This window comes from Panulirus ornatus, chromosome 4 (assembly GCF_036320965.1).
Source record: "Panulirus ornatus isolate Po-2019 chromosome 4, ASM3632096v1, whole genome shotgun sequence".
Taxonomy (NCBI): domain Eukaryota; kingdom Metazoa; phylum Arthropoda; class Malacostraca; order Decapoda; family Palinuridae; genus Panulirus; species Panulirus ornatus.
The window spans coordinates 11,722,382-11,794,470 of NC_092227.1; positions in this window are offsets into that span (position 1 = coordinate 11,722,382).

The following is a 72,089-nucleotide window of genomic DNA, read 5'->3' on the forward strand; positions in this document are numbered from 1 at the left end:
GAACATTATCTCGGAAAGCGAAAATGGGTATGTTTGAGGGAATAGTGGTTCCAACAATGTTGTATGGTTGCGAGGCGTGGGCTATGGATAGAGTTGTGCGCAGGAGGATGGATGTGCTGGAAATGAGATGTTTGAGGACAATGTGTGGTGTGAGGTGGTTTGATCGAGTAAGTAACGTAAGGGTAAGAGAGATGTGTGGAAATAAAAAGAGCGTGGTTGAGAGAGCAGAAGAGGGTGTTTTGAAATGGTTTGGGCACATGGAGAGAATGAGTGAGGAGAGATTGACCAAGAGGATATATGTGTCGGAGGTGGAGGGAACGAGGAGAAGAGGGAGACCAAATTGGAGGTGGAAAGATGGAGTGAAAAAGATTTTGTGTGATCGGGGCCTGAACATGCAGGAGGGTGAAAGGAGGGCAAGGAATAGAGTGAATTGGAGTCATGTGGTATACAGGGGTTGACGTGCTGTCAGTGGATTGAATCAAGGCATGTGAAGCGTCTGGGGTAAACCATGGAAAGCTGTGTAGGTATGTATATTTGCGTGTGTGGACGTGTGTATGTACATGTGTATGGGGGGGGGGGGGTTGGGCCATTTCTTTCGTCTGTTTCCTTGCGCTACCTCGCAAACGCGGGAGACAGCGACAAAGTATAAAAAAAAAAAAAAAAAAAATATATATATATATATATATATATATTGGAAAGGATGACAATTTTGCGCGTGATCAAGATATTTCTATATATTTCCTATATTCCTAGATATCTCATTTTCCCCGTGGACTCATAGGAATATATATATATATATATATATATATATATATATATATATATATATATATATATATATATATATATATATATATATTAACTGAGGCTCTTATCTACCATAACAATCTACGAACCCAATATTTTCTGCTTACTTCTGAGAAGTTGATATTCAAATCGCTGAATTTCATTCACAGATCCACATATTTCTCCAGGTCCCTAATGGCAATTCAAGCCACTTTTTTACGCCATATGTGAAACGCGCAAGTACACAAATTGGACCCATCCACATGTTGCTGTGGAAAGATCATGAAACACTCCCGGGCAACTGGTGATGACTGTACTGTGGTCTTAGGCAATCTACTCATACACTAAATAACTTTATTACAAACTACGTTCTTACCTATCATTACCAAAAACTGTTTTGGGCAGAGTTTTCTCGTCGGGTTCTCACATTTTTTTTCGATATATATATATATATATATATATATATATATATATATATATATATATTTTTTTTTTTTTTTTTTTTTTTCATACGATTCGCCATTTCCCGCGTTTGCGAGGTAGCGTTAAGAACAGAGGACAGGGCCTTAGAGGGAAAATCCTCACCTGGCCCCCTTCTCTGTTCCTTCTTTTGGAAAATTAAAAAAAAAAAAACGAGAGGGGAGGATTTCCAGCCACCCGCTCCCTCCCCTTTTAGTCGCCTTCTACGACACGCAGGGAATACATGGGAAGTATTCTTTCTCCCCTATCCCCAGGGATAATATATATATATATATATATATATATATATATATATATATATATATATATATATTGGAAAGGATCACAATTATCCGCGTGATCAAGATATTCCTATGAGTCCGTGTTTCATTTTCCCCGTGGAGGGGAGGGAGCGGGGGGCTGGAAATCCTCCCCTCTCGTTTTTTTTTTTTTTTTGATTTTCCAAAAGAAGGAACAGAGAATTGGGCCAGGTGAGGGTAGTCCCTCAAAGGCCCAGTCCTCTGTTCTTAACGCTACCTCGCTAATGCGGAAAATGGCGAATAGTTTGAAAAAAAAAAAAAAAAAAAAAAAAAAAAAAAAAAAAAAAATATATATATATATATATATATATATATATATACACACACACACACACACACACACACACACGACTGCTTTTTCCCACGTTAGCGAGGATGCACCAGGAGCATATAAAGAAAGGCCGCATTTGATCACATCCATTCTATACCTATCTTGAGCAATGCAAAGAAACCATAGCGCCCCCTATCCAAAACCAGGACCCATAGACCTTTACATGGTTTCGCCCGACTGTATCACATGTCCAGGTTGTTCGTTGACATCTCGTTCTCATCCCTCCCAATCCTCTATATCCCGTGCACGCCTTTCACCCTCCTGCATGTTCAGGCCCCGATCACTCAAAAGCTTTTTCACTCCATCCTTCTATCTTCAATTTGGTCTCCCCGTTCTCCTTGCCCCCTCCATTTCATACACATATGTCCAAGCCCTTTCAGCACACCCTCTTCACCTGTTTCAAACACACTCATAATTACCACACCTCTCTATTACACTTTACTTACTCTACCAAACCTCTTCCCACCACACATTGTCCTCAAATATATAATTTCCAGCACATCCACCCTCCCATTTACATTCTCATCGACAGCCGTGCCTTGCATCAATACTAAATTGTTGGGATACTGGGACTGCTATATCATCAAACATCCCGACTTTCGCCCTCCTAGATAACGACCTCTCTTTCCACACATTTTTCAGTGCCTCCACAATCCTCGTCCCTCACCCACCCTATGACCTACTCCCAGTGTTCCCATTTGCTGCCTTATCCACACTCAGATATCTATAACACTTCACTTCCTCCAAATTTTCTCCATTCTAACCGACATACCAACTATCCTGTCCAGCTGAACCTCATAATCTTGTTTTTATTCTCATTTACTCTCAACTTTCTCCTTTCACATCCTTCCAAACTCAGTCATCAACTTTTGCAGTTTCTCACTCGAATCTACTATTAGTGCTGCATCGTCAGCAAACAGCAGATGACTCACTTACCATGCCCCCCTCATCCCCTACAGACTGCATACTTGCCCCTCTCTCCACGAATCTCGCATTTACCTCCTTCACCACCCGCGTCACTTGGAACTACTCACTCCACTCTTTTCTTACCCGTACAAATGCCTTACATTCTTAAAAACTTCTCACTGCTTCTAGCAGCTTACCCCCCCATCACCATATGCTCTTAAGATTTTCCACAAGGGATCTTTATCAACGCTATCATATGCCTTCTCCAGATCCATACATGCCACAAACAAATCCTTCTGTTTCTCTAAGTGTTTCTCACATACATTCTCGAGATCAAACACCTGATCCACAGATCCTCTACCACTTCTGAAACCACATTGTTGCACCCAGATATGCCACTACGAAGTGTCAAACGCTTTCGTATAATACATTGTGGCATACGAAAGAGATTGACACTTCGTATTTTCTGTTGTTGTGGAACAGGGTCCACCCTCGGCTGGTTCTCAGCTCGCGGCTTCCGCAAAGTTTGTACATCGAGTATATCAAATAACTTACTCCGATGGTATATCTACAATCAATATTTGTACAGGCCGGAGAAGGAGTCATACACTCGTGGGTTCCCATCTCATAAACTTTCTCTGCCATCATATATATATATATATATATATATATATATATATATATATATATATATGATGTGATTATTACACGAAAGTGCAGTTGGGAACTTATCGTGTTTCATTTTCCCCGCAGACTCATAGGAATATATATATATATATATATATATATATATATATATATATATATATATATATATATATATATATATATATAGTGGTTCCAACAATGCTGTATGGTTGCGAGGCGTGGGCTATGGATAGAGTTGTGCGCAGGAGGATGGATGTGCTGGAAATGAGATGTTTGAGGACAATGTGTGGTGTGAGGTGGTTTGATCGAGTAAGTAACGTAAGGGTAAGAGAGATGTGTGGAAATAAAAAGAGCGTGGTTGAGAGAGCAGAAGAGGGTGTTTTGAAATGGTTTGGGCACATGGAGAGAATGAGTGAGGAAAGATTGACCAAGAGGATATATGTGTCGGAGGTGGAGGGAACGAGGAGAAGAGGGAGACCAAATTGGAGGTGGAAAGATGGAGTGAAAAAGATTTTGTGTGATCGGGGCCTGAACATGCAGGAGGGTGAAAGGAGGGCAAGGAATAGAGTGAATTGGAGCGATGTGGTATACAGGGGTTGACGTGCTGTCAGTGGATTGAATCAAGGCATGTGAAGCGTCTGGGGTAAACCATGGAAAGCTGTGTAGGTATGTATATTTGCGTGTGTGGACGTGTGTATGTACATGTGTATGGGGGGGGGGGGTTGGGCCATTTCTTTCGTCTGTTTCCTTGCGCTACCTCGCAAACGCGGGAGACAGCGACAAAGTATAAAAAAAAAAAAAAAAATATATATATATATATATATATATATATATATATATATATATATATATATATATATATATATATAATGTCAGCATTCACAATATCATCATTTACTTTATTCAGTTCATTCACTACTGTGAAACTGGAAAAGAACCTCTTCCCATCCCTTCCAGTAGATTTCTAGCCCAGCTTCTTGCTATGTCCTCTGGTCGCTATGGCACACTGCATCCCACACACAACGAACTGTTCTCTGTCGACATCATCGCACCGGTCAAGTAACTTGAAGTTGTTGAATCACCCGTCACTCTTCTCTCTTCCATGATGTGCCTTTGTGTTCTTATGGGATAATGACTGTTGCTGTACGTAGACTTCAGGCATGAGGATACAGTGAAAACGAGTGGCTGTGACAACTGCAGCCTTCTGAGGTCTACAGGCGATCAGTGAAACATATATTTGACGACTGTCATACAAAACCGCAAACTCACTACACCAAGCTGGTTGTACACCAGACTACCTCGGTGGGGCAACTGAAGGGACACTGGATATCACATCTCATGACCAATGGTATTAGCTGAAGCCTCATGATTCAACCCTTTAACCCTACAGACCCATCAAGGCACTTAAGAACTTCCTTTTTGAGACCGACTGACTGTCACTGTTGAACATAATAGACTTCTTAGGTACCTCCTGAGGCTTTATGTGGATTAGCGTATCTTACCTCAAGCCTTGACGTGGGAGCGTCAGGCCATGATCATCCTGGCACGTAGAGCTCCCTCCCTGCACAACACGATTGCTATGGCTGTATAAAAAAAGAATAAAAACAACATACGCCGTCTGGCTGGGTTCCTCAGTTCACTGGATATTCTTGACCTCTCGAAACTAGCCAACAATGTGGTAATATGTAAACAAAACTTGGCTTCAGGTTTAAAAAGAAAACAGAAAAAAAGAGAGAAAAAGAATCGGAGGAATTAACGTAACAGAATGAGAGGCATGGCTCAGGAATTCTTAAATTACAAAGGGATCCTTTGAAAGTTCTGCTTTGAGAGAGAACTCCCGTTTTCTCTAAGTTCTCGAGACGTTTGATTAACATTTACGAAGATGTGCGTCGAATGCTCACATCTGGGCAGAGGAGATATGGGCAGATGGGGATATATCCAGTTTCTGGCAGTTACATACGACAAAGATAAGGCCATGTCGAACAACAGTAGAGCCATAACGTAACACGGATCAATAAGGCAACATGCACACGTATCACTACTTGTGCACCTACTCACAACAGTCTGGGAATCACACTTTGACTTGTAAATGAAAAAACTGTCATACTAAAGGTGGCGATGATACCCAGTATATGTAGTATGGTTTCCTCTTTTATGGATATTCAGTTAAATTTTGCCGTCTTCATCCAAATCCATTTGAGCATGCATTAGTTACTGATCATTCGGGAATAACAGCAAGGAAGCTCTGTCCCAAACCCTATGAAAATGGACTGGAATGTTCGAGAGAGAGAGAGAGAGAGAGAGAGAGAGAGAGAGAGAGAGAGAGAGAGAGAGAGAGAGAGAGAGAGAGAGAGAGAGAGAATATCGAAACCAAAACATTTGGATATTTTCGTGATTTTTGACCTGTGAAGGGAGACATGTAATCACTGAGTGATAAAAACCTTAACAGCACTTAGGGAAATGATGGTAGCGTGCAAATGATACTGGTTATCTAGGCTGGTGATAGACTTTGAAAAAAGAAAAAAAAAAATGATCGTTTGACCTTCGACCCAATGAGAACCTTTCATTGATCTAAATGAAATAAAGAAATAAAAAGAAAAGACTCTTGTATGCATTGAGCTTAAATACGTGCCTAAAAAGGTTGAAGTTAGTCGGCCTTAAAATGAAGGGATGACTGTGTTGTTGACTGTTGGAAGGAAAATGGAAATAGAGACACGAAACAGCAAGTATAGTGTTTCCCTGGCAACAGAGGGGAAACACAAGAAGATGAGAACACAAAAGAGTCAGGTAATGTCATGAGGTTATCTCTTATCATTTCTATGATAAAAAAGATTCCAGCTTCATCCAAAGACATACGTATATATATATATCTTTTTTCTTTCATACTATTCGCCATTTTCCGCATTAGCGAGGTAGCGTTAAGAACAGAGGACTGGGCCTTTGAGGGAATATCCTCACCTGGCCCCCTTCTCTGTTCCCTCTTTTGGAAAATTGAAAAAAAATGAGAGGGGAGGATTTCCAGCCCCCCGCTCCTTCCCCTTTTAGTCGCCTTCTACGACACGCAGGGAATACGTGGGAAGTATTCTTTTTCCCCTGGGGATAGGGGAGAAAGAATACTTCCTACGTATTCCCTGCGTGTCGTAGGAGGCGACTAAAAGGGGAGGGAGCGGGGGGCTGGAAATCCTCCCCTCTCGTTTTTAATTTTCCAAAAGGATGAACAGAGAAGGGGGCCTCGTGAGGATTTCCCTCAAAGGCTCAGTCCTCTGTTCTTAACGCTACCTAGCCAACGCGGGAGATGGTGAATAGTATTATATATATATATATATATATATATATATATATATATATATATATATATATATATATATATATATATCGTTCATACTATTCGCCATTTCCCGCCTTCTCTGTTCCTTTCTTTGGGGAAAGAAAAAAAAAAAAGGGGAAGATTTCCAGTCCCTCGCTCTCTTCCCTTTTAGTCGCCTTCTACGACACGCAGGGAATACGTGGGAAGTATTCTTTCTCCCCTATCCCCAGGGATAATATATATATATATATATATATATATATATATATATATATATATATATATATATATATATATATATATACATACATACATACATATATATATATATATATATATATATATATATATATATATATATATATATATATATATATATATATATGGAGTGAATATTTTGAAGGTTTGTTGAATGTGTTTGATGATAGAGTGGCAGATATTGGGTGTTTTGGTCGAGGTGGTGTGCAAAGTGAGAGGGGTTAAAAGGGGGAATGATTTGGGGAAAAAGAGAAAGGTAGTAAAGGCTTTGCGAAGATGAAAGCCGGGAAGGCAGCAGGTTTGGAAAAAAATAATTTCAGTGGGGAATTTTATAAAAAAAAAAGGGGTGACTGTATTGTTTTACTGGTTGGGGAAGGTTTTTTTTAAAAGTTTATTAAAGACTCATGGTGAGGTTTCCCGGGGGATTTTCCGGGGAAAGCGTGCCCTAGTCCCCTTGTACAAAGGCAAAGGGGGGTAAGGGGTGAGGCCCAAATTACAGAGGGGGAAAATTTGTTAGTATTCCCGGGGAAAAAAATATGGGGGGGATTTGATTTAGGGGGGTGAAGGGGATGTTTCAGAGCATCAGGGTTGGGGGAAGGGGCAGGGGTGGGTTTTAAAAAGTGGTTTTAAGGGTTGGGGGATCAGGTGTTTGGGTTTGAAGAAAGTATGTAGAAATACTTAAAAAAAGCAAAAGGATTTGTATGTACATTTTTGGATCTGGAGAAGGCATATTAAAAAGATTGAAAAAGGGGATGCTCGTGGAAGGTAAAAAGAATTATGGTGTGGGGGCCCAATTTTTTAGAAGCAAATAAATTTTTATCGAGGGGTAAGGGATGTGTACGTGTTTGGGAAAGAGGAAAGGATTTTGGGTTTTCAGTGAAATTTTGGGTTTTTGGGGAGGGGGGGGGGGGTGATGGTCTAAAAAGGTTGTTTAATTTTTTTTAAGGATGGGGGTTGTTAGGGAGGTGGGAAAGCAAGAGTTTTTTTTAAAAAAGGGGCAAGTAAAAAAAGTCTGTTGTGGATGAGAGAGCTTGGGAAATGATCAGTTTTTGTTGCTGATGAACAGCCCTGGTGGCTGATTCAGGTGAAAAACCTGCAGAAGCTGGTGATTTGGGGTTTTGGAAAAGGGTGGAAAAAAGGAAATTTAAAGAGTAAAGTGAATAAGACCCAAGGGTTTTAGTAGGCACAGTGGGGTTTTGAGGGTAAAGGGTCAATTGGGAGGTGATTTAAAATGGAAAAAAAACTGGGGGAAAGGGTAAAGTTTTTTAAAGATATCTGGGATTTGGATCGGGCAGGGGAAAAGGAACCATGGAAGCGAAGGGGATCATAGGGGGGGGGGGGGCGAAAATTTCCGGGGGGCCTTTGAAAATGTGGGGAAAGTCGAAAACCCATTTTCTGGGAAAGAAAAAAATGGGTATTTTTGAAGGAATAGGGGGGTTTCCAACAATGTTTATGGTTCCGGGGGGCGTGGGCTAGGAAAAGAGTTGTGCGCAGGAGGTTTGGAGGGTGCTGGAAATGAGATGTTTGAGGACTTTTTTGTGGTTGGGGTTTGGTTTGATCGAGTAAAAACTTTAAGGGTAAGAGAAAAGTTGGGGAAAAATAAAAAAGAGCGTGGTTGAGAGAGCAGAAGAGGGGTTTTAAAATTTTTTTTGGGGAAACATGGAGAGAATGAGGGAGGAAAGATTGCCCAAAGGGGAAATAATGTGTCCGAGGGGGGAGGGAATAAAGGGGGAAGTGGGAGCCCAAAATTTTTGGAGGTGGAAAGGGGGAATTTGAAAAAAAAATTTTGTTTTGTTTGGGGGCCCAAAAACCCTGCAGGGGGGTTTAAAGGGGGCAAGGAATAAGTGAATTACTGTGGTTCCCCCGGGGTTGAGGGTGCTTTTAAGGGGTTTTAATAAAGGGAAATGTAAAGCGCGGGGAAAACCCAAAGGAAAGCTGTGTAGGTATGAAATTTTTCGTGTGTGGACGTATGTTTTGTACATGTTTTATGGGGGGGGGGGTTTGGGCCCATTTTTTCGTTTTCCTTGGCTAAACCTCCAAACGCGGGAAACACGCCAAAGAAAAAAAAAAAAAAAAAAAAAAAAAAAAAAAAAATTTTATATATATATATATAATAATAATAAAATTATATATAAATAATATATAAAATATAAATATCTTCCATGACGAAACACAGACCGTCAGATCATTTTCATATCAAAGTTGGGTGAAAATTCGCCCTGCCTTTACACATGTTCGGAACGATTTTCTTGTCATTAGCTTCTTAACCCGTTTGGGTCCCTCCGACACAAGTCGATAAGAAAGCGGGCATAAACACAGGGTTACATAAGACCGTCTTGTGAACAAAGCATGAGAAATTCGCTTCTTTTATTAAATTTATTTTATTTCTTTTCTTTTTCCTTATTAAAGGGGGCCAACAAATTTTAAAAAAAAAAATTATTATTATAATTATTTTTATTTTTAATTATTATTATTCATTATCACTTTTAAATCATTTTCTTTGTCTGAAATTATTATGTTTAAACAAATTTTTTTCCTGGGCCCAAAATGGGGAAAAAAAAACGAAAAACCTCAAAATCACAAACCTACCAAACTCAACCCCAGCCCCTCGGGGAAAGGGTTTCCAAACACGACCCTACTTGCTACTATGAAGTGAGCGTTTCGCCTTCCCATTCCACATACCAAGTCTATTCACTGCCATTTACAATGGCGATGAAACAGGCAGACACTGCGCCCCTCGCATCACCGATATACTTAACTCATGAAACAGGGCCCTTTCCCGAAATTATGAAGGCCCTTTCCTTTAGTTCTCATTTTCCTGCACAGATTTTTATTCGCGGGGCGAGTAAGCGCTACGCTTCCCTTTCATATGAACTCGCGTCAATGATTTTCCCAATTACAAAAATTGTTGGCCCAATCTTCATCCCCACGGTACGGGGCGTCTAGGGCCCCCCCTTCGGCCAAAAGTTTATTTTATCCAAAGTTTTTTTAAAAAAATCCACGTCTTTCTAGTGGGTTCCTTCACATCTCAAAGTCCTCAATTCTTACTGAAAAGGAGGCACGGACGGGTTCGAAACCATCATCAAACATCTGAAATGTTACGCTGGCAGTACCAATACGAAAAAAGGGGGAAAAATGATTTTCGGGAAAAAGCCCCCCTCGTCTGTTTTTACTTTAGTAATCCTTTTTGCAAAAGGGGAAACGCACATCCTGAAGAAAAAAGGGGACCCCTTCATGCTAGTGCTGGCAGTGACTGCTTCAACCCAACGCTCAACACTAAGCACAACAACAGAAAACGAGATCATTCCCTCACATCCATGCTTTCATGAAGACCGTCGCAGCTTGTGTGTGACAGCTGAGGCTCCCCAGTGTGGTGGTGTGGTGGTGTTCATCACCTTCTCGTCGCTCGCAGGAGAGGATAACACGATGCTGGGGCCCTTTATTATCATTACTCATTAAAAAGGGATACCTTTTTAAATGCTAGGACAAAGCTCATTCACGCCTGTTCCAGCTCTACAAGTTACACTGAGGTATTCACTCAGTCATATCAACAATGAGGAGGAATGGTTATACCCTGGTAAGTCATAGGGTGTTCATCAACCCACTCTGAATCTGGAACTTGAAACACTACTGAAGTTCATATAATGTAGCAAGTCTGGCCTATATCTCAAACCGTAACGGAGAGGTGTTATTGGCACCGTCAATCAGTACGCAGGGATGACCACAAGAAAATGCGATGCTAAACACTGTCATAAAAATGATCACTCCAAGATCTTGAAAATCCGTTTTTCTATACCCTCGCTATTATGCCACGCAACGTCATTGAATCGTCTTAATTGCTAACACTAAAATTTTAATTTGTACACGGGCAATTTTAAAACCCCAACCTACTTTAAACCCAAATCATTATGAAAGAACTGACAATCAGAAAACAAAAGGTTGTTCAAGACACATCCAGCACCCGGGTCAACCCCCGCACGTGACCCCCCAATCATTCCTTTTTACAATGGTTACTCCCAAAAAAGCGGACAGGGGTTGGTCTGTAAAGATTGGTGTTGGACGGCGGACTCAAGTGGATGCTGGAATTTAAAAAATTTTTGTTAAGTACTGGCCCAATGGGGGGATTGTCTCCACAAAACATGTGGGGCCCAATGTATAGAAAAATTACATTTTAAAATAACTTGTACAAACTTCCCCTACTGAAGTCGTTTTTTTTCAAACCTTTCTAATATCTCGGCAGTTGATATTAACAATCTAAATTTTCTTCAATTTCTATCTATTATTATTATTTTTTTTTTTTTTTTTTTTATATTATATATATATAATAAATAATAATTATATATTTTTTTATATTGCTCCCTTCGAGTATTAACGACTGTTTAATTTCTCCTGGCCCCCCCTGTTGGAAAAAAAAAAAAAACGAAAGGACTTAACTTTCTTTATTTTCCCCGGGATCTGGAATATTTTTTATAATAATATATATATATAATATATATAAAAATATATATAAATATATATATATATATATAATATAAATTTTTAAGGCGAATAAGAAGAGGAAAAGAGAGTGAAAGAGAGAAAGAGGGTAAAAGAGAACTATTCAGGGTCCCCATTTACCAGCCTGACTTGGCTACCCCTAGGGGCACAATTATGGTACCGTCAAGTGATGAATGGCATCCAAGGAAAAAGAGGGAAGGAAGAGGAGGGTGGGGGAATTTGGGGGGCGGTGGTGGGAGAAAGGAAGGAAAAAATAGGGGAGAGAGAGAGAGAGAGAGGAGAAGAGAGAGAGATACTCTACTAGGCCCTTTCTATTCTCCCTCTCTTCTCTCTCTCTCTCTCTCTCTCTCTCTCTCTCTCTCTCTCTCTCTCTCTCTCTCTGCCAGTGGTCAGCATCTTGGTTCCAACAATATATAAACAAAGTGTTTTGAAAAAAAAAAAGAAAGAAGAAGGAATTATGACTCACAAGCAACGCTGAGAATGCTTCCTCCTTTCACCGACTCGAAGCAGAGTCAATATTGACCTAAGATGTTCCGTTCCAATGTCCGTGCATTTGCACACTTCATTCCCTGTTTGCTTCCCCACTCTGCTCTTGTGTGTGTGTGTGTGTGTGTGTGTGTGTGTGTGTGTGTGTTTGTTGGGGGGGGGGGGGGGGGGGGCGCTTCCGCCGCCGTAACTTAGAACCTGATTAACCTTTGCTAAATTCTCTTTCCATCTGCATAAATCTTTTGTGTGTTCGCTTATAACGCTCCACGTAGATATGCTACCGACATTTTAAATAAAGAGAGAACATTCTTTTGATTTCCACGCACATCAGACAACCGTTTGGAAAGGTGATATATATATATATATATATATATATATATATATATATATATATATATATATATATATATATATATATATATATACCTTAGTAATAACACATTCATCAGCCTGTCATTCTATACAACAAATAGAACCTGTTACAAAGACATGATTGGATCCAGGTTAATGGATGGTCACACCCTTATAATGTCATCATGTTTATCACCTAATGAGGGGGCAGGTGGATTGAGAGCAGACAGCCATTCCCTTCGTTTACATATAAACATCTACAGAAGCAACGCTGTCATCCTAGGTATATGTGAAACACACATCTCGCTAATATTCTACGCGACAATCCCAAGAGACGCTTCCCTCAGAATGAACACTGAACTCACAATTCCTTGTTGTTTTAATCCTGTTCTTTCCACACTGCCTGAGGTTCGAAGCCCTGGCGACCTTCATTCAATTCTAGCGCACCGAGCCCTTGATCCCTTTCATATCAATGTTATATGTTTTCCTCGATCAACCAATCAGTGACCATAATCCATCATTACAGGTTTAGATAGCTTCCAAATCCAAGTGAGACACAGTGTGCAGCCAGACCAGATCTGAGCCTGACGCGAGGTAGCATAGCCTAGTCCTTCACAAGTGGGAGGTTCAACCTAACTCCTCTGCTTCATCTGGTGACGAGTCCTCCTCACTCTAACATGAGCACAGTGCAGCCCACAGTGAACCAGTTCTCTCTCATGCTCCCTGGGTCATTTCGGTACGTATATGTTTCGTCAGTGTTCTGTGTGTCCCATGTTTCTTAAAGTGTGTCTCGCGCAAATTTTTCCCAAAGAGAAAGCTCATCCACACATCCTATACTCTTCCTTGAACCACAGTGTTCCTTCTTAGTCTCATACTCTGTGCATTTCACCACCCATTCAGTCACTACTCAATCTCATACAACTTACTAGGTACACTCAACAAACTTATGCCTCTGTAATTCGAACATTCATTCTGTCATCCTTCCCTTTATAAAATAGCGCTCCTCGGGCATTCCGTCAATCCTCAAGCACTTCACAAGGACCCATACACACACACACACACACACACACACACACACACACACACACACACACACACAGTGAAAAACCAAACTAACCAGTAAACAACAGTGACCCACTTTCTTAAGAAATACACCTGCAATTCCACCCATCCCACCCGCTTTACCAATCTTCATCCTACACAAGACTCTTCCCACTTTCCAAACCACTTGCCATGCCTCTCTCACTTCTTAAACCTCTATGTAATTCAAAAGCAACAATATTAGTTTTAGCAGTATAGAGATAGAGGTCAGCTGAAGTGAGAGTCTGAATGGAGAGAGAACCTGGAGGAAGTGAAGTGTCTTTGACACGTGGAAGTGAACATGGTAGTGTGTGGAACCATGGGAGCTGAAGTGAGCCACAGGAAAACTGAACTGAGTGAGGTCCTGGGTGCACTGAGAAATGTGTGGAAAGAGAGGTCACTGTCTCTGAGGAAAAAGACGGATATGTTTGATGGTAAAGTAGACCTAACGATGGTGCATGAACTCGAGGCACGGGCCCTACATGCAGAAGTATGGAAAGGGGTCGATGTGTTGGAGGTTGGTCGAAGGCAAACGAAAGCTGTGGTAGTTAGAAGAGCAAGCATGAAAGAGCAGAAGATGGCGCGCTGAAATGCTTAGGACGCGTGGAGAGGATGGGTGACGAAATGAGTAAGATGATAAACTTGCTGGAGGTGGAGGGAACAAAGGATAATGGCGACACCGAGAAGGAGGAGGAGGAAGAGGAGGTGGAAAGATAGAGTGCAAGGAACCTGAACATGCAGGAGTGTGTGAGGCGTGCATGGGATAGAACGAATTGAAGTGATGTGGTATACTAGGGACGACGCGTTGTCAACAGACTTAATCAATCAAGGAATATGAAATGGCCACGGGAAAACCACGGAAAGGTCTGTGGGGCTTAGCTGTGGACAAATGGCTCTAATTTCCCTTGTACAACGATCCTTGAATTCCACCTCCTCACCATTAACTTCCAATCCACCATCATTGTGTACATCATTCTCATCCTGAGGTTACCAGACCTTGTTGCACTGCTGGCGAAGCCGTGCTCCGTCCATTTGCTCATTTTGGGTCTGCTAGTTTTTGTCCGCTGATTATACACACACACACACACACACACACACACACACACACACTCACACACACACACTCACACACACACACACACACACGCCTCAGCCTAAGCCTGGTAGCCATTTATCGACCAGCCCCGAGCGGAGGATGAATACCTGGGTGAGTATAGGCCTCCTACAACGACCAGGATTCGAACCCGTGTGTGTGTGTGTGTGTGTGTGTGTGTATGTGCATATGGATGAGATGTGAGGAATTAATTAGACCTGCTGACTGCGTACCTGTGTAAAACACCGTGAATGATACAATATTAAAGTGACTCCTTTTTTTTTTTTCCAAAGTCGACTATTCTGGCTATGACTAAGTCAACCAGGGATAATCACCTTCAAGTATTGCCCATCGGGGGAAAAAAAAAATCTCATAACCACATTTGATCTTTTGACTTACAAAAAAAAAAAAGGGGGAAATAAAGAAACGTACATGGTGAAATGAAAGTGAGGGGGACAAAATAATAATGTTCTCTTCTGTTCTGTGTTCGTTGAAGTAACAAAAGCTTAGAGGAATAACAGTGGAATGATACGAACAGAAATAACCCCTACCCCCATCACATGTTCCTCAGCTCTGACATAAAAAAGAAGGCCGGGAAATGCTGGAGGTGGGTCAGAGTTAGGCATAAGGCAACCCATTACTCTCTCTCTCTCTCTATTGTAGCGAAGGGCTTCCTGGTTTACCTGGAAGTTTTTTTTTGTGGGAGGGATACATACATGTATCCGTGAACACCACCAGCGACAGAGAAGCCGTTACCTACCTTTCAAAAAAAGAGAAAAGACAGGAAACATGAGTGCATTCTCCCGTTATACAACCGCAGATTCTGACCTGTGGTCAAGGCTCCGTGACTGAGTATTACTGGAGAGGAGGACGTCCGTGCGATGGTTTCGGGAGAGTGAGGTGACAGGCACCAGGGACGTGAGCACGGAGTCTGCGTTTCAGAAACATGTCGGACGATGGGAGCAAAAATAACCTCACTGTGATATCGACAGCTGATACGATGGTCGAAATGCTACTGATATACGGGATAGAGAACAATGATATCTATAAGGGAACGAGTGGAGGCGAAACCTCTTTCTCTCTCTTTTCAACTTACGTGTTGCTCATACATGTAACTTTTGCAAGTAAAAGCTTTCATGCTTGGAGAGAAAATGAGTCTCTGGGTATTAAGATTATTGCTCTTTGGAGTGAGACGTTCAAGTCCTTTACCACAAGATTTTGATTGGACGAAGAGATTTTGGGTCTACAAGAATAAAGTCAAACTTCCTCCATGCATTTCTGATGATAACTTCACACACACATACGACGATCGTAGCGGAGTGCAGTTGACAGACATCGAGGGACAACGCTCTCACATCTTGAGCAGACGAGATTGATCAATTGTGTTCACTCTGGTAAGACGTGGCAGACGCCTGGTGGCTCTCTGTAGTGCCAGATATCTAGCAGTCTTTTCACCCTTCCGAACGGCAGGGAAGTTAAAAGAGGAGCAGGTGGTCTGCAAGATGCCCTTAGAAGTGAGAAAACTAAAGAAGAGAAGCGAGTATTCTTTTTTCTTTTTTTTTTGGAGGGGCGTAGCTTCATAAGTTTTGATGCAAAGGATCGCGTATCACTGATGCGAGATCTGAATGCAAAAGTAGGTAACGTGGCAAGTGAGGGTTGAACTGGGAGGCACACAGTAGCTGGCACACAGTACACTGGTGTAGTGACTACGAACCAAGAGCATCTAGCGGAGTTGTGCGCACAGAGAGGAAAGATAAGTGGACACTCACAGACTCTCTTTGTTCTTACGAAGATCAGAAACTAACGCATCACATAAGACATCTTTCAAATACTCGTCCATATATTTACACCCGAGATGACATGTCATTGATTCATAATCACTCCGGTGACTATCCACAGGTGTTTCGTCTGTGAGGGAGGGAAGGAAGTCCATGTCGTTCATTTTCGACTGAGTGGAGTATTTACGTGAGAGAGAGAGAGAGAGAGAGAGAGAGAGAGAGAGAGAGAGAGAGAGAGAGAGAGAGAGAGAGAGAGAGAGACGTTATCATACTGAACAATTAAGACAAGACTAAATGCGAGAGGAAAAGAACCACTTTTCTTATGCTTTTTATACTGTGACAATACACCCAGATCCTTCACCTACAGTCTGGACTCCTTAATATACAGGAGTCAAACGTAAGAAAAAAACACCATCATCAAAGTGATTCAAGTCTTTTAACGTTCTACTCTAACACTGAATGAGGGAACGAAATCTTTTTTTTTTGCAGAAGTCTGCACCACGTATCATGAATTCCCGTCCATCACTTTGCATCGCGAACTTTTATGGTGAATCTTGGCTGCAATAATTTAAAAACGTTTGTCCCGCATCAACTTGATACTCTTGTCGTATGGAGAGCTAGGCAGCCAATGGGATCGGTCTCATGGATATTCATCAGGACCAAAACAATCATCTCATGTATTCTGAGAATCAGACACTGATTCAAACCACTGGCGTCGTTTGATTAGGGAACGAGACCATTCCAAGCTTTCCAATCATCCATCCGCTTCAGTCATAAAAGGTAGATGAAGCAGCAGCAGCAGCAGCAACAACAACACGCTAGTCTATCCACTGCACTATTCACCAGGGGCCGTATGCAGAAAACTTCTTAGAATGCTTAAGTATGCATAACCCCAAAGAATTTTACTTAACTTTAAGAATCTTGCTAAGCATGTTTCTGAAAGCTGCCCTACGCTTAAGTATTTGCTTAGCAGACGACAAATTTTGACCCAAACTGCATTTCATGTGGGGTGGGGTGGCGACGAGAATGAATGATGGCAGCAAGTACGAATATGTACATATGTACATATACACATGTATATGTCTGTGTATGTATATGTATGTATATGTATGTATATGTTGAAATTTATAGGTATGTATATGTGCGTGGGTGGGCGTTTATGTATATACATGTGTATGTGGGTGGGTTGGGCCATTCTTTCGTCTGCTTCCCTGCGCTACCTCGCTAACGCGGGAGACAACGACAAAGTATAATAAAGAATATATATATATATATATATATATATATATACATTAGCAATCCAGGCAATAAAGAATTTACAAAAACGGGTATTTGGATATATACGTTCAATAATGTGATAGGAACCCAATTCGTTTCTATACACTGTCTCATTCAGTTTCTAGGAAGCCACAGGATTCACGAAACATCCATGAGCAGTTCACCAGGGAACACCAGTGACCTCGCAAATTACGGCAGTGAAAAAATAGAGCCCATGTCATAGTTATCCTCCCAGTGTAAAAGTTCCGAAGAAGCTAAACCCCAAAATGTACGCCAAAGTGTGAGTAAATCAGCTTTAAACATGTTCCGAAAGAGCCAGTAAAGCAGTGCATCGTACATATCCTGTGAACAACGTATGAGAGTCACTCTATCTCTATTTTTTTCCCACTGCTGCCAACTTTCACACTGTGATGAAAGCAGTGAAAAAGTGGAGCTGCAATGCCCCGAGGATACGTGACGCCTAATGTTCTTCGTAGCACATTGCAGAACCCATTTTCAGCGATGCTAATGGAGGCGTCCTGAGAGAGAGAGAGAGAGAGAGAGAGAGAGAGAGAGAGAGAGAGAGAGAGAGAGAGAGAGAGAGAGTGTGTGTGTGTGTTTACTTGCGTACCTTTGCGACGAGATTCTGCTAAAAGGCAGGACTCCGAGCGTCGTCGCGCTCACCGCAGGAAAATCCAGGGTGACAGAGAACGAGAAGCATGAGTCACACGGCAGCTGGAGAGACTGTCTGCTTGTGGAGTGTAAGGCTGCCAGTAGCAGGAGCCTCTGTGTGTGTGTGTGTGTGTGTGTGTGTGTGTGTGTGTGTGTGGCGTGACTGCGGAAGGAGAAGATACGTAGCACCTTGAGAAAAGGGAGGAGTCAACAACTGATCTCTAAGGCCCACGCCAAAGTACCCATACAGCACCACAAGGACACTGACCCCTTTTCCACACAGTCCCCATTGAGACCAAGGACGTCTGCCTCCTCACCCATCCAATGGCAGACATCAACACCCAGTCAGAAGTACGTGAGTACGAGGATGAGTTATGGTTAGTCAAACTGGCGATGGTGAGTGAAGAGTGCTTGTGGGGGGGGGGGATAAGTGATGGTGGTTGCTCTCAATGTGTCATGATATAGTCGGCAATAGATTAATGGAGAGTAATGGCGAATGATGACTCAGGATGAGTAACATTACATGGATGTCGGATGGTGGAGCTGAGGAGGGGCGGCTAATGCTACGAATTACATCGTGAAGGATCTTTACGTTCAAGGATCGCTGGGGAGGAGTTATCAGCGGCAGGTGTCGCGAGGGAAATGATCATGGATTACCTAAAGGCAATGGCTGAAGGGAAAGATTATTATGGAAGCGAGAACCGTGAGGGAAAATGGCCTATCGGGGTGGGGGACTTGCAGTGGCTGTCCGATGGGACTATGGTGTTGGGTGGCGGCGTAGATCTGCAGTGGAGTGACTGTGATGGAAGTGTAGCTTCATGCAATGAGCAGCTTGTTTAACTGCAAGAAGGGCAGAAGTATTATTAGGAGAGTTTGATATTCCTGTCCATCTTCCCACACCACAAGTGATGAGAGATGGAAGAAAACGGGTGGTGGAGCGCCGAAAATGCTGTTTATACAGCTCTAGTGTCAAGAGCAAGAGAGGTCATGCGAGGCTCAAGAGCAAAGGGAGGTCACGCGAGGCCCACGAGCAAGAGAGGTCATGCGAGGCCCACAAACAAGAGAGGTCATGCGAGGTTCAAGAGCAGAGAGAGGTCATGCGAGGTTCAAGAGCAAAGAGAGGTCATGCGAGGCTCAAGAGCAGGAGAGGTCATGCGAAGCCCACGAGCAAGAGAGGTCATGCGAGGCCCACGAGCGAAAGGTCACCGAGGCCCACGAGCAAGAGAGGTCATGCGAGGTTCAAGAGCAAAGAGAGGTCATGCGAGGCCTAAGAGCAAAGAGAGGTCATGCAAGGCTCAAGAGCAAGAGAGGTCCCACTAGGCTCTGGGCTCAGGAGGAGAGCAATTCTGTGGTCGGCTCGACGGTCCAGAGTAGACAATTTTTCTTGCAGAAGTTTGGTGAGGGGAGGGACGGCGACGGAAACCGGCAATGAATTACTCGACCAAGTCCACTGATTTGACTTGTGCAAAGTTTTGGTGGGTAATTGAACAAGTTCTGAGGGGTAAAAAAAAAAAACTTCTTATCAGACTCCAACATTAAACAATTAGGCAACTCTTATTAACATGAATTGTTGAATGCGGAAGATATGTAAATATCTTAAATCAAGGTGTGGATGTAAATGACCCAAGACAAAATTTGTAGTAATTTTTTTTCGTTTTTACTACTTATTTTTACAGTTGAGGTAGGAACTTCTACACCCAAGCATCATCTTTTTTCATTTCTTTTTACTAACGTACAACTTTTTAAACTTTTGTTTTCTCTGTGCTTAAGCAGTCGCGCAATTCATTTTATTCAGCCACACTTCCACGCTATGACTATACTGCATGACATATTCATCCAACGAGTTTGTGGCTCAACTTCTTGCTTTGACCTTTGTCTGCTCTTTCTCTTCACCTTTCAGACACCTTTTCACTGACGAAAATGTCAAAACTGATTTACAAGCCTGAAGGATGTGATCAATTCTCCCTTTATTCCTTCTCTCCCACAGAGGTGTAACTTTATCTTAAACCTCTCTTATACAACTCAGCTTTCTTAATTTCAGCCATCATCTCTGCTTCCTTCCTCTGGACCTATTATACCTTTATGTTTCTTTAAACTGACAAAACGAGAGAAACACAACATCTGAATTTAGATCTAAAATGAATTCAGATTTAACTTAAGTAGCAAATAGCTTGCTGAGCATCTTTGACATGTACTGACAAGCAGGTCTGATGGAAATCACCCGAAAATTGCGTTGTAACTCATCCTCTTAGGGTGCTCTGGTGAGAGGTTGGTTGAGGTAATATTGCCTCCATCTCCCATCATCCCTGAACTGCGGTTGGATGATCCTTCTACAACCCTTCTGGCTATCCCACCGACCTAAGGGCTCATCGTGGCTCTACTTAGGTACTCACCAGTCAGAGTGCTTGGTCTTTGGCAACACCGTGACGTTACAACAGTAACCCAGATCTAACCACCCCTCCTGTTGCACCTGAGTCCCCCGACACGCAAAGCTGTACTGAAGGAACGACGGATGAGACACGAGAGAGAGAGAGAGAGAGAGAGAGAGAGAGAGAGAGAGAGAGACCCAAGGAGTAACACGGTTTGAACTTTATCTCTTAAGATTTCACACAGTCTTTCTTTCTTCAACGGGAAACTTCGACTGCCTTAAGTATCCGAGGAAACTGGCAGTCAAGGGTTTCGAGAGTGTGTCCTGGAGGTGGGAATAAGCTTGTTGTGAAGGGATTAAGCTTATTGTAAAGGGATTAAGCTTACAGTAAAAGAACGAGTAAGCTTGTCGTAAAGGAGGAGTTAGTTGGTCGTGCAGGTGAATGGTAAGCTTGACGTCGAAGACGACGAAGTGCATCGAAATATGAAACTAACTTCGTTCTAGTCTCCGAACTGGCAGTCACAGCGCCTGACCCATGTCATTTCCAATATCGCGTGTTCGTAAATATCAACTTCCTCTTGTAATTCCTCTCGGTTATGATGGTGACCTGTGGTAAACATCAACCTCGCAACAGTTTTGAAATACTGATTCCTTTTTTCTAATACTCGTGTTGCATCTGCAGTGATCCATCAACCACAATCCAAACGAAGTTAGTACACTGCATACCACAATCTGACTGGCAGTGTGTCCTTGAGGACTCATGCTATACTGTTTTCCGTCATCAAACTTCACTTTAGCCTCCATTCGATTACTACCACCTGCAGCTATTTCCGTCCAGATGTTTATGAAGCGACAGTTTATAATCTGCTCTCACTTCTCGTCTACATCATGCACCCATCCGGGGCAAAGACCTTAAATATTTCTCTTTTTTCTTCTTGAGCCATATTTACCACCGAAGACAAACTTCGTCCACGAAGTCCATGGCTTGTTCCTGCACCTGACGCCGTAACACTCAGGGCGAGACGAACGGTTGGTCCAAACCAGCAGCGTAGCGAGCGGCCGAACTCAGAACACACCCCGAAGTGGACATCCCAGACAGGCTTATTACCACAGGGTATGATTCCAACCCCATCGAAAATCTCTGGGCCCATGATGTGTCTGGTGTGGGCGAAGGGAGACGACCGTAGCTAATAGGTCTATAGCAATCAAGGCACAAGAGAGGTACCAAACAATGTCAACTACATTTCATTTCCAGCATAGCCAGTCTCTTTCGTATTTATACATTAAGTGGCAAATGACTCCACATCCATAAGTATCATCGGAACTCCTATATCATCAGACGTAGCCATTTTTGCCTTTAAAGACAAGTGACCTCTCTTTCCCCTCACCCCTCAACGGGCCCCGTGATCCTTGCCTCATCATCCACTATGTCACCTCAACTCCCATAGCACCACCCTATGCTATGTCCACTCCCAGGTATTTAAGAATCCCCACATCGTCCGGGTGCCCTCCAATCAAATTCACACTCCATCCGAACTCTCTCTCTCTCTCTCTCTCTCTCTCTCTCTCTCTCTCTCTCTCTCTCTCTCTCTCTGCTAAACCTCGTTACTTTATTTCTATTGACACGGACTTTCAACCTCCCCCTTCCACGCACTCTCCCAAACCCAAACACCAGCTTGCTACTGCAGTCTCTCACTCAACTCTGCCCCACAGAACCTAACTCATCTCTCGGGCTTCCCAACCCCTCAGAGACTGAAAACCCGCTCCTCTCTTCAAAACCCTTGCATTTACATCCCTCAACCACCCCATCCATAAACAGATTAAACAGCTACGGTGACATCACACACTCCTGAGGAATTTCCACCTTCACCAGGAGCAACTCTCAGTCCTCCCTCCCAACTCGCATACACGCCTTTCTCTCTCGATAAAAACTCCTCATTGCTTCTATTAGCTTTCCTCTCACGTAACATCTACCACAAAGCATCTCTTATCAACCCTACCACACGCTTCCTCCAGATCCATCAATGCCTCATACAAATCCTTCCATATCTCAAAGAATTACTCACACCTGATCCACACATCCTCTACCACTCTTGAAGCCACATCATGCTATACTTCTAATGCTCTGTGTATGCCGCCATCCTTTCATTCACCACTCTTCCATACATCTTACCATGTATACTCATATGATTCCACCTCGAACTTTGAATGTCCACTTTTGTTCCCCCTTTTCTTTACATAATGGCTCTATGGAGGCATTCTACCAATTCTCAACCACCACACCTTTAGACATATATACGCTGAAAATCTTCATTAACCAATCCACAACACTTCCATTCCCCTTTTTTAAGAAATTCAACTGTAATCCCGTCCACTCCAGCCACTTCCCCAAACTTCATCGTAAGCAAAGGCTTTCACTACCTCTCTTTTCACCAGATAAATTGTAATTTGCCATGACTTAAACTCTCGCATACCTCCAAGCCGCAAAGACTCTATATATGCCACCTTATCGTGTACCATAATGAAAAGTCCTTCAAAATACTCACTCCAACACCTTGCTCGCCCGTTACCATTTCCCTATCTGCTCCCCTAACTGATGCTCCCATTTGCTCTCTTCTTTACCTCATGCCATTCACGTTCTTCAAACACATTTTTTTTTCCTCCAAAATTTGCGGATACTCCTTCAATCCCATCATCTGCCCTCCATTTCAGTCTTTACATCTTGTTTTTGATTTGCTTTTCTCTTGCACATCTCCTAATCACTCACATACCTTCCATGCAAGTAGCCTCTCTATCCTTACTTATAAGCAACTTAACTTCCTCATCCCCACCACTCACTACCCTTTCCTCACACGACCATATACCAACGTCCAAAAGCCTCATACTTCTCGTGCACACGTAAGCAACGCTTCTCTAAATCCTTTCCATTCACCTCCCACTCCCTTGGGTTTGTTCACCCTTATATTTTGCCATTCATCCTCTCATCTCTCCAGGAGTTGTCTCGCATAAGGTTCTTTTCCAACGTCACTCACTTTCGCCACCATTCATCCCCATTAGCTGTGGTTCCCTTCCTTTCCTTAGACATACAACCTCTCTTTCTTTTCTTCACATCTTCGCTAAATCAAAACACATTCTGACAGAACCTCATTCAATTCCGTCTCCTGTTCCATCTTTTAGTAAATGAAAAACAAGGATGACAGAATAAAATAGCTGGAAATAACAGACCAAAAGGTCACGCTATATCTAAAAGTGAGAATATATATTCAGACACACACACACACACACACACACACACACACACACACACACACACACACACACACATACACACACACACACACACACACACACACACACACACAAACACAGACACAAACAAACAAACAAACACACACACAGACACACACACACACACACACACACACACACACACACACATTAAATGATACTAAATGCAGCGTGGGGGGGAAATTATGCAAATGTTAATACAGTTATAAATGATGAAATGCCTGTAATTACCAGTGTGATGCGGAATGTCAAAGTAGCCACCGTGGAATAAACTATTTATATCGTGCATGTTAATTGCAGCGTTATGAAAATGTGTGTTGATAATAGCCACGATAATTACTACGATCGTATGACAATCATAAGAATCAACTCGATTATTACGATAATGATAATGACAGTAATGATAAATGTAATAACCACTCTATGATAAAGGATAAGCTTTGTCAGTAATGGGAACTGTAGGAAAAATGATGACAATGATAATGATGATGATCATCATCCATACAGGTAAATGATAATGATCATCATGATCCATACAGGTAAATGATAATGATCATCATCAGGTAAAGGTAACTGGATCAGCTGCTTGATGTGAGTGGAGTCTCCGTAGGTCCGGCAGGAGTTCCTGTGGTGAGGCCAGCTGTTACTATTACTGCAGCAGCAGCTGCTCCTCCTCGTACTATAGTAGGGTCAGCTGCTAATGGTGCTGCTGTTGCTGTAGACTGGGCTGCAGCTGTTCTATCGTGGATCCACTTAATGGCAGTACTGGAAATGCTACTAACTGCAAGGCTGAGGGAACTGGAGGTGATGATGATGTAAGCCAAGCTGCTAATGTTAGTGGAACTGCTGTATGCCTCGTTACTGATGTTACTGAAGCTGCTGATATTAGTGGAATGGCTCTATGCCTCGCTGCTGATGTTACTGAAGCTGTGGATGTTACTGGTACTGCTGGAGTAAGGAGGACTGCTGATGTTACTGGAGCTGCTGTAGAGCCAAGCAGCAGATGTTACTGGAATGGCTATAGAGCCCAGATGATGTTACTGGAGCTGCTGTAGAGCCAAGCAGCTGATGTTACTGGAACTGCTGTAGAGCCAAGATGATGTTACAGGAGCTGCTGCAAGCTCCTCAAGCTGCAGATGTTATTGGAGCTGCTGCACGCCGCCCCGCTCCCTAGCTGCTGATAACACTGCTGTAGACTATGTTACATACGTCACTTCAGGTGCTTACAGACCGGCACTTGGTGCTAAGGGGTGAACACTTGGCTTCTGCCACTGATGCTCCTTCCTGAAGCTGGCACAGCTGTGTAAGATGCTGTAGAGGCGTCCACCGAGGCAACAAAGAGTTGTTGGGAGGTCTTGCTACTCAGTATGCACATGGCTGAGACCAGACGTCAGAGGGGATGAATACAGGAGTCGGGTCATTTAACTCAGAGGGAGACGAATAGGGTGGCTAGGAGTCGGGTCATTTACCTCAGAGGGAGACGAATAGGGTGGTTGAGGGTCAGTTCATTACCCATAAGGGTTGTAAACACGGTAGCTGGGAGGGAAGGAGGGTGAGGGGTCACTGACACCTCTGGTGTATTTGACCTTTTTGGTAAACATACGACTGTCCAAGACAGACAACAAGCGTATCTTAAACTTATCATTTTACAAATTTTATCAACAATAAAGTTATCTGATTTGTTGATAAAATTTGTAAAATGGTAAGTTTATGATACGCTCGTTGTCTGTCTTGGACAATCGTATGTTTACCAAATGGCGTCCTAGCTACGTCTCTTCGTTGTATACCAACTGACTATTTCTCTCTTGCGTCTCCCCTGATGATGTGATTATTACATGAAAGTGTACTTGGGAACTTATCGTGTTTCATTTCCCCTGTGGGCTCATAGGAATATACTTGATCACTCGCAAAATTGTGATCATTTCCAATATATATATATATATATATATATATATATATATATATATATATATATATATATATATATATATATATATATATATATATATATATATATATATAATGAAAATTAATGAATATATGATATAAACTTCAAAACCATAGGTTTGACCTCTCAATGTAATAACATGATCCCAAAATTTTTAAAAATCGCCTTTCTACTCATGAAGTCCATACATGTACTGAATCGTGAAACTGCGAGTGACCATTCTTCCATCTGCAGGCATGATTGCGACAATATCTACGAGGAACGGCTACATCACCCGTCATGTTTTGTGGGTGGATACCTGCGCACGGTGCAGGGGACGTTATCCACAGAAGCAAGGTTCAGTGTGCAGAGAATATCTCTACATGTTGCATTACTTTTTCCTTCACTCCCTGCGTGAATGGATCTTTCATTCTCCCCGAGACCTCAATGTGTACGTCCACGATCGCTGCCCCATTCCCAAGGCCTGGAAGTAGTTTGCTGGCTGAGACAAACCCGGTTTGGCCATTTAAGGGGAGTAGAAATGAATCCGATCGAAAGTCTGTATGCCAACATCGTTAATATACGAGAACTGGCCAGAGGAAGGACATGTGGCAACATCATACGCCCGCCAAGCAAGCAGAATGGTAACTTCTGGAAGCTGAGCCTCAAATCGTCCGTTCCCACATCACCTCACTGCCTGACGGGCTGCAGGCGGTCGCTGAGGAAGGTGTTGGCTGGACGCAGTATTGAATCAGACGAGCTAATGTTAATAATGTAAATGAATTGTGCTATCCGGGATATCCCACTTTTTATTCACATTAGATTACTCCAGGAATACATCAATACCCAATATTGGACTCCAATCAATTAGAGAAATCACCAAACGTTCGAATAAAACGGATCACAATCATAATCCTCCACACGAAATATTTCCAACGATTCAAATATCCCTCTCACACAATATTTATGGCGAATATCCCAGGAACTTGTAAAGTTTCCGGATAAATCTTCAAAAGGGAACGTTCATTCACGTCTGCAACGTTGTGTGGCAGCGATGATGCTGGGTGAATATTGGCAGGGAATGAAGGCGTGTGTGGTGGAGTGGGGCTAGGACAGCGGTGGCAGGGAGGAGGGGAAGAGCTGAGTCTCTGCTGTGTCTCAGCCGTTTAAGCATATGATCCAAATGAATGACGCTAACTCTATAGATCTAAGTGGTAATCCATATTCATAAATAGTGAATACCCCTAACATCACCAACCTATGTATAAATATCTTAATTAAGCAGCTGACTGTAATCAGAAAAAAGAAAAAAAACGAATCTCTGCCGCTAGTTTGGATTCACAATTCACGAAAAGCCAGTGAACGTAGCGAGAGAAAATGCGCCCCTACTGTACTCATCACGACCGTTCCTGAAGGATAAACATAATAACACGGCAGTATATAACACTTCAGGCCCACTATAGTCCATCCTAGTAGATCGTAGCGATGCTTCGACCAGTCCTCCACACGAGCCTTTGGCCACAGGAGAATCCACCAATCTTCTTCCGAACTCTTGCGTCGTTCACGGGAGATGAACAACACCTCCGCCTTTTCCTAAGAGATCCACCATGTCCCCCACCACCATAATGAGACGTTCTGGGAATACATCAAGTCAAGAGTAATCAAAAGTCTAATTACAATCCCTAAATAATGTTTATAATCTAGGAGATACACGAATGAGAACTTAATAATTCCAAACTAACACTTAATCTGTCACATGAATATAAGATACTAATTTCGGTCGACATTGGTACTTGTAATTCATCACAGGCAGCTAATGAAAAAAAAAATTAATGAACTCGCATCATTTCACCGATACACGAATGCGAGAAACATTCGATACCAACGCTTATACTAGTATTAAAGGCTAGACCATCACCTCGCTCCGACCTTAGATCTTGCCTTTTCATACCCTTTCCCCATCCCCGATTTTTCATTAACAAGAGATCTATAATGGATGGAAATTGAAATGCAGGTGTTCGTGGGGGTAAAGTGGGTAAGAATTTTAAGTAATAGCAACAGTTCAGATGTGAAACGTGTAATCTATAAAGCGAACAGACATTGGTCAATACACATCAGTCTCCTCCTCTCCTTCTCGTGCGTTAAGCCAATTAAAAAACGATGCACCACATCTCGGAGCCAATCACCGACTGGAACCACCAGCTTGGTCGCTCTCCAGATTGCCTTTCTACCCCCAACATGGTTTAGTTTTCGTATTTTTGCTTACGTCTGTGTGCACTTGTAACCGAAAACGTCTGGAAAATGGCCTGTATTAGTGTTGGTGATATGGTCATGCATTTAAGAAAAAAGAAACAGTTTAAACGTAAAATGTAGCCTATAAGGCTTATAGATAATGGTTAAGGTGCGCGCATTTTATAAGGCTTCCCAGATAATGGTTAAGGTACCCGCAGGTTATAAGGCTTAAATTTGTTGGTTAAGGTGCGTATACGTTATAAGGCTTACAGAGGATGGTTGATGCATAAGCAAATCTCTTTTCTTGCCCTAGCTGTGTGCTTAGCCAATGAGAAGACCATACAGTACAGTCATGAGCCATATTAGCTGGCACCTGTGGGCGGTAGCCTTGCGTGTTCTCCTCACGACCCTCTGTACCCCAGTGTGGTGACTTTTATTTATCGTCTTTTTGCCTACTTTTGTGAGCACGAGACACCCATAGGGTAAAAGACCCCGCAAGGTGACAGTGATGCTCCTGGCGGTGTTGCCAAGCAATCAAGGAAAAAACATCGACAAAGGATACATCATTTTTTTGTTTCAGATGAAATGGCCTTGCTGAAATATTTTGAGCTGAAAATGAAAAGTGACAAGTGTGTCTGGTATGCCATGGGATTGAAGGGAAAATTGATAAAGCTCAAACCCAGCCCTACTGCAGTGTGGTGATAGACAACATGATATCCAGTCTAATTTGTATCGAGTTTAATAGATAAGAGTATTCTTTTGATAAGAAAGCCGCTTTACCCTACTGCTGAAGCGAATGCGATGACGTGAGAGTGTGAAGGGTCAGAATGGTCTCAGTTCTGAGTTTTGGGATGCACAAAGTTACACCTTTACAAGACAGAAAAAGTTGGGGGATTTTGACACCGATAAGAAATACTTGAGTAAAGATCGAAGCTACTTCACGTGCCCACACTTCTTACTACCTCCTTTGTACTTTCCTCCTCACCTATATACCTAATCCTCTCTCTCTCTCTCTCTCTCTCTCTCTCTCTCTCTCTCTCTCTCTCTCTCTACTTACAATTCCACAGTATCATAGACACATCTCTTTTACTATTACTTTCATTCACTTTGCTATACTCTCCTTCAAACACCTTACACTCTTCACCTTTTGTTACCATAATTCTCCGAATCTTGTGTGTTACACTCTCGCTTACTTGAATAATATAGTCTTAAATCAGGCTACGAATCGATGAAAAACATATTTTGCACCTATGTCGTAAACCACATTGATGACGTCCTTGAGTCATGTAATCACCAGGGAGGTGTCTGTCACCAGTGCTTCGAAGCAGGAATCTCTCGTTACGTCGATCCTTCGTGAACCCCGTTCATTATCTCCTGAAGCCTCGCTAAGGGTCATGCCCTTGGAGGAGGTACAGACTAATGCTGGGTATGATCTTTAGGCCCTTAAACCCCAAGATGAATAGATTTCTAAGATACGGTTTCAAGAAGAAACGACAACTTGAACCTAGCGCCACAAGATGTCAGTGATCCTTTTACTTTCGATGTGGTTTCGTTAAGCAAGAAATTCATCGTCGATTCAGCTAAACAATCAAGAGATTTTGAGCTTTAACGCTCACTAAAAAATGTTTTCTTTTATGACTTCAAAAATCCTTTCAGTGATATTATCATTCTATGGTAATTCAGTTTTTAGAAAATGGTGTCTATATTGTGAAGAAAAGTATAAGGCAGTGTGACCACGGGTAAGCCGACGTACCCGCATTTTCTGCTTTTGCTATTTGCACGATGAAGTACCGTTAAACCAAGCGCCTTCGAGTTCGCCGACGTCCCCTTCAGCGAAGTGGAATTACGGGTACGCTTGAGCTATGCCATAGGCTACGGGTACAACGACGCGCTTATGTGGTTTTGCTGTCATAAGCCGATAGGAATCGAACATGCACAAAGTCCATTTCCAAAAATCAAATATCGGACTCTTTTACCGAGTATGTACTCAATATCTCAACCATAAATACTCAATGTAATATTCCACGACAGGGTATACATATAGATGACAACAACATGACAAAGAACTATAACTATAGCAAGGTTGTACAGCGACTTTGTCCTGGTAGAAGTGAATAAAGGGAATGACAAAGTCACTCGTACGTTCTCATTTTGAATTTTGTGTAACAGTTTCGGTCACCCAACTTGAGGAAAGACATGAGACAGAATGAAGAGAGTACAGACATGAGCTACCAAACCGGGATGTTTCCCGGAATGAGAGCCAACGAAACGACTTAAAATCTATTTAGTTTTGAAAATAGAAAATTACCGACGTTCCGATAACCTTGATCTAACGACTCAAATGGAACAGATCAGTCTGATTTCACTGTTAATTATAAAATTCGTCGACAAGCGTCTTACCTCGAATGAGACGAAATGTTTTTCCTTCAACGGGATTGTTGACATTTGTAATAATTTACCAATTAGAGTGGTTGAAAATAGTATCACAGATACGCTTAAGAACAGACTTTATAAACATTTCGCTTCAAATCCATGACCGACATGATTTTCGCCACTCAGCTACGAGAAAAGTATAAATTATTCTTTTTTTCTATTTTCAATATGTGTGCACTGCTACCCTTACCACACTGAAATGTGACTTCTATATAACATCCCCGATCACAAACAGCCTCGAAGGGACCCAAGTGGTCTGTTGCTGTCTGAACTCCTCTGTATTCTTTGTATTGTAACATGTAGGTCGATAATGTGACTACATAATTACCTTAAAAACTTAATATCAGATCTAAAGTATGAATTAAGTTATTGATTTTCGTAAGGATAAAATCAACCATCTTAATCACATGTAAAGCACAAATCATTATAATATCGTACTTATCTACTGTTGTATAAACTGATATGTATTCTCGAATCTAAACTAACACGATCTCCGCTACCATATTTCTTACAGACGATCTATGTTCAACTATCTTCTAGAAATTCGAAGGCAGTTTATCACATCTCCATACAATACAAAGTAAACATGAAGGTAAAGACACCATCATTATCATGACTAATCAGTGAAAATAATGACTGCAGGATCCACCCCACCAAGGAGCTCCCAGCCGCTCGTATGTTCACTGATGCTCCGCCCTCCGGGAAGTAAATAAGCCAAAAGCAGAACTGATGTTTTACTGCATACGTAATCCTGGTGTTCCCCTATAAATGTGTGGAAGGCATTATCTGACACCAGTCCGTAAATATAAAGGTTAACAGTATAATCACCAGTTTCTGGAGAAATAGTTGCCAAAAAATGATAATAAATCAAGCTTACTATGATGTTGAGCTGTGTCCCACCGACTGTTTTCTGCACTGATCATACATCACGAAGGCTACGGCCGTAGAAAGTGACAGACAATGTTCATAACTACATATGTCTTGTTAGCTTAATGCTTGAGCACTCATTAGCTCAACCAACGAGTTTAGACTATTTTTGTTGTTATGGTCGTTGCATGTCTCCAGTGTGAGCATTCGGTTCACACACACAAACATATCACATATAATATATATATATATATATATATATATATATATATATATATATATATATATATATATATATATATATATATATTGGAAAGGATCACAATTTTGCGCGTGATCAAGTAATACCTGAGTGCACAGAGAAAATGAAACACGGTAAGTTCCCAAGTGCACTTTCGTGTAATAATCACATCAGGGGTGCACAAGAGAGAAATATAACAGTCAGTTGATATACAACGAAGAGACGTAGCTAGGACGCCATTTGGTAAACATGTGATTGTCCAAAACTTAAGCAACATAAATATAGTATAAGAACAGGACAAGAATCAAATGCCTTGTTTCATCATGTTAAAAACTATGATCATTGTATTGACTGGAGTAACGCCATCTCAGTTATTAACTCTAACTCTACTACCAAGAGAAATATCATTGAATCTTTTGTCATTAAATACACAAAGAATTATAATCTTAATATTAATGATGGTCTATACAAATTAGATAACTTTATTGTTGATAAAATTTGTAAAATGATAAGTTTATGAACGCTCGTTGTATGTTTTGGACAATCACATGTTTACCAAATGGCGTCCTAGCTTCGTCTCTTCGATGTATATCAACTGACTTATATTTCTCTCGTGTCTCCCCTGATGATGTGATTATTACACGAAAGTGCACTTGGGACCTTATCGAGTTTCATTTTCCCAGTGGACTCATAGGAATATACTTGGTCACGCGCAAAATTGTGATCCTTTCCTATATATATATATATATATATATATATATATATATATATATATATATATATATATATATATATATATCCTCCCCTCTCATTTTTTTTTAATTTTCCAAAAGAAGGAACAGAGAAGGGGGCCACGTGAGGATATTCTCTCAAAGGCCCAGTCCTCTGCTCTTAACGCTACCTCGCTAATGCGGGAAATGGCGAATAGTATAAAAGAAATATATATATATATATATATATATTACATCTTCATATCATTAGGTAAGGTTTTCAAGCATGTGACAACGATAAATCTTATCGTTCTGATTCCAATTAAATGTCTGTTAATTTCACCTAAACATAATGTAGAGACAGTCCACCAGCCCCTCCAACAGTTATTTACAACACTATTCAACTAGCCTAATGGTCGTATGAGGGTCAGCAGGTTAAGCCACCACAAGCCAATGGCGGTTTATTTTGCTTCGGTAGCCAATAATGGTTTAACGTAAAACGAGTGATTGGATTGGAAGACTACGCCTTCTGTAATTTCCCCGTTTCTTATGATCTAATATGACCTTTTATGAGTTAAAATATTATCGCCAAGCAGCGTTTTGACATTTAAACTATACCTGAATCGTGGTCGACAAAAAAGGTTTCATCTAAAACCAGTGAAATGAGACACGAAGCCGGATGCTATATGTAACCTAAAATCGGTGAAATATAGAGGCGAAATTATGTTTAACAATCATAACAATTGAAATATAGAGGCCAAATAGAGTTCAACATATAACCTATCATCATTGAAATATAGACACCAAACAGTGTTCGACATATAACCTATAATCTGAGAAATACAGAAGCCCAATATGTTTCATTATATAATTGGTGAAATGTGGATGCCAAATAACATACATATAACATACAATATTCAAAACAATACAAGCGAAGCTTAAACACAAGAACAGGTTACAACCTGCGATACATCATAAGCGAAAGATGATGCCAAACAGTGTTCAACATATAATCTAACATCAGTGAAATATGGATGCCAAATAGGGTTCAACTGATAACCTATAGTCAGTGATAAAAAGCCAAACAGGGTGGTTCAACATATGACCTAAAACCAGTGAAACAAACACGCCAAAGAGCGCACGAAGATAGTCAATTATCAGATGAAAGGTAATCACATGAACATGGTGGAAACAACATCAGATATATAACTTTTGATTGTGTGAAACAATTGCATAAGAAAAAAGAAACTAAATTCCCGTTTCGAACATTCATTCGTTTGTAAGTTGAAATCATGTTTTCCCGATGGGTTTTGAAAGGCATTCTGCACGATTCTGACCTTCATTTATATCGTAAATCACTATCTTTTGAGGTATCTCCCACCTTTTATCCAACAATAATTGGGGATTCGCTTTGGGAATCGGTGTTTTTGGGAAATCAAAAAAAAAAGAAAGTAGATTTTCCGTTAAATATGAAGGTCAGAACTGTTTATAAGACATGGAAATAAAAATTGGTAAAACAAATACAAACAAGCCAAACCTATCCTAACCTAAATAGAGCCGAATGTAACCTATGCTCAGGCGTGCTTACCTTAATTCATATAAGAAGACTCTTAAGTTGGTTCATGGTCTTAAAATTACCTAAACTACTGATTCCAAGACTTAAAATCCTAAAATTCGCTGGATGTCCCAAACTATAATAAAGTCAATTTGGTACTTACCTCCCGTTGCTCGATTGGTTTAGCGTCCCGTCAGCCATCAGTCACGAGTGACGAGGCTTTCAAATAATCAATCACTTTCACAAGTTTACAGCTTTCAAATGATCAATCACTTTCCCAATTTTTTCCAAGATATCACACTTCTAATTGTATGCATATCTTAGGTTCATACTGCCTTTGGTGTCACTGTAGTTACTAAATGTAACATAATTTTCCCCATACTGTTCATTAAACATACGATATCATCATCCTGTTTCCTATACCTACATACTCCTGTTTTTAGACGGTTATCATATACACACTGTTTTCCACCGCTTCAAATCATAGATAATCACTGTCTTATGGATGAATGACGTAATTACCTACCACAAGTGACGAATGGCACCATGGTCTAGGGGGAAAAGCTGCCGTTTCGTGGGCACAACTTAGCCACACCAAACTCACACACACGAGCGTACGCTGCCTTTCCAAGTGGCCCAAACTGAGTTCATAAACACAAATCAATCACTGGCATCTCAACTGTGAGTTCACATGTACTTATCTATTTACAGAAACGTTGTGCGTGAGTCCACAAGCATAAATTATTCACTGGAATTTGGACTGCGTTTAAACGGACAAATGACTCAAAAAGGAATTTTGTCCATGGCCGCACACACGTGCACAAATTATTCACAGGAATATTGTTCGTGAGATCACATGCACAAATCAATCAGAAGAATTTTGTCCATGAGTTCACATGCATAAACTATTCACTGGAATATTATTGGCAAGTTCACAAGCACAAAATTTTCTGAGGAATTTTGTCCATGAGTTCACAAGCACAAATTACACTGGAATTTTGGTCCACACGTATACTATATACAACCATTTGAATCATATCTGAGCACTAGACGTCTATGTTAGTTTTGACCCTATTGAGAGATCACTTTTTAAAGCAAGATAACACACACACAAGCTCTGTTGAAAAACCTCCGTGCACCTCACGTGACCTTCAGCAACGTCTGAGGAGGAGTTGACAGACATGTTCTGCGAGTTTGTGTGTGGGCGGGGCTAAGTAACAGACACAAAGCCAATTAGGGTCTTTGACACCAGCAATTGTTGACCACTGAGTCAACAATGGTTCTTTATTTTCTTACTTCTATCGTACATGGGTAAGATATATGTCTGTGTTGTTACTATCAAAACATTTGGCCGATGGATAAGTATTTATTTACGTTTACGAGCGTAAATACTGGAAAACTAGGGGGCGGGGCGACCATCGCTTCCCCAGATGCATGAAGAATTTTGATTGGACAATTATCCTGTGCACAAATACAGAGGAGTTTTGGTAAAACTATTCCCTTAACAGACACAAATACGCATCAGAAGTAGCAGATGACAGTCAACCACCGCCTGGGTATCGGGAAGGTGAGGGAAGACGAGCGGCGCGGTCGAGGAGGCCCAGTGTTGACATTTTAACTCGCCATTTGTCTGAATATTTCTCTCGAACGTTTTCTTTATGTGGAGGCTTTTTTTTTTTTTAACCAAGAAAACTTTTAAGGGGTAACGTGCTTAAATGTCCTGCTCGAACTACTAATGTTTTGAGTTGATGAAGCAAGCAGTATTATCAATAAAGATATAATTCAAGATGAATATCAACATGACACATGACGTAAGAACTAAAAGAAAAGCGAAAGTAATTGGAAAATTTCAATTATACAATAAATCATTTATATAAACCCTCACGACATATAAGGAATTATATCTATATAAAAGCAACATAAACATACATACAAATATCAAGGGAAAAAGTTATTTTGATACAAATACCAAAATTGGTTGTTTGAACATAACCATAACTCACTATATATTTACTCACATTTTCACAACACACACACACACACACACACACACACACACACATTTACAAAACAAAGTCAATAGCTAATGAGCAGATATGAAACCCGAACCAGAGATGCGTCTCACCTGAACAATATTACTCACAGTGAATGTCTCTCGAGGCATTTATCATAACGTTACTTGGACTGATGTACACACACAGCAACCATCATCTAGCCTCACTAATTCAGGAGCACAAGATAACTGATGTAACTCTGACATTACGAATTCTATTTCGTATTTGTGTCTTACTGAGATTCAACTCTGAAAAGTCGTACAGTCTCTGCATTTGATGCTGGACGGAGAAGAATGGTTAAACTGAGACAATGAGCGAAAGCGCTACTGCATGAAAGTCACTCACAACATCGTCAAGGGATTGGGAGTCAGCCTCCGGATTGCTCATGACCTTCGAAGAGTTCGGAGTGGTAAGGGAATCGAAGTCCCTCCACTCGTTCGTTATCCATTTCCTTGTTAAGTTTCCCGTAGACAGTCTTGGGAAGCTGAGACACATCCTGGCACAAAAATCTTGGCATAAGGACTTTTCGAACGAGGACTGACAGCGTTTGGTACCGTGACGTGTGTGTTTGTGTGTGTGTGTATGTGTGTGTGTGTGTGTGTGTGTGTGTGTGTATGTGTGTGTGTGTGTGTATGTGTGTGTGTGTGTGTATGTGTGTGTGTGTACATATCGCGTCTCTGCCGATGGGAAACCTTTTTACGAAGTCCTTAAACAGTAAATCATTTACATAAACCCTCACGACATATAAGGAATTATATTTATATAAAAGCAACATACACATACATACAAATATCAAGGGAAAAAGTTATTTTGATACAAATAACAAAATTGGTTGTTTGAACCTAACCTAACCTAACCTAACTCTGGCTGGAGAGCCTCTGTCCGCACTGCTTTTTGGCTTTATTAATGATCTCACGGGCTGTTTTAATGTCAACACATGTTGTTTTAGTGTTTTGTTACTGTCAACGTATGTAGTATTAATGTCAAAACGTGTTTTCTTATTTTGCAGTGAGGTTAACACAACATTTTTCGATGTCGTATGATTATTTATCATAGTCAATTCTGAATGTGTAGGTAACTAAAATAACCCCTGGACATCCAAGGTAATTCTGGCTTAAGGGGAGAAAATGCTTCTCATCATCTGGATCAAATTTAAGATCTATTTGATATACTGTTAATAAATGCCCCAGCCAGATAGAGTTTAGCATAAATCGAAAGAAAATGATGAAAACAGTTGACTCAACTTTCTGGAAGAGGAGGACGAAATCTGTAAGCTGGAGGAAAATGAAATTAATAAAGTTGAAGGAAAGAAAAACTGATGGGTCGCGTTAGCTATCTACGTTGGAATTTGTGGCTATCAGTCTTTCATCTACCTGTCTGTTGATCAAGGTCTGAGGCTTCCACTGTTCCAACACACGTTTTACAGCTCTGTGTGGTGACAGCCAACTGTGTCTTAAGACATATGCAGCATCCTAAGTGGTTTAGCTTCAGAAAAATTATGAAATTCTGTGAATTCATGACCTCTTTATGCACTATAGAAAAAAGAACGTGTATATATTTCTTAAAAGATCTTTACATGGGTGTACCAAAAGCTATACAGCTCTGCGAAGCAGAGTGGCTATTAAAATTTGAATATGGCGATGCTTGGTACCTCCGTAAACAATCGACTCGTTACAGAACTGTAATTGCCCATGATTTTACCAGCACCGTCTGCAGTGAATCTTATGAAGTTAATGGGAACATGATATTCACTCAAGTAATTCATGATTAAGGCGAGGAAAAATGATTTCCAGCTGAGCACCTTAACTTTCTGCCAGTCGTCTATACATGTTAATGAGGTTGAAGTGACATCTCTGTATACCCATAGTTGACTTGTCTAATCCATTTCATAAAAAGTACATACCTCTTACGTGAATTTGCTTCTCTTCTCTCTCTCTCTCTCTCTCTCTCTCTCTCTCTCTCTCTCTCTCTCTCTCTCTCTCTACGGCAATGGAGAATCAAATTTGCTTTTTACGTTTCAATGAAAGTTCCCTTTGCAAAATTACCCATCTCCTATATGACATTTGTTGCTTTGAACTTCCTGGGATCTATATGTATGGTGGACTATCCTTGAGTGCGGAGGCACAGTATTCAAGACATAAACAGTATGAACAACGTCCTTAAAAACAATGTTCTATTCGGCCAAATACAGAGGAAAACCTTTCATTCGTCCGTATTTACAAGAAGACATAAATCACCTTCATTATGAGCGAGGGCAGCATCCACAAGTGTTGTTTCTTTATACAATTTTCTTTACGTTAGATATGATGGCAGGCGCAGCTCAGGTCTCCCCCTAATCAAAGCCATCTCATTAACGTTCTCTATACATCTGGGGCAGCCTAGGATCGAGAGCACAGGGCCGGCCCATGAATACGTCACGGTCAGCAACGCTAACCGCTACACCACTAGGCACATCAATGAAAACATTGGTTCTCATGAACAATATCCATGAAAATGATGCTGTGTTCGACCAACCATAAGGGGGACGTCTTTCCTCCAGCAATATTTACAGGACGTAAATCATCTTCGTCGTGAGAGAAGGCAGCATCCACAGTGTTGTCTCTTACGTGGATATTTTCTTTTAAGTCTTAATGTCTTTTCACCGTATCTATGTCCACAGTAAAGTCACCCTCGCGCCTCAGTACCCAAGTTTTGTGAGGGTCTTCCTCAACCTTCCTCAGCTACACAGTGAACTCCTCGTCCACCAGCCAAGCGACCGGGACTTCTCCCTTTCAGAAACATGATTTGAGTTTTGATAAGCAATTAATTTACATCAAATATCTTAAGTTACAGCGACGGTATGGCTATCAACACGAAACAAATATACAAGGCAAAAAAAAGTGATGCAATAATTAGCAAGATAACGATGTATTAAAAACAATTAACAACAATGACAGCAAGAAAAATCACATATACTTTACAATGCAATAAAATGCGAAATTACCTTATTCATATAAAGGAACAAGACTCACTTAATGGTATCTGTGTGGCAATAATAGATATATAAACTGGTAAAATGATAAGTTTATGAACGCTCGTTGTATGTTTTGGACAATCACATGTTTACCAAATGGCGTCCTAGCTTCGTCTCTTCGATGTATATCAACTGACTGTTATATTTCTCTCTTGTGTGTCCGCTGATGATGTGATTATTACACGAAAGTGCACTTGGGACCTTTTCGTGTTTCATTTTCCCCGTGGACTCATAGGAATATATATATATATATATATATATATATATATATATATATATATATATATATATATATATATATATATATATATATATATATATATATATCCTGTTTCCAAAACACGGAATATTATTTGCATACGTGAGGAATAACGTTTGTGTCTCTACACTTCAAGTTTCCCACGCTTATCTAATTTGCATAGCAGACGAAATTTCATCGCGTTTGCATCACTATAAGCCACCGCTACAGCGGCTGATCACATTCCCATTCCTGGCCCAGGTTGCTGTCTATATATATATTTTCTGTCTCACATGCATATATGTATAGGATGGTGGTGTTCCATTCACACACACACACACACACACACACACAAGGTTTAGGTAACATAGCGGCCTTTGTCTCGGCACGACGCGATCTCAATACTCTACGTCAAGTATGAGGTATACGTTGAGTATGAGGTATACGTCGAGTATGAGGTATACGTCGAGTATGAGGTATACGTCGAGTATGAGGTATTCCAGGCTTATGGTGTGCGTGCGTGTGTGTCACAGTGATCGCCCCCACAGCCTGATCTGATAACATGGTCCATTGGCCTCTTAGAGTGTTGTATAGCGGGGGATCATCCAAACCATACAGATATCAGCGATGCGACCCACACACGTCCCCTTGTTTGTGCGACGAAAGAGAAAACGGGAGCAGCCTGTAATCTCGCGTCGCCCGTTACAACATTTCATAACATCATCATCTTCTTCTCAGTCATTCATATTTTCTTCTTTTGTTTTTCTACTGGAATATCAGTGTTTCTGGCAGCGCCTTCTTGTTCCTTCTGTTCAGACAGCGTACGACAGCTTTTCCATTACATTTCTATAAACGCATCTTGTATCCTATCACAATCTCAATATGTGATTAACTATTTGTGATTCGTAATTGTAATTTGTACTGCTACACTCGTATAGCCCCATGACATGAGGTTATTTCTTTATCCTCTCTACCTATATTATGGTATTCGGTGGGGCTCGGACGTAGTGCTTAGAAAGTGTGGAGTTATGAGGAAAGAGTCGTGTGTGATACATAGTATAAACACCTACGTGTAAGCTGGAGCGAGTGTGTGTGTGTGTGTGTGTGTGTGTGTGTGTGTGTGTGTGTGTGTGTGTGTGTACGATGCCATGTGGACATCTGGGAACCATATGCCAGTGGGAGGCGTGTTAACGTCACTGGCGCCGACATGGCTATCATAGGAATAGGTAAGGCGATATAAGAGGCTTGTTTTCATAGCAAACCACCATAGGTTTTCTTAACAGTGACCTGGAGTTACTCACAACCAGCCAAAAAGGTTCCTCATTGTAATACAAAGCATGTCGCCTCACCTGACCCCCCGAGAGAAATTACCTACCAAGATACCGAATTGACTCATGCACATCGCTTCAATGTCTGCATGTCATTTGACCCATCCAGGGGGTCAGCGATTCTGCAAACCTCAGCACCACCTGGAGCACCAGCTCGGCCGCGTGACCCCGCCCCCCTGGCCCTCTCCTGACGAGCCAGTTGGCTGGATCGAGTGGAGTCCTAGCGACAATACTAACCCCCTCCCCCCCAGGCCTGTCTTTGATGTCACCAGACATACCGTAATATCCCAGAGACGTCGTCGTCGCTGCTGCCTCCTGGCTGGATAACGAGGTGGTGCTGGGGGGCCCCCCGGGGCTGATGAGGGACATGCAGGGGCAACGTGTGTCAATTAAGTGATCCGCCATGAGAGAGTATATACTGACACACGCTGTGTGAGCGTGAGTCTGTGTGTGTGTGTGTGAGTCTGTGTGTGTGGGCGTGAGTCTGTGTGTGTGAGCGTGAGGCTGTGTGTGAGCTTGAGCCTGTGTGTGTGGGCGTGAGTCTGTGTGTGTGAGCGTGAGTCTGTGTGTGTGTGTGTGTGTGTGTGTGTGAGAGTGAGTCTGTGTGTGTGAGCGTGAGTCTGTGTGTGTGTGTGTGTGTGTGTGTGTGTGTGTGTGTGTGTGTGTGTGTGTGTGTGTGTGTGTGTGTTTATCACAAGGGAGGAATAAATGATAGTGCACGCGACACACTGCGAGAAAAGACATGGAATGCAGTGAGGAATATACACGGAACAGATGGATCAAATAAGCTTCAGGAGGATCAGAAAACGGAGTTGATCATCGAGCGTCCTCGCACGATTCTATAACTGAAATAGATTCTTACATTTATAAACAAATACTAAATTTGCTGCGTGAAAAGTGATTTTTTTTTATATACAATATCCTTCGCACGCACTGCATCAAGCCATGCAATCGTATACTTTTAGGAATTCGAATAATTTTCAGGAAGATGACCAGCGACTGTCCAAAATTCTGTTAAACACATTCGAATTACCATCCATCTCTGGGGGTCATGATGAGGTAGTACAGAACAACATTGAAATATGAGAATGCAAGGAATCTACACTCTGTCTGTTGCCGTTGCTGAGGCGTTCGTCTATACACACACCCATCCACCCACACTCACTCATGAAGCCATCAAGTTCATCATGAAACTTTCTATATTTTTTCGCACCTATTCTGGCATCTTATTCCAATCCTCAACACCACTTTATACGGGCCAATGCTTCCTATATCCTAATAGAATCACTTAGATTCATTAGGTTTAAGACCACTGCTACGGGTTCTTTCGTGACTGGACATTTTGAGTATTGTATTTATATCCTCTTCGTTTGACTCTCTCATCCACTTATACAGTATCGGATCATATCTCACCCCCCTTCCTTACCCTACGTCTCTATAAACTAACAAGTCTAGTGTTTTAAGGTTTCATCACATCCTCTGTATCTTTTCTTCAAAATTCATATCATATAACACGATGCTCAGATTTGTATTGCGCAGTATGATATTTCTGGTCTTATGGCAAACACTTCTAGAAAAAGTATTGTATTCTGTTTGTTGTACTTCTGAGACTCATATGTTCTTGCCTCACTTCAGTGACAACCAGATCTGTATGATGTTTCTTACGGTAATGAGTTTTTCAATATCTGTACTGTTGTGATGGTACACTGGACACCTGTTTTCTCTACCAATAATAAACACTTTACATTTTCATTTCCCAATTTTCTTCCCTTATTTAAAATATTTTTGTTATGATTTTTCCTGAACTGATCTAGAATCTCCACTTGCACAAATGACCTTCCTATACTTATATCCTCAGCAAATTTACTGATACTGAACGTGACACTTGTCAGTATGTTATCAAAACGACCAGTCTCAAGAGGAACTCCCCTGGTCACCAATAATTACCATCAATGCTATGGAAAATCCTCCCATTATGTCCACATTGTGTTCGTCACAAGCTTCCTGTGGTATCTGTGCAAAGGGGCCTGCAAATAACGCCTGGTGTGATGCAGTGGCAAATATCATATTCATTTACCACAACGGGGAAATTCACATTAACAACAACCATTGCATGTCTCAGTCCGGGATCAACTTAGATTAGCTTTGACTAAGAGCAAGACACCACTGGGTAATCTGTTACATCTGTCACTGTTAAACACAGTTTACCCTGGAACTGCGTATTCCCAAGGAATACTCGCTTACCTAACCAAGACTAAGAGATCCCAATCAAGTTTTCCTCCCCCTGCTGCAATTGCCTCAAACTCAGACATTCTGTTTCTTAAACTGCGCGCAGTTACAGACAATGTCATACCGATGAGAGTGAGGGTTCGAAAGGTATGTGGCATGAAAAAAGAAAAAAAAAAAACGTGATTTCAGACAGTATACTGACTAACGAATCAGTCATTCATCATTTAAGATACGCAGTAAAGACAGTCTTTTTGCCTCATACACTAAGGATACGGTTTTAAGACTTCGTGATAAGTGCGAACCGCATAAACACTTTAGGTGCTCAGGATCATTTTGGCCTAGGTTAATACTCGCGATTCTCTGGTTATGGTGACCACAATCACCCAGGAGACGGTGAGGGGCAGCGGGGTCAAGTGTGTGTGTGTGTGTGTGTGTGTGTGTGTGTGTGTGTGTGTGTGTGTGTGTAAGAGACAGACACCAGTGAGAGAGGTGACGCCATACACCAGCGAGGAGAATGAGGAAACGAGTATATATACACATTCAGAAGGAGAGAGAAGCAAGCAACATGGATGGGACATCGGCTCTTAAGGTAAGTGGGTTGAGTGCGTCAACAGGTGAGGTGCACCAAACCATACAACTCGTATGAGGTCTACTGAGGGTGCGTTCTCGTCAGGTGTTGATGTAGGAGTATTCGTATAGGTAGACTATCGATGCAAGTGATCCTACATATGGATCATTTTATGCTTATATTCAGCAAAATTACATTAAACATCAAGAGTTAGATATGCGGTTAATTCCTTCAGTTTACACTGACGAGAGACCGTTAAACGGAATTTAACTCTCTAGAGTTAACATGATTTCTAGAACTTGCGTGGAGTTCGCTGTGGTGGGAAGGATAATCAAATCGAAGTGTGAGAGTCGCAGACGACTAAAGGCTGGTAAGATAACTCTGGAACGCAAGTGAACCTCTTCAGCATCTTATGTGGCTATGACCCTGGGTGTGCAGAGGTTATAATAACGGTGACATTGGACGAAGCTAGAATGGAAATGGTCTTCCATAACTGCGGCTGTAGAAGGGGTGGAATAAGAGGTAGACTGGAATTGATGTGACTAGTAACATATGGAAGAGTGGCAGGTACAGGAGGGCCTGTAAAGAGAATAGTGACTGTAGTCTGTAGTGATGTGTTTGGTCACTTTATTTTCTTTTTTTTTTAGCAGGGATATGATGGCACCTCAGCCACTGGAGAGACTGTAGATTATGTGTACAAAGAAAATTTCTGGCAAATAAACTCTGTGTGATGGTCGAATAGACAGTTAATGTATGAACGGATTATGGTTTATCATATGAGGGACCTGAATTCATCTTACGTTTCAAGGTCTTTGAAATCTCTCTCTCTCTCTCTGAAAGATTAAATAAAAGACCAGCTGTCTTCTTGACGTAATTCTTTGTAATCAAATCTAATTTCATCAAATGGAACGTCGATCAGCTGTCTTCTTGATGTAATATTTTGTAATCAAATCTAATTTCATCAAATGGAACGTCGATCAGCAGTCTTCTTGATGTAATTCTTTGTAAACAAATCTAATTTCATCATATGGAACGTCGATCAATCATAAAACTTTTGATTCACAAATGTGTATTAAATGCACCATTGGCTCATCACGCGATAACCTGCACCAAATATCATAATCAGTCCATCAAAATCTTGCTCTTAGACACCAAAGGAAGAGACGAACTGCCTAAATAGTCGACAGAGATGTGTTATGAAAACATCAACTCACAGCTGCTTCGTGCAGTATCTTCGAGTACAAGAAAATGATGCTACAACAGCAAGAACAGCGTAACGCATGATACAAAACCTACAGTAACTGCTGTTGATACAGCGAAAGTGGCGTAAGTGTAATATACTCTTTTCCTGTAGATGGAAAATAAAGATCTTCCAATATATATATATATATATATATATATATATATATATATATACATATGATGTTATCCGCCGCTTCCGTCACAATTACTCAGCCCACTGTCAGCAGGCTATTTGCATGAAGTACCTCCTTCCATATACCTTTAAGTCCCATGTAACATTTTATTCTAATGGCCAGAATTCACCTCACCAAATTTGCGTCATTTCAAGATATCTAAATGAAAATCGCTCGTCCTTTACTACGCTCCAGTACATCCAGATTGGCAATGTTATCGCTTCATCAATAATGCATTTTCTTTATTGTATAAATAAATTCTTGGCAATGTTATCGCTTCATCAACACTGCATTTTCTTTATTGTATAAATAAACTCTTGGCAATGTTATCGCTTCATCAATAATGCATTTTCTTTATTGTATAAATAAATTCTTTATGTATAAATACTTTATTTTTCCCTGTGTACGTTCCATAAACACCTAAGCTAATGAAAAAAAATATTGTCTAACCCGATTTTGAAGGTACTTACAGTCAATTCATTTACAAACTATGACTGTAGGATATTCTAGCGTTCAACGCAAAGTTATTCTAGTGTTCAACGCAAAGTTATTCTAGCGTTCAACGCGAATTTAATCTAACGTTCAACGTAAAGTTACTCTAGTGTTCAACGTAAAGTTATTCTACAGTTCAACGCAAAGTTATTCTAGTGTTCAACGCAAAGTTATTCTAGCGTTCAACGCGATTTTATTCTAGCGTTCAACGCAAAGTTATTCTAGTGTTCAACCCAAAGTTACTCTAGTGTTCAGCACATCTATATACAAAGGATCTTTTTCCCACATCAGGGTTAAAGCCCTTAATCTAAGTTTAACTGTCTTCGCATCTATATTATTTTGTAATTTCATATAAATCTTCATGATTTACATTGTCAAATTCATTCAAAATTCTGTAATCTTGTATCGAGTCAGCAAAGTTTATGCTTTGCGAGAGAAAAGAGATCAAAGGTTTCTCCGAGACTGAATGAGTTGTGATGAACGTCTTTGTACTTGTTCTATCTAGTTTTTCTCATATTTCTTGTAGTCTGGTAGCCAGAACTGGACGGCATATCAAAAAGGGTCAGAAATGATTCTGGTGTTTTGTAGTCGATGTTCCTATCTATCAAACTTAGCATCCGATCTCATTTATCATCTGCTGTCAGCCAATAATCAGCACACTTCAGTGTAGGACTGATAATCATAACTCAATGATCAACGTTCCTTGTAACACGATAATTGAGGAAGGGTAAAAAGAAAAAAAGAATTAGTTTTCTCTCATTCCTTTCCAGATCGAATGAAAATGCGATGGAGCCAAAGAGTGTGCCAGAGATATCCTTTTTTTTCTGCCTTACTTGGTTCGCGAGGCGTATAAAGGTTGATGTCTGAGCCTTTGAGAGAAGCGCGTGGTTCGCTGGTGTATTGTACTCTGGTTCGTCAAGCTGTTGTGGAGTAGGCACATAGTCTGGCACGTCGGGGTCACGTTGAGTGGGAAGGGACCATGCAAACGCTTGCTCACTATGCCATCACTGGTCACTATTGGTCTCTTGTGCTCTAGCGATGTTCTCCTCCGCTGGATCGATACTGTAGGACAGATGTATGCCGTATCTTCATCACAGCCCTATGGTAGGTAGATATATCAATTGATCCGCGTTAGATAATGGCCATGTTATGAGGAAGCTGTATGGTGAATCAGAGCCCCATTTTCGATCACTGTCATATACCAGGTAGATCAGTGCTGTATGGTAGTTCACTGTCGTATACCAGGTAGATCAGTGCTGTATGGTAGTTCACTGTCGTATACCAGGTAGATCAGTGCTGTATGGTAGTTCACGGTCGTATACCAGGTAGATCAGTGCTGTATGGTAGTTCACGGTCGTATACCAGGTAGATCAGTGCTGTATGGTAGTTCACCGTTGTCGTATGGTAGATCACTGACGTATGCTCAATCAGTGTCATACGCTGGGTCAATATTGCATGCTATATCGGTGTTATAGGCTAGAACAGTCGTGTATGCTAGGTCACTGCTATATTCTCGCTTAATGCTTTTTCTGCTAGACCAGCCTCTCGCTTCATGCTGTATGCTACATCAGTGACATAATGCGAGACCAATGGTAAATGCTAGATCAAGTGTCATATGCTACATCAGCATCCCGAGTTAGGTCGATGCTACGTCCTCCATCATGACGATATATACCAACACAACACTCTGATGGGAGACATGTTATAATAGCATTGGGCTCACTCGAAGCACCCGTGTCGCAAGGGGATCTTCGACCAAACCCTGTACTCTGCGCACGTCAGGGCCTTTCGTCACGTATAGACTTATACATCCTAGCTGAACTTACGAGTGGCCGAGTGAGCTACCCCGATCCATCGTTACACCCTCTATGTCAGGACTGCTGGTCTTACTCTCTTATCTGATTATAGTGAGCTAAAGAGAGTTACTCTTTAACATTTTCCGACCATCCTCACATTATCCGATCATCCTCAGTCATGCTCATGTATACTGCGACAGTCTTCCTAACTCACCTTTTTTCCTGTTATAAATCACGTTTTCTTTCCCTAAAAGCTACGAACTGCCACTTAAAAAAAAAAAAAAAAAAAAAAAAAAAAAGCAGGTTTTCCTTCTCTTCAAAAACTCTTACATAATTCTTTTCTCCACTCCCTAATTCCTCTCAAGACTTCGCCTCATTTAAGGTTTTTGTCAGTGGCTGGAGAGCCCTCAGCAAAAACTTGAAAGATAAATGTTCTGTGCTAAATCAAAGCTATTTTTGCTCGATCACTAATCTAGGTTTAATTAGAACCCAAGATGCTTTTTTTTATCTCCATCTCGAACAATCGGAGTGGTTGTGTTTTAGCTGCATCTTCTCTCGTGCAAGACCACATGTTCAATGTCTTCATCACTGGTATACCCCGTTTCCTGGGGGAATATAAGCGGGTCAACATCTTCCTGATATGTTCTCATTATGGATAGATGAAAACGAGTTTCACACAGAGTGAGACGTATTGTGTTCCCCTGTATGTACGATAAAAGCACTCCACTTGAACCAAACATCTTTGTTTCATAAGTTTCAATTACATTTCCCTGAAGATGGTTGTACTACACATATCCTGAATATGTGTGTGATGAAAGGAACGCCGACTAAACATTCACAACATACTAAATGGGACTGTACGAGTATTACATGTAAGCACAACATACTAAATGGGACTGTACGAGTATTACATGTAAGTACAACATACTAAATGGGACTGTACGAGTATTACATGTAAGTACAACATACTAAATGGGACTGTACGAGTATTACATGTAAGCACAACATACTAAATGGGACTGTACGAGTATTACATGTAAGTACAACATACTAAATGGGACTGTACGAGTATTACATGTGAGTAGCGCACCATGATGAAGAGAGAAGTGGACTGGCTTTATACTAATGTGATGAATTCTTGCATACGACTTGCTTGTGAAGAATGATCCTGTGATATACAGTACGTACGTGCGCTTCTTGGGCTACGAATCAAGATGGTTGATTGTGATACAGTCTACTTTCTACTCGTATCCCATCTACGGCTAAGTTTCAAGCCTCAGGACCAGGTAGATTTCTTTTCATTCTACCTCCGCCATCAGCGGGCCGGGTGTTATCCTGGACATTTTCATCTCACTTGTAACACTTGTCGACGTGTGTAACTCACACGGATCATTCTTCGTTATTTGTTTTTCTTCTGCGGATAGCGTTACGCGCTCGTCCTGCCCTTCTGGCAAAATCCACCGTAAGTATTCGTAAGTTAATCTCTCTCTCTCTCTCTCTCTCTCTCTCTCTCTCTCTCTCTCTCTCTCTCTCTCTCTCTCTCTCTCTCTCACACACACACACACACAATATATATATATATATATATATATATATATATATATATATATATATATATATATATATATATATATATCCCTGACTTGGGAGGAGTTAATTCTACCAACCCATTCCCTTCCGTAGAAATGGTATGTTTGTGGAGTGTATGCCAGCAGCACAACGTGTGGGTGAGGCAGAGAGAGAGAGAGAAGACAAAAAACAACTACGCATTAGGAACGTAATCAAAACAGTTACTGAGCAGGTAACTCGATGCGTAGCTGCCATTAACCCTCCCGATAGCCGAGAGAGAGAGAGAGAGAGAGAGAGAGAGAGAGAGAGAGAGAGAGAGAGAGAGAGAGAGAGAGAGAGAGACCAGGCAGCCCGTTTTCACCTGAATGGAAAAAGAAATGTTCCTGTTATAATGTACCAACGGCAACTCCTCTAAATCTACTATCATTTACTGGTCATCTGACTGATTTCACCTTCTGCTATAAATCATCTGATTATCCTCACTTTGGTTTCACTTATTGACAGTTAGATTCTCCCAGCGATCATTCTCCCGGCGATCATTCTCCCGGCGATCATTCTCCCGGCGATCATTCTCCCAGCGATCATTCTCCCAGCGATCATTCTCCCAGCGATCATTCTCCAGGCGATCATTATCCTCAATTGATCCATACTGCTGGGGTTAGGGAGGAAGACATCTACGTACATCTGCCACTCAGCGTCTGATTTGCGATATCATCGACAAACGTAGGTCGGTTGGCTACATCAGCGGGTCTCGTCTCTGATCCTCAGTCTTGTCTTCAAGTAGACGTGTAGTGAAAATGGGGTCACCTGAAGACAGAACAGAGGCAGAGGTCACTCGTTATCAGCGACTGATAACAACTCCAGGTTATCCTCGAGTGATAACAACAAGAGCCAGGTCTTATGATGCTGCACTAATGACTGCTTGCTGTTCTCCATGTTAGCTCCCTATACAACGGCTGAGGGAGGGGAGCCAGCCACTCAGACTGGGCTGGTAAAATCTACAGCGCTCGAGAATATGGCCATCGAAATATAACGCGGTGTCCCTTCGACCCCCCCTTACAGCCTCTGGCCAGACCTGTGTTACAACCAAGTTCCATCCTCTCCAGAGTTCCTGATACATTTTCAACCCCCACCTCTTAGTTTAAGAGACGCGTAGGTTGCGTTTCTCTTCGGTTTTTAAAATCGTGGTGATAGCTTTAATCCAAGAGTTGATTGATCGAGTTAATCTACGCTCATGACAGCATGTCACGTCATGATCATCATACGTGACTTAAAGATTTAGGATCCGTAGTATGTAGTAGATAGTTCATTTGTCCTTTCATGTGACGATAGATGGTTTTCAATACCTCACTCACAACGTGAAAAGCGCCTCCTTCTACTGTCAACATCATCTTTTTAAGACGCACACCCACACCCACAGACCCACACACACACACACCCACAGAGCAATCCTCTCAGAAATGCCAGTATAATATTTCTTGACTCAAATTATATCGCCGACGTATTCAGATCCCAAGATATGAATACGTGAGCTTCGTGGAGAAGGTTTACCAAGCTCCTCATACATGAAGTTCGTGTGGATATTCCCTCAGGTACCTCGAAATATCACACAACGACCTCGCCATAATATGTCTGGCGAGTTGTGGTGCTCACACACACACACACACACACACACACACACACACACACACACACACACACACACACACAGAGCAGTGTTCGTACTCAACACATCAACACTGCTGTTTGCTGGGAGAAGCGTGTCATGGTCAACACCACTCGAACGGACGCATTCGATTCGTGGTCATATGTACGACCCAGGTTTGCTGTGACTTACGTAGCTTAGCAGTAAGTTCTCGGGGTAACTATCGGAAACATGATACAAATGGTTACAACTTCTCCTCAAACAATCGCTTCACGCACACCACAAAGTAAAATTTCTCCTCAAACAATCGCGTCACACACACCACAAAGTAAAACTTCTACTCGAACAACCGCTTCACGCACACCACAAAGTAAAACTTCTCCTCAAACAACCGCTTCACACACACCACAGAGTAAAACTTCTCCTCAAACAACCGCTTCACACACACCACAGAGTAAAACTTCTCCTCAAACAACCGCTTCACACACACACACACCACAAAGTAAAACTTCTACTCGAACAACCGCTTCACACACACCACAAAGTAAAACTTCTTCTCAAACAACCGCTTCACACACACCACAAAGTAAAACTTCTACTCAAGCAACCGCTTCACAAACACACCACAAAGTAAAACTTCTACTCGAACAACCGCTTCACAAACACACCACAAAGTAAAACTTCTACTCAAGCAACCGCTTCACAAACACACCACAAAGTAAAACTTCTACTCGAACAACCGCTTCACGCACACACCACAAACTAAAACATCTTTCCGAAACGGCTGACATGATTCTGTATCAGTGCCTCTTGTCAGGCTTGTTTTGAACTCGTTTCAGTTCTTTTTTAATCTGTCGCTATTATCGTATACACAACCGTTTTACGTATACACAACGTTTTACATGCAAGAATTTAGAAAGCTGTGTAGCGAGCAAGGCGACATCTCTTGAAGGAAAAAAAAACAATAGAATTCTGTAGGAGAGAAAATAACTAAAAAGCCATGGTGATGTCACCATGGCTGTTTAATTTGTTTATGGGTTTGGTGGTGAGGGAAGTTAATGCAAGGGTCTTGGAGAGCGGGACGAGTAAGCAGTCTATAGGGGATGATGGGGCCTAGGAAGTGAGGCAGTCGTTTGCTGATGATTCAGCACTGGTGGCAGAACAGAGTGAGAAACTGTACGAAGCTGGTGGTTGAGTTTGGAAAAGTGTGTGAAAAGAGGAAGTTAACAGTGAATGCGAATGACGGTGAAGTTATTAGGTTTAGTAGAGTAAAGGGACTGGTTAGATAAGGTGCAAGTTTGAATGGAGAAAATTTGGAAGAAGTGAGGTGTTTTAGATGTCTGGGAGTGGATATGGCAGAAATGGAACCATGGAAGCAGAAGTGAGTCATAGGGTGGGTGAGGGGGGGCCTAAGGTTCTGAGAGCACTGAAGAATGTGTGAGCCAGGTCATTATCTGAACGGTTGATAATGGATGTGCTTGAAGGTGTAGTTGTCAGGACAATATTGTATGGATGTGAGACATGGGATACAAATGAGTATGTGTGGAGAAGGGTGAATGTGTTGGAAATAAAACATCTGAGGACAATATGTGGTGTGAGGTGGTTTGATCGAGTAAATGATAGAAGGGTAAGAGAGAGGTGTGGTAATAAAAGGAGTAAGGTTGAGAGAGCTGAAGAGTGTGTACTGAAATGCTTTAAACATATGAAGAGAATGGGCGAGGAGAGGTTGACAAAGAGGATTTATATTTCAAAAGTGGAGGGGACAAGAAAGGGGAAACCAAGTTGGAGATGGAGGGATGGAGCAAAAAAATTTCTTTTAAGTAGTTGGGGCCTGAACATCAAGGAGGATGAAAAGCGTGCACGGGACAGAGTGACTTGGAACGCTGTGGTATACAGGGGTTGACGTGTTGTTAGCGAACCAAACCAGGGCTTGTGAAGCAGCCGGGGGTAAACAATGAAAAGTCTGCGGTGCGTGGATGTAGCTAGTGAGCTGTCGTTTTACTGCAATGCACATAACAACTAAAGGATAGATGTGACCGAATGCGGCCTAAATTCGTCTGTTCCTGGCGCTACCCCGCTAACGTGGAAAACGGCAATCAAGTACGAAACAAAAAAAGAAAGGGACAAACTGTTATTTCTCATTTCTAACCTCCAGGGAAGCTTGTTAGGAAAAAAAAAGCACATGTTCTTCTTCAAGACCTTGGAATAGTTGAAATAACAAATATTGCGTCAAGATACCGACACTGTTGTTTGAAAATACATTACAGGGTGTATCTTGGTATGGAGCACAGCAGACGTATTGACGATAATTTCTCACAACGTTCCCGAGACGTCAATGGCTGCATAAATGTCCCAGGATTGGTGGGAAATCCTCACAAGCGCTACAATTTTTCTGGGACGGCTCAATGAGACAATAAGTGTTGCAACCCTCCTTTACAGCTGTTTGGAAGAGGATATACCAACACGAATCCTCTAAGACATTTGTTCGAAATCAAGAAACTGCTGTAAAATCTCCGATACTCCTGTCTGAAACAGCAGTAGAATTGTTAACTTTCATCATTTGTTACTTTATATTAAGAAGATCAAAGGCGTTTGGCCTTTCAGCCCCCAAAAGATAATCATAGGAAAAAAAAATAACAGTAATTATCACCATTCTAAGTTAAATGGCAATAAAAGAAATGGATTCCATATGGGCCTTAGATTGCCCTCAGATCTTCCACATGATAATTCTTTTGTGCCATTTCGTATCAATTTAGCAATTAGCTCAATCCTCCAGATACCGCGTCATTCAAAAGGACCCGTTTTACATGCAGGAATTTCAAAGCTTAGGCAGCGGGAGAGAGGCGACATCTGCCGGAACAAAAACCTACCTGAAGCAACCCATACAAATTGCTGATTAACATATACATTGGTGCCTGGGAACTAAGCCTCGCCCGGGCTGTGCTGTGGAAGAAATAATGATAGGACTGGGGAGCCTTTGTTACCGTACCAGCCTCGGTTCGAATATATTATAGTTATCTAAAGAAGACTCGATAGAAATTGAAGATTTTATATATATATATATATATATATATATATATATATATATATATATATATATATATATATATATATATATATATATATATATTACTTAATCGCCGTCTCCTGCGTCTGCGAGGGAGCGCCGGGACACAGAAATATACATACACGCACATATACACACATATACATACACGCACATATACACACATATACATACACGCACATATACACACATATACATATCACCATATACACATATACATAGATATACATACGCATACACAAACATATACATATATACACATGTACATATCCATACTTGCTTGCCTTCATTCATTCCCGGGGCTACCCCGCCCCACAGGAAACAGCATTGCTCTCTCTCTCTCTCTCTCTCTCTCTCTCTCTCTCTCTCTCTCTCTCTCTCTCTCTCTCTCTCTCTCTCTCTTTCTCTCTCTCTCTCTCCTGCTTCAGCGAGACAGCACCAGGGAAAACAGGCAAAAAAGGCCACATTCGTTCACACTCAATCTCCATATCTGACATTTCTGAAAAAGGAGAGAGGGTGAAGGTTGTCCAGTTGGTAGACGCCTGGCTGGTGTCATCTGTTGATTCTCGCTACTCCACTGTACATAAAGCTGTTGGACGCTTATCAGGCTGAGGTAAAACTCCTCCTCCATCGAAGTGGGTAGAAGAGTAACAGAGGAGTAGTGTAACTAGCTACCAATGAGCCAAGCTGTGGAAATAACTGATGAGACGAAGGAAGTTGGTGGTGGGGGTAAGTAATCAGCGTCATTACGATATCGTGGAAATGATATAGGAGCCTTTTTGGTAGCGGCTGGAGGTCTGTGGTGTGGTGGTGTTAAGGGCCGTGTGGCGTCTGCTGGGAAAGGCATGTTGGAGATGTGGAGAGGAGAGAGAGAGAGAGAGAGAGAGAGAGAGAGAGAGAGAGAGAGAGAGAGAGAGAGAGAGAGAGACGGATCGCCCTCTCGGGGACGATGTCAATGGGGAGTAGCACTGAACACTCACTGATTAGGTGCTATGTAGTAATGGGCTGTGCGAAAGCACATAGGTCCACAGAGGATAGGCGGCAAGTGTCCCATCACAAGTTTTATGACGCCCTCTGTGTGGGTAATTAGGAACCCTATGGCAGCTGTCAGACTGTCAACGCCTCACTGATGTTTCTTGTTCTTTTCTGAAAGAAAAAAATAATTTGAATGCACCTGGTGCACCTGGTTTCGTTTCGTTATTTTTCTATTTGATGTGTACACAGTTTTATCATTCTGTGCTAAAGCATTTCGTCAAGAGAAAATTATTCGTTTCCTGCATTAATGGTATGAACGGTGAGCTTTCCTATTTTCTGTATCAACATTTCATGGAATAAATGTAACTACATCTCCACCAGATTTCCTATTTTCTGTATCAATATTTCAGGTAACAGATGTAATCACATCTCCTCCAGGAACATAATTCTTGTACTGACGACATGTCGGCTCCCCTGGAATTACCACCGTCACTCCACTCAGCAATGTGAGGGTCGAGTCCTCTTCATCATCTTTCCTCATCACGAAATCCCAGAACCCCTTCAGAGACGCCCCATCAACTTTACAGCTGCAGGGAAAGTATGGTCGCATTGGGAGTGCGAAGTTTCTCTGACGAGGTTCTAGTCCTCTTCGTCCACTGACGATGACGCTACTAAGGCGCCGAAGGTGACTTTTCACTCGTGGCGTAACCATGATCAGGAAGAGTCCGGTAGTTAACCTGATGAAGGCCAGAGCTTGAACGAAAAGTTGTGTTACCATAAGGCATTTTCTCAGAAAAAAGAAAAATTAAGAATGGACAATGGGGGGATCTGATGTATATATCTTTCTTAATAGTGTCAAGTACACTGTAAAAAAAAACAGAAAAAAAAACCCGTTGATAAACTAGTAAACAGTAAATATGCAGAGGACGTATACAAAACACGTCCAGATGAAAAATGTCGATATTTTACAAGATTGATCTTCAAACACCATCGTACCCACAGAAATGACCGAGCGTTTAGTCATGTAAAGAACACTCTCACAGAGATACACAATGGTGTGTGTTTGTGTGTGTGTATGCGTGTGTGTGTATGTGTTCTGTGTGTGTGTGTGTGTGTGTGTGTGTGTGTGTGTGTGTGTGTATGCGTGTGTGTGTGTGTGTGTTGTGTGTGTGTTGTGTGTGTGTGTGTGTGTGTGTGTGTGTGTGTGTGTGTATGTGTGTGTGTGTTGTGTGTGTTGTGTGTGTGTGTGTGTGTGTGTGTGTGTGTGTGTGTGTGTGTGTGAACGGAAGAGCAATATTTTTATTTTCTGCGCGTCTATAGTACACTAGCGAGCAGCTTTTGCCTGCCAGTCGGATGGAATTAATCGTATGTAAAACTCCACCAGGGTTGTGTTCACGGTGGGGGATGATAACACAGGCCACACGGAATAATACCCGATGTCCGCACGGTATACCGATGTATGATATACTGAATTGTTCCGCAGTCATCGGGAAATCATCATTCCTGGACGTGGCATTCGGCCCACACCCAACCCAGGTGATTTTCTCTTGAGGCAGGTCGGTAAGCGGGTACCTGGCTTAAGTGTGTGTGTGTGTGTGTGTGTGTGTGTGTGTGTGTGTGTGTGTGTGAGCACTCTCTCTCTCTCTCTCTCTCTCTCTCTCTCTTCTCTCTCTCTCTCTCTCTCTCTCACGGAATGGGAGTAACAACACCTCTACCTTTCTTCCTTAGGGACCCCCCCTCCTATGGAGCTCCAGCAGCGCTCCGGAAATCAGCCACGTCCACCGCGGTAGACCATTAGGTCAAGGGGTGTGGGTGATAAGTGTGTGTGTTCATGTCTTAAGCGAGGAAGGTACAGGAAAATTTAGGAGTATGTATTCAGTGTCTTCACTGTGGAGGGCATCTTGGAGATGAAAGATTCTGAGATATGATGAATCTGTGGAGATGGGTTGAGTGCAGAGCGTAGGCGAGAAAGTGTCACTCGTATACGTCTGGGGAGCGTGGTTTCCAGTGGCTGGCGGGGAGGTGTTTAAGTATGTGGGAGGAGAGGGAGGGAAAGCGACTGTTTATGGCTTGTCGGATCATTTCCACTGTTTCTTGCTTGTCGGGTCATTTCCACTGTTTATTGCTTGTCTGGTCATTTCCATGTATATATGCTGTATCGCGTTTTCTGGAGGGGGGGTCGAAGGATTAGCGAGTACAGATTATTGAAGTGTGAAGCTTGGGGTATGGTTTTTATTTCCAGCTGGGGGTTGGTAGACGGTTATGATGTGGTGTGAATGGGAAACGTAAAAATACTGCTGCAAAAAAAAACTAAGTGCTAAGTACACTGAGGTGGGACTGTATTTGGAGAATCATTGTATCACTGTATAGGTGTTGAGTTGTGCAATTGCTGTGTCTGATCTGATTTTTTATGGTTTGCAGCTGTTTTTATATTTACATATGAGAGGCTGAACGGTCAGGCGGGTGAGGTGTGGTGTTGTGTGGCATGAGAGGCTGAACGGTCAGGCGGGTGAGGTGTGGTGTGGTGTGGCATGAGAGGCTGAACGGTCAGGCGAGTGAGGTGTGGTTTGATGTGGCATGAGAGGCTGAACGGTCAGGAGGGTAAGGTGTGGTGTGGTGTTGCATGAGAGGCTGAACGGTCAGGAGGGTGAGGTGTGGTGTGGTGTTGCATGAGAGGCTGAACGGTCAGGAGGGTGAGGTGTGGTGTGGTGTTGCATGAGAGGCTGAACGGTCAGGCGGGTGAGGTGAGGTGTGGTGTGGCATGAGAGGCTGAACGGTCAGGAGGGTGAGGTGTGGTGTGGTGTGGCATGAGAGGCTGAACGGTCAGGCGGGTGAGGTGAGGTGTGGTGTGGCATGAGAGGCTGAACGGTCAGGCGAGTGAGGTGTGGTGTGGTGTGGCTGGAGAGGATGAATTGTTTGTAGAGGATATTTGAGGAGGCTTCTTCTTCTTCTCCAAGTCTGGTGGTGCCAATGGTGTTGTGAGGGCATTTCGTTTGTTACTTTTGTGCTGATCTCTGTGTTGTGGGAGCGAATGTTGTGTGTGTGCCATATGCGATGCCTAGAGCAATCCTTGCTTTGTTGAGCAGGAATAATTTGCCATTCAAGGTGACTGGAAGATGTAGGATGGATTCTTGTCTCTCGAGTCACTGTTGCTATTGTATGAAAACAGGGCTGCATGTTAATCTATGACGTCAGGCTGCATGTATATCTATGACGTCAGGCTGCTGTGATGTCATAGTGAGGTCGTCTGCAAATGACAGGATCTTCGTACTTTGGTCTCCAGGAGTTAATGGGAGCTCATGTAGTAAGAGATTTGAGAGGGATGGGGAGAGCACTGCTCCTTAGGAAACTCAACAGTAGAGCTCAAGCTTCTACAGCGAAAATGGCTCGGCTCTCAGCTATGAAATTGCCCAAATTCTTTCCCACTGTTCAATCTCACGCTTCATCATCGCAATTTAATCCAGCAAAAAGCACATAACACGATGACATGGACAGAAATACAACGCAATCATCTTCCTACAGATTACACCTTATACAACACCTCAGAAAAGAAAAACCCACTCGCTACAACAGAAACCAGGGAACAAATCCTAACTCTAAATAACCCCATCACTGACCTCATCACTGAAAGGCAAACTGCAAACTGGCACTCCTTCCTCAACACGGTGAAGCACCTTAAGACCCACAACAGCCAATTCTGGCAAACTCAAAAGAAGATCCACACTTCCCGCACTAATACAGGCCTCACTCGTGAAGAAATTTTGATCCATTCCAATGCCATTCCTTCGCCGAAGAAACAAACATACTCATGAGACACTAGGCTAAAATCACCCACAAGCTAACCTCACAGCTTCTTCTCTAAAACACATAAACTCTACAATGGAGTTCTCCAAGGAGAAGTTCTTTCTCCAACCCTTTTCAAACCCTTCTTAAACGACCTTCCTTTACTCTAGGCAAACCTTAACGTGAAGGTCCTTTCATTTGCAGCGACCTCACAGTAACGCCGCAATACTTTAAGACCACGGTAGCAGCATCAAGCATGCAGAACTACATTGCATAACTGGAACAATGGCTCACGCAGAGGAAATGGCTCACCTAGAAGAAAATATCTGTCTTTCCACTGAAGTCTTCCATCACTAATTCTATCCCAGATAAACATGAATCCATCTCACATTCTCTTGTCATCATGAATAGACAATAACTTCAATGAACAAAGCACCAACCAGTCTGGATACCACATACGACACTCACATAAAGATTCACTTCTCATAACAAAAGCATCATCGCAAAAGCGACATACAAACTGAATACTCTTGTCACCTGGCGTGGACAGAAATAGAGTCCTCTAGCGTCTTCTACAAACACTTCGTCTGCTCCACTCTAAATTACGCCTCACCTACCTGGTCTCCCACTCTCGCAAAAGCTAATATAAGAAAGATGATAAGTACACAAAACAGAACACTCAAGACTTACAACATGAAACAAAAATCCCCCTAATACAATATCACCTCAACATGCTCGGCACTCAATTCTATGCAACAACCTAAGACCCCTCCCTTCTAAGGCACTTCATAACTAACCACTAAATAGAAATAAAAACCTGACCCCCTGCCTCAAACTTCAACAATTTCTAGTTACAGACAATCACACCCAACAAATATGATACTAACAAAACATATACATACTGAAATAACCCGACAAGCACTAAACAATTGCGCTACCATCTCAGTCTTGAATTGCAGTCTGTAAGACATACACTCACCATAAGTCACACTCCCTAGACACACACGAATCTCATTTTCCCGCCTGTGCTTTGGACATCACCCATTCCCACATTACAAACACCATTTCAACATATCCCCGCGATGCAAATACCTCAACGAAGACACCGAACACTTACTCCCGACACATAAACACACACACACACAACGCTAGTACTCTCTATGACATGGTCCCGCCTAGCGGACGTGGTTGGCTTTCTGAGCGCTGCAGCAGCCCCTTAAAGATACGATGGATTCCTGGGGCAAGAAGAGAATACGCACACAGATGAATACTGGGATTCATCAACACATACATGAAAATGACACAACATTCCCCTATGCTTCATGACAAAGAAAATGGTACAAAAGGGATAATTCAAATAAAAAGAAAGAGAAAATGGTCTCCCCCACAACCATTTTTACTATGAAAATGAGAACTTTATGTTGAGATGCAACCATTTATTCTTTTTTTAAAAAGAATCTAACCCTAGTTGAATGCGCCCTAACATACCGACAAATCACCTTGAAAATAAACCTGGAAAAAAAAAAGAAATCTTATATTTCGAATTGTGTCAGCGTTCTTTAAGCTAGCTAACTGTCAACAAGCCATGCGGTACAACAATGCAAAGGGATATGCTCGTGTTATAACAGCGAGTTACCATCACCATAAATGATTCATGCTATGCAAAAGGTCATATATCGGTGACTGTGTGCTTGTTATATTTGCTGAGCCAGAAATATTGTTCGCTGGCCGAGGGCTGACAGACAGCGTAAACCTCCCCCGAGCTCCCCCGACCCCGGTGTTCGCTGGCTGTGGACCATTTCCGGTAAATCTTCGTGGTTCCTGCATGCATGCAAACGGGTATTACATGGAAACTAGGTCGCTGCTTTTCTGGGTCTCGGCTTTCCCTCGCATTCTCTCGTTTTCTTCCTTGTGTTTATATCCTTCTCTCTCTCTCTCTCTCTCTCTCTCTCTCTCTCTCTCTCTCTCTCTCTCTCTCTCTCTCTCTCTCTCTCACTTCACAACGCGTAACTCACGTGACTCGTTCTTCGCAACTCTACAATCTCTTGCGGTGAACACTACGCTCTAGACCTGCCTTTTCGCAAAGACTCGTCATAAGCGCTTCCTACTAATCACTATATACAACTCAGGATCCAAGAGGTTATGTCTACACGGACAGACAGTGATCTAAGGGTAACAAACCAAAATATCTTTTCTTATCATGCATCTATTTTCTGCCTTGGTCTTTCGCTGCCATGCAGATAACGCCATCCACTCAGGAACAAAAGCTGTGGTTAATCATTTGAGAAACAGATGGAATACATGATGTTGATGTCCGGTGCGTAGTTCAGCTGGAGGCGAAGCAAGAAGGTAAAGGGGAAATTTTGATGATGATTACATACATATAGTCCATGAATAATGATGACCAATGACAAATGAAATATCTACGTGTTTTTTGATGTTTCTTGTGCACTGTGCCGAGGAAATAAATGAGTGTGATAAATGGGTTGAGAAATGAGAAGTGACGCTAGATGAAAGTAAAGTAAATGCAGGTGCAAGCCTAGTGCTTAGCCAGTGGTATACAACATCCCAGTCCAAACCAGTGGATTGGATTCGTATTACCCAAAACTTCGGCTTTGCTGAACACACAACTCGTTGATCCTATAATTCAATTCTTGTATGTCGTCAGTCGCGTTTTGAGTCGATCATTCAATTCGTTTCTCATGCAACTCGTTGATAACGCAGTCAAAGTTGACCATCGTGTAATACACTAATCACGCGCCTCGTTGACCTTGTGTTTGTCATTAATCGTGTTAACTCGTGAACCATATATTTTGCTTGTCAGTCAGACACTTCTTCAAGTTCCTCGACTGCGTCTCGTCGCAGCGGGTCTGTTCTTTGCTCTCCGAAGCAAAAAATGTTTTCGTCTTTCGTCCGGCAGGTCAAATTCCATTTGGTTTTAGGACCTCGCTGTGAAGACAGCACCTTTCGTCTTTTGTCCTGCAGGTCATCAGAACAAATTCCATTTGGTTTTAGGACCTCGCTCTGAAGACAGCACAAAAAAATATAGAGGAGGGTAGATTTCCGAACTATATGTAAAGAAATGTTTTCCCTCAATTCGTACCAGTGCAATGACTCCGAATGGGGAGGAAGGAACCTACTTAAAGTTAGCAGTGCTAAAACACTATTCCTCCATATATCTCTCTCTCTAGTAGAGGCATTCGATCCCCTCTCTTCAGTTTCAAAGCACCGCAAATGGAATCACGTTATGACATATAAAGATGTTAAGTATAACCACATCCTCAAACCATGTCCCAGGAAATTCCATAGAATCAACATCACAAAGACTGCTTCATGCAACCAAGGCTGCTGCATAGGTGCCCAGTGTTTTCTTCTTGTAAACAGCTGTTTCCTATCCACTGGTGATACATTCGCTCCAGTATGGGATGACTGCTCGTATGTCTTCGGTGGTTCCTCCTTCACCTCTCTAGTAGAATTCAATGCCGTATTTACCTTTGATTTGCTTTTTTCTGTGCCATCTTTCTCACTGCTTTGCTTTACATTTTGTTTTTTTTCAGTCGTACCTTTCTGTATGCCGTGATGCTGCTCTCTCTCTCTCTCTCTCTCTCTCTCTCTCTCTCTCTCTCTCTCTCTCTCTCTCTCTCTCTCTCTCTGTTCTACTGGTGCCATTCTGGCCACCGCTCTCGTGCGCTGTCTCCACGTTGCCCTCTTCCACAAGGCTGGCTGAAGCCCAAGACACGCATCTCGCTGCTGCTTCCCAAAGTTTGTGTGTGAACACCGACCTCTCGAGGCCTGATCATTATGATTACCTCCTTATTCCCTGCAACAGGTAAGCCGTGGCGTTCTCATCCTCCGCTCGTCTTTCTTCTGCTGTTCCTACAATGTCTACCATTAAGAGTTGGGTCATATATGCATGCTGGGTTATGATTAATTTCTACTTTCTTTCTTCCTTACTTAACTCATTTCATCCGGGATGACCTTTGACTCTGGCATGTCTCGCCCTTGCCATACCGATCACTCTAAAAAGAAATCGTTTCGAAAATACAGCAATACATATTGTAACTACAATAAAGCAATACATATCATTATGCCTAGAATATAGCAATACATATCATTATAACCAGAATACAGCAATACATATTATACCTAGAACACAGCAATACATATCATTATACCTAGAATACAGCAATACATATTATACCTAGAATACAGCAATACATATCATTATACCTAGAATACAGCAATACATATTATACCTAGCATACAGCAATACATATCATTATACCTAGAATACAGCAATACACAGCATTATACCTAAAATACAGCAATACATATCATTATACCTAGAATACAGCAATACATATCGTTATACCTAGAATACAGCAATACATATTATACCTAGCATACAGCAATACACAGCATTATACCTAGAATATAGCAATACATATCATTATACCTAGAATACAGCAATACATATTATATCTAGAATACAGCAATACATATTACTTCATGAATGTCGTACTTTAATGTACAGTTTACTTACTACTGCACATGAACTTTGCTTCATTTTTGTATTTGGTTTCGCACAAAATTTCGCTCTTGAACTGCTCCACGACAACGGGTGATGACTATCGCCTGATCAGAAAGGCACAGACACCGTACGTGCATCTATCACTCCAGTCCCATCAAACTACGTGCTCTGTGGAGTGTATTCCTACCTTGCTATATGTCGTCTCGGGTTCTTATAGGCATCTCCTGACGTCGAATATACTTTCATTTTATTCCTATTCAGATACACTCACAGCAGCACACAGGCTCAGAACTGATCCAGGTCATCCTGGAGTTTCATTAGCAGTCGATATACATCCATATTTCCGTGAATCGCCGGGAGGCAGATATCTATTAAGTGTTTGCCCACATGAGGAACAAGACCGTATCCAACCATGCTAGGGTTCGAGTGAGGCGAGGGCAGGTAAGACCATGGCTGGCTGGGGTAAGCTTAATCCAAGCACCAGGAATTCCAGTGGCAGTTTTGTGACTCTACGATCACAACCTGCTGAGGACGAGCCTACAACCTGCTGAGGACGAGACTACAGCCTGCTGAGGGAGGAGGAGACAACAACCTGCTGAGGACGACACTACAACCTGCTGAGGACGAGATTACAACCTGGTGAGGACGAGGCTACAACCTGCTGAGGACGAGGAGACTACAACCTGCTGAGGACGAGACTACAACCTGCTAAGGACGGGACTACAACCTGCTGAGGACGAGACTATAACCTGCTGAGGACGAGACTATAACCTGCTCAGGACGAGGCTACAACCTGCTGAGGACGAAACTACAACCTGCTGAGGACGAGGAGACTACAACCTGCTGAGGACGAGACTACAACCCACTGAGGGAGGAGGAGACAACAACCTGCTGAGGACGAGGAGACTACAACCTGCTGAGGGAGGATGAGACAACAACCTGCTGAGGACGAGGAGACTACAACCTGCTGAGGACGAGACCACAATCTACCGAGGCAATGATGACAATGAATTGGGATCCCTCTGTATATTCCTCGTCTTCACTTTCATTATATAATTCGTTCCTTACCAACATCATATCATAATGGGTTACTAAATCTCTTAACATCGTAATACACATTCATAGAATATACATATATATATATATATATATATATATATATATATATATATATATATATATATATATATATATATATATATATATACATATATATATATATATATATATATATATATATATATATATATATATATATATATATATATATATATATATATATATATGTGTGTGTGTGTGTGTGTGTGAAACTGCAGACTTTGGTGACTGAGTTTCAAAGGGTGTGTGAAAGGAGAAAGATGACAGCAAATGTGAATAAAAACAAAGTTATTAAGTTTACCAGTATGGAGGGACAGGTTAGTTGGGATGTAAGTTTGAACGGAGAAAAATGGGAGGAAGTGACGTGTCATAGGTGCCTGGGATTGGACATGGCAGCCAATGGACCCATGGAAGCCGAAGTGACTCATAGGGTGGGTAAGGGAGAGAAGGTTCTGGGAGCACTGAAGAATAGGTATTAAGAGAGATCGTTATCTGGGGAGGGCAAAAATGGGTATGTCTGAAAATGTATAGTAGTCCCAACATTACCATTTAGATGCAAAGCATGAGCTATAGATGAGACTGTGCGGGGGAAGGTGGTAGTGTTAAAAATGAAATTGGACAATATGAGGTCTGAGATTGTGTGATCAAGTACAGAAAAAGTAGGAGAGAAGTGTGCTAATGAGGCAGCTGACGAGGGTTTGCAGAAATGGTACGGAAACTAAATACTAACTTATTTTCTTTCTTATCCTATTTCCGAATAAAAGACAATGGACTACGCACTTGACGTTCATGATATTGTCTTGCACAAGCCAAGCTCCTGCACCGAGAAGTGATCTTCTTCTGGGCAGGTAAGACAAAGTTGGTGACACTGATCCTCTCTCTCTCTCTCTCCCACTTCCACTCCAAGAGATCCTCGTCCATTCCACCTTCCCAGCCTTTTCCACGCGCAGGTATATACAAATGATAGAGGCTGGCGAGTTGACTGGCCTATTGGTGTGCGGTCAGCTGTGCTGCTGAGCTGTCTGGGAAATGTTGGCGTGGTGACAGGTGTGTGAGGGGAGGCCAGAGCCACTGACGGTTGGCTGTCACTGCCAGTGGTGAGGTGATAGAGGAAACTGGCCTGGGAGTACACGATACACCATTGGTAACATTAGTGCTCGTTTACTGTGTGTGTTCCTAAGGCAGTTCATACATAACACACACACACACACACACACACACACACAAACACACACACACACACACACATATATATATATATATATATATATATATATATATATATATATATATATATATATATATATATATATATATCTTTCTTTTCTTTTAAACTATTCGCCATTTCCCGCGTTAGCGAGGTAGCGTTAAGAACAGAGGACTGGGCCTTTTTTGGAATATCCTCACCTGGCCCCCTCTGTTCCTTCTTTTGGAAAATTAAAAGAAAAACGAGAGGGGAGGATTTCCAGCCCCCCGCTCCCTCCCCTTTTAGTCGCCTTCTACGACACGCAGGGAAATACGTGGGAAGTATTCTTAATCCCCTATCCCCAAGGATAATATATATATATATATATATATATATATATATATATATATATATATATATATATATATATATATATATATATATATACATATATATATCTGTTGGGTTAGATTCTGGCTGAATTTTATGCTATGGCCTCTCTCGTTGGTTTATCCCTACAGTTCGAAGACAGTCCCTCCTTCTTCAGTTGTGTGGACCCCCCTCACCTCGTTTCTTAATAATCTAAAATAGTTCACCCGTTTACAAATTGACGTCATCCATCCAATTGCTCTCACTCAACCCTTCTTATACATCTGACCACAACGGATTGGTCATGATAACCCTTCCACGTCTGAATCCATTTTCGGCAGATGACGTCTACATATATATATATATATATATATATATATATATATATATATATATGTTGGAAAGGATCACAATTTTGCGCGTGATCACGTATATTCCTGAGTCCACGGGGAAAATGAAACACATAAAGTTCCCAAGTGCACTTTCGTGTAATAATCACATCATCAGGGAAGAACGCAAGAGAGAAATATAACATATCATGTTTCATTTTCCCCGTGGACTCTTAGGAATATATATATATATATATGTATATATATATACATATATATATATATATATATATATATATATATATATATATATATATATATATATATATATATATATATCGTCACCCGTAATGATGCTTTTGTCCTCCAGCTTAGACTCGTTAACTACCTCAACCTTCCATCCCTCAAGCTCCTTGTACCATCTCTTCCCTTTCTCCCTTACCCATCCACACAGTGCACCCTTCACCCTCATCCTCCCTCACATCCACGTCCACCACACCCTTTCTGTGACAAGAGTGTGCCTGAGACGTCTCTTCCACTCAAAATCATTATCCTGATGTAAAACAACGCACTCTTGCCTCTAGAAGAACGCATCTTGCCTCTAGAACAACGCACTCTTGCCTCTAAAACAACGCACTCTTGCCTCTAGAACAACGCACTCTTGCCTCTAGAACAACGCACTCTTGCCTCTAGAACAACGGACTCTTGCCTCTAGAACAACGCACTCTTGCCTCTAGAACAACGCACTCTTGCCTCTAGAACAACGCACTCTTGCCTCTGGAAAAACGCACTCTTGCCTCTAGAACAACGCACTCTTGCCTCTAGAACAACGCACTCTTGCCTCTAAAACAACGCATCTTGCCTCTGGAAAACGCACTCTTGCCTCTAAAACAACGCACTCTTGCCTCTAGAGCAACGCACTCTCGCCTCTAGAAGAACGCACTGTCGCCTCTAGAACAACACACTCTCGCCTCTAAAACAACGCACTCTTGCCTCTAGAACAACGCACTCTTGCCTCTGGAAAAACGCACTCTTGCCTCTAAAACAACGCACTCTTGCCCCTAGAGCAACGCACTCTCGCCTCTAGAACAACTCACTCTCGCCTCTAAAACAACGCACTCTTGCCCCTAGAGCAACGCACTCTCGCCTGTACAGGAACACACTCTTGCCAATAAGATATACAACATACTTTTTCGAGACCTGATTCTCACGGTTCCAGTACAGTTTCGGCCCATCACAGGCGCTTCTCGACTGGTACTAACGATGTCAGAGTGTTGGAAAACCTGTATACAAGCTCAGGTAACCTTTGCACTTGACTCTCATATGACCTGGGGAACGCTTTGTTACTCCACCCACGGTGACCTGACCCCGGAAGGTTAAGACCTTAACCAGAAGGGATGGTGAGTTTTATGACCCCTTTTTTCCCATGATGTGATTTGACCCAACTCATAATTCTATCAGAATCTATTTTGTTCAAGAGGAAACTGCTCGTTTGATAGACTGAAATTTGTGTACAGGGTTTTCAATGCTTAACTTAACCATTAGAAATGAAAACAAAATTATGGTTATGTGGTTGCGGTCCATAATAATGAAAAAATAAATCTCATTTTCACCTCTAATACCAATGTCTGTAGCCATTCAGTCATTGTGCTTCAGTATCTTCTTACTTTACCAATATCTACATAAAGGTAATATACTCACATTTTTTTTTTCACTACGACAGTCGGGACAGCATAAGCAAAGTATATATATATATATATATATATATATATATATATATATATATATATATATATATATATATATATATATATATATATATGTTTATCAATCTTCCAGTCAACTTTGGATCTGATAGCAACGCAGTCCTTTAATTAATGGTCTGAGAAAGAATTAATCTGTATTGGTATCACTGGGTCATAAATGATGATGATACAGAATCGACAGAACATAACTATGTATCTCTGTCAGGGGAAAAATAGACTGGGGGAAATAATGTGGTTACAAAATATTCTAAGAATACGTTAGCCAGTATAGGAGATGCACAGATCTTTTTTTTCTTTTTTTAACATACTCTTTTCGTCCAGTATATTCCGTCAGCCATGAAAACAAATCAACTCAAACCCAATGTATTAGTAACACAATGAATTTTGTGGATGCCACGGGCAATGTTGGATATTGTATAGCGAATGTTTTGTCTCAAAAAGCGAAAGGTCTTCTCAAAACAACCTGGGGATAAAGGATTCCGTCTCAAGCTCTTGGTCTCCAAAGTTAATTTAGCGATAATAGGTTCCATAGCGTTCGTGGTAGTCAGAAGAGAGTCACGTGTAAAAGGTTACCTCAGCTTGTACATCTCTCTCTCTCTCTCTCTCTCTCTCTCTCTCTCTCTCTCTCTCTCTCTCTCTCTCTCCCGCACAGTTAGTAGCAACTGCAATCAGGCCATTATGGGCTGAAACGGCCCTGGAACTATAGAAAATGAAACCTCAAAAGGAAAAAAAATTGCGTTTTCTTTGATTTATCGGTTTCAGTCATCACCACCAGCAGGAGGAGAGGGCAAGAGACCACAGTGAACGATGGTGCGCTGCATCAGGGACTACCAGGCCGGGTACCTGTAGCAGGTTCGCGGGTGAAAATGTGCCAATATCTCGCGGAACCAGTGACTGACTTCATCCCCGGAACCTAAGCCATCAGGAACAGTCGTGTTTGGAGCACTACACCAGCAGGATATTGTGTGTGTGTGTGTGTGTGTGTGTGTGTGTGTGTGTGTGTGTGTGTGTGTGTGTGTGTGTGTGTGTGTGTGTGTGTCCCTTATCTTAAATAAAGGGCAAATGTGGCAAGGTTATATCTGCTGTTCTGTTTCCTAACAAAAGATAATATTCATACATTTCTTTATCAAAATCACTTTCTGTTTCCACTCTGCAAGTGCGAAGTCTTTACAGGTGTAGCATTTGGTGAGAGCAGCAACACGTCACACTGAGGAATATATATCGTCTCTGGCGTGGCCAGAAAAGCCCTTGGGAAGGAAAGCGTTTTTAACTGTCTACGCCACACAACTGTAGGACCTTGTAGAGCAGCAAGACGTCACACTGAGGAATATATAGTTTCTGGCGTGGCCAGAGGAGCCCTTGGGAAGGAAACAACTGTAGGACCTTGTGACTCACGACGAAGCAGGCGGCAGCCACCAGTCACCACCGACCACGCAGCTACTAACCCCCCCTAAGAATCGGGAGGGATATTCATGGCTGTTGACCAAACTAAGAACGAAAGTGGCCGTCAATTTTTCCCCCCTCCCTGACCTCGTCTTTTCGATCTGCCTCACCTCCGGGCATTCAGTCTATAAACACACACACACACACAGTCTCCATCCTTCGTATGATACGCTTGATAACACGTACCTCAACTCATTCTACATCATTTAGATTCTACATTTCCCAATTTATATCATATACATGAAATGTTCTATAATGCCTCTCTGGCGCCGAATGGAAACTGCACCATCAGTCATGGAGAGGTAAATGGTTTTTGGCTCTCTCTCACACACCTGGCCAACATCATACGACTGGAACCTAACATCCCATACGACTGGAACCTATCCCCACCAACTCCAAGCAAGTCTCTGCTCCTCAACATGGCTCGTTCTTTCAACTTCAGCAGCAACTGTAGTCACAGGGAAAAAAAAAAATCTTTAAGCTATCGAACATCAATCTCTTTACTGTCTCACTCAATGTTTTCCTTCAAACCTAACTGGAAAAGGCAGTCTCTCTCTCTCTCTCTCTCTCTCTCTCTCTCTCTCTCTCTCTCTCTCTCTCTCTCTCTCTCTCTCTCTCAATGTTCTCCTTCAAACCTAACTGGAAAAGGCAGTCTCTCTCTCTCTCTCTCTCTCTCTCTCTCTCTCTCTCTCTCTCTCTCTCTCTCTCTCTCTCACTCAATGTTCTCCTTCAAACCTAACTGGAAAAGTCTCTCTCTCTCTCTCTCTCTCTCTCTCTCTCTCTCTCTCTCTCTCTCTCTCTCTCTCTCTCTCATATCTCCGCTTCCTCCGAAACTCTCCGTAGGGGACACTTACCTGAACACAAAATCTCGTCCTCTTTTATATTCTCATGCGGTTCAAGGTTTCCCCACCGTAACTTTACAAATTATCCCTCTTAATCCCTTGGCCTGACTAGGTGCTCTTAAACAGACCATTCATGATATATTATAACGGAACCTTCTGGGAATTTCTCCTGCTTTGTCCAAACTATTATCCTCAAAGAGACGCTGTTCCTCCTTTCTTATCTTACTGTACACGGTACGTGCTCCCGTATTCTTCTTTACTATCATGCATCTTATCAAACTGGTGTGATAGTTTGCAATCTCATCGTTCAGCCTATTCCGGTTATTCACGATTCATGCAATAAAATCACTTTTGAACATATTTTCTAAGAAACGTCTTGGTCACTGTCACGTCAAGGCTCTGATCAAGTTACCCCTTACGCTTCTCTCTTCCAAAGTGGGCAAGAAAGAACAATAATCCCAGAATAGAACCCAGTAGCACGCCACCGGTGGCCTCAACCCGTTTCGAGAAGACTACCCCAATATGCCTTCATTGTTCCCTTCTAGAGATAATCTATCCAACTTAGATAGATGGGTTATGGATAGATAGATGCCAACCTCCTGTGTGATATAGTGTCCAATGCTTTCTGGCAGTAGACAAAGGAAATCCACATAGCCTTCTCCTCTCTGTAAAACGGAGCTCACTCTCTCATAGAAATCTAAGATGGCTCATTACTCATGATCTGTGCCTGATACCCTGTTGTCTCTCACTCAATTTCACCTTTACAAGAATTCTTCAGTTGGCTTTCTGATTATCTTTTCCAGTACTGTACAGACCACGCTCGCAAGGGTGACTGATATCGACATGCAAGACGTTGTCCCCTCTACCACTCACTTAGTACTTCGCCTTCCTCCGAGATCCTGAGCAATGCAATGCACACACACACACACTCGCCAAGAGACAGTGTAGTTGGTCTCATGACGATTCTTAACATCTGAAGGTGTTGTTGAAGATCTTTCGGCTGGAGGATGGTAGCCTGGCGTTGGCGGCTGTAACGAACCTGACAGACAATAGGCTTAAAGCCCAGGCAATCAACCAACCAAATCACCTCAAGGTGAATACTGTCTCTTTACTTCGATGACCTGTGACCCTTGAGGAAATGAGAGTGGTTTTCACGTACCCTTGTCCTTCCTTCCTCTAGTGTGTGTGTGTGTGTGTGTACTATAACTACTGCATTTCCGTCTTCTCGGCACCTTTCCCTTAATTCTAGTATTAGGACAACCAGCTCTGTTGGGCCTGTGATCGTAATATCATTTTCTCTCGGGAAAGGAGGAGAAGTTGGTATTCCGTACTCTAACATGGGTCGTTCGCGAGCCAAAAAAACACCATGTTGAATATATGGTTCATGCAGCTGTCTGTAATTTTGGAATATCTCAAAAAGTAATCTGTTTTCTCAGTCTTCTTAACGTCTGTATCTAGTGATAATAAGTCAAGCAGTATGGAAAGACTAAAATTACATTGTAATTATCCTAGAATTACTATTGATACCTTTATCAATAGCAATTTACTTATCAAAACTAATCGTCTTTCATGTTTACAAGTGAAATTTTACTTTAAATTTTTTTACCAAGTTCTCCACCAATCGCACTTTACTGATAAAGAAGAACCTACATGTTCATCAATGACTATTTACTTGAATTCTATTACAGCTCAGTTACTTACAGATTACTTAAGACCTTCTCCCATACATCTACACAAATCGTAGTCCAATCAATTTCAAGACACCACTTACATCTTCACTAAAGACAGTCTACTGAAAGATTCTGTTAGTGTCTTCTTGGGTAGAAATTTACTTATGAAGACTATACTTACATAACAAATATACTTGTATAACAAATCGCAGTTGATCTATAACGAAGATCCTACTTACATCAACAATGTCAGCTTCATTTTCGAATGAGTTCCACTTACATCACCAGCCACAGTGCAAAATTTACTGAGGATTGTATTTACTCACGGGTCAACCACACTTAACTTACTCTGGCACAGTTGTAATGATTCGAATTCCATTTCCGTCATCCGCAGCTCTTAATTTAGATCTTCTGATTCCATTTTCTCCAGTCTCAGTCTGCTATCCCAAGAGCACTTCTCGGTGTCTCTTGGAGAGGAGCAGTACACTCGCCTCATTATATAGCATCGTTTTCATGTGAATCTCTCGTAAAGTGTGGAGGACACGTTTTCTTTCTCCTCCTCATTATTTTTCTTCTCGAAATCATCTTACTACAGAAAGGGAAAAAGTCAACTTGCTGGAATTATATTCTCATGCTTTCAGTCACCCTTTTTCATTAAGTGTAAACGAAATGACAGAGAGAATAATAATCAATTTGATCCTAATTTCATTTGAAGAAAATGATGTGTGTGACGCATTGGAAATTGGATGAAAAAAAAACTAAAGATTTTCATTGGATTATGAAAAAAAAAAACATTGAAAATTTTTATTAGAGGAAACAAAAGTTTCCTCTGA